At 42.4% G+C, this 72,089-nt stretch overlaps 1 protein-coding gene across 2 annotated transcripts; it reads right to left on the bottom strand.

Annotated features, from left to right (window-relative positions):
- Positions 1-39,120: 39,120 nt before the first annotated feature.
- On the bottom strand, positions 39,121-64,180 carry IP6K2 (inositol hexakisphosphate kinase 2). Of its 2 annotated transcripts, XM_069966763.1 has the most exons (6): positions 64,090-64,180; positions 46,939-47,209; positions 44,674-44,902; positions 43,746-43,918; positions 42,716-42,891; positions 39,121-41,437 (listed from the first exon to the last, which is right to left on the bottom strand). In XM_069966763.1, exons 2-6 carry the CDS (start codon positions 47,138-47,140, stop codon positions 40,925-40,927), a joined length of 1,293 nt encoding a protein of 430 aa, XP_069822864.1. In that variant the 5' UTR covers positions 47,141-47,209; positions 64,090-64,180; the 3' UTR covers positions 39,121-40,924. The 2 variants fall into 2 exon arrangements, with proteins under 2 accessions (XP_069822864.1, XP_069822863.1); XM_069966762.1 differs by lacking the exon at positions 64,090-64,180 and having other exon boundaries at positions 46,939-47,387.
- Positions 64,181-72,089: the final 7,909 nt, after the last annotated feature.

Below are 72,089 nucleotides of genomic sequence, written 5' to 3'. Positions count from 1 at the left end.
TGCGGAATTGCTTCGGATCCACTGTGGATCCGCAGCAGAAAATATGCTGGGGATCCGGTAAGTGTGAACGTACCCTAAGGCTATGTTCACACTACGTAAATATACGGCCGTAGTTCTCGCCGCAGAACCATGGCCGTAGATTTGCGGTGTGGACACAGCCTCAGTTTCAATGGGATCCGGGCGTAGCGTGCACACATCGTATACGTTCCGGCCGGATCCCATGAGGCACCGCAAAAAACTGACAGGTCCATTATTTGCGGCCGGAACTCTGAGTTCTGGCCGCAGAAGGACCTGTCAGTTCACACAGTGAAGTGAGCGTCTCCGGCCTCTTGCTTCACTGTGTGCTATGGGAAGCTCTGATGCGGGCGCGCGCTGATGCGCCCGCATCAGAGCTTCCCGGGCGGATAGATCCAGGCTGGGACTGGCCGTTCCGTGGCCCGGCCGGGGTCACGGAACGCCCGGATGTTCACGTAATGTGAACATAGCCTAAAACTGTACATTGACCCATTGTACTATAAAGTGGCCAGCTGCTTTAAATTTTGAAACACTTGTTGCGGCTGCTGCTGCCATCACTGGCAGAATAACTGACATTGGCATTTGGAGCATTGTTGGCTGGTGCCTATGCATGCAAAACTTTTATGCTGTAATATCTTATCAACTATGTCAAGTGTAATATGGGATAACTGAGTGGTTCCCCCACAAAAATTGACAATTATAGACCAATACAATTAACAGAGTTAAGATGTATTAAATACTTTTTCACATGCAGTAGTACAGCAATCTTGATGGATAAAGTTCCATCAAGCTGAAGCACAGAACCTTAATGATTATGTGGTGTCCAACACAGGTGTTTTTATTTCTCTTATGCACCTCTCAAAATGCTTCCTCTTTCGGGTTTAAAAGTGGTGATGAAGTAGTTTGAAGTTTTACCACTAGGTGTCAGTATTTTGTATGTCTATGTGTTGCACAGCTGAGGAAAGTCATGGGTTGATGTTTTATGTGTACCATGTGTTATTCTTGACCAATAGGAGGTGCTTCCTGCTTCTAACCTATCTCTGTATAGATGCAGCTAGAGACAACTAGTTCTTTGACCACTACGTTCAGTATGCAGTGCTAAGCACTTTAAAGGGAGAGGAGTCCAGGAATGACCCATGCCAAAAAGACGTCTACAAAGTGCAGGGCAGTATCCTGAACACAAGAGGAACTAGCCTGGATAGGACAAAGCTACCATAAACAAGGCCTACATATCCTATCCTGCAATGCAGATAACTGTGACACCCCAGGACACTTAGCTACACCCAGATAATCACGGCTGGGGCTTGTAGTACCCTGGCAGGACGGGTAGCTTGACACTGTAGGGCACAAGGTGGTCAGACACAGTCTAAACACAACTACAAGTAGAAGTATCTCACTATAAAGTATATCTCATCAAGTTCCAGCAGAGTACATTGCTACATTGGGTTGGGGCATCTTCGACAAACTCCTCTACTCTACTCTCTGAGCACCGCTACAACTACCTCTCTTCTTCTACACTCTCTGGTCACCACTACAACTACCTCTTTTCTACTCTACTTTTCCAGCACCTCCTTAAGCACAACGAGTTTAAGCATTGAAGTCTGTGTCCAAGATTTATCTATTCTAAAAAAGTGTATTGTACTACGGAAGACCTTAACAGTAAAGTTGTTCTATTTTTTACATCACTGGTACCGATAGTCCTGGTGGATCAATTACCACTCAGGGAGTACGTGACAAGAGCCTAAAGAACACATCACAACCCGGCAGGTTACCCTCGATTGGGGAACACAGCCAGCCACGTAAACAAAGCAGGTACCAACATTACACCGGTGTGCTGGACAAGCACTGGCGTCACGACAACACCATCTTTGGCTGAGCTGTCACAACACGAACCTACAACACTTTACCACAATTACATCCACACTAGGTGGTGCTGCTGTTTGAACATTTTTGTTTTTAACAGGAATTTAAGGCTGGCTTCCCACTGCCTTACAATCCTGGAAAAACACCAATAAAAACACCATGGCAGTTTTTTTTTTTCTTTCAAAAACACCAGCGGGCAAATGTTAGCGAGCAAAAATGTTACAGTTTTTATCGGTTGGGGTCCGGTTGATGAACGATCACTAGAACGAAGGGGCACGATCTGCCCGTACATACCAGCTGCAGGAAGATTAGCAGTCTACAGAATTTACCTCCCTGTGCGCCTGCCCCTTCATTCTAGTCATCAACAGGGATCTCAGCAGCCGGACCCCGACAGATACGCACTACTGACATGTAATGGTAGTTACACTTTAATAGAAATTTATGATCTGCTTTACACACTTTACGAAGCGTGCAGAATTTCCCCCTCTACCTGGCGTACGCCTCCCGTACGCCCCGCTCGCCCGATGGGCGCGCTTGCGGAATTTGTGGGGGCCTGACAACATAGGGAGGAGGCGTGGCCTCCTCCGGCTCCTCATCTACCATGATCTACACCTGCATTTACACCTGCTGGAAGCAGGTGTAGCTTTTGTTCGCCGGGTGCAGATTCGGGCACTTGGCCGGACGGATTTACTGAAAGGCGTGCACTTCTTAGTGTATATCGGGCTGGGGGAAAGGGGGCAGGGCCTAATATAAGACCTACATACTTATACGCCGGTCTTCGTAAATCCCCCTCATGGTGTTTTTCGGTGTGTTTAACAATGTAGAATTTTTTTAGGTCCCTTCTCTGTCCTTCTTTCTCTTGTTATGGTGGCGCTATACATTGAGGTCACAATTTATATCTTCTGTCCTGCACTAGGCTCTTACAGTGCCTGAACTAGTGTCTACACCTTTCCCTGCGGTTGACAGTCCAGCCACAGCGATCCAATATAGCAACGCTGCCAAGTATCACCACTCTATTGTTTAGATAACCCATAGTGAAAAGGTTAAGATATGTAAAGTGGACACAGTATATACAGTGTCATATAGATAAGTATAAGGTAAAATATATAAAGATGTCATGAAACCCTTTTCCGATATCCCTATTTTCCAATTATAGTATATATAAAGAATATGATGGTAAGGCTTCTATTTTTAGGTGGAGTTTACTACTATATACAAGCGGCATCCCAAAATTATCTCTTGTTTATGTGTTAGGGCCAAAATAACAAAGTAGAGTTTCCATATCTATGCAATGAACTCCGCAACACCTTGTCCTGCCTTCTGACTGCATTTCATTCTTATCAGCTGTCTTCACTGTCTCACTGTCAGTCAGGATCCAGTAAACAACAAGATTGAGCCACTCATTTCTGTTCAACACATGGAAAGTCCAGACAGTCCAACACCTACAAGACATTGAAAAGATAGACTGGAACCTCCTGTAAGAATACCAATGCACAAGGACCCAGCCCGAGGTGCTGACAGTGTGCTGTAGGTGGTGTTACATCAGTTAGCAGGTTACCTGTGCCTATTGTGCCCATGAAGGGGTGCTGTACAATATTGATATTCCAACTATAACTAAAGGCCCTATTCCACGGGCTGACTGGAGGAGCAAACGAGCGCTGTCTGCATCTCGTTCTCTGCCTAATGGCGCCACTATTCCATGCGTCGGCATTGAGCGGGTGAGTGCGGGAGGGGCCACAGGGAGCTGTGGGGGTCTGCCCGGATGATCGCTAGATTGTCCGGGCAGCCCATAGCATATAGCAGCATCTGCTGCCGCTGCTCCTATTCCACGGACAGATGGCAGCCGATCGCTGCTATATGAGTCGTTTGTTTTTCAACATGTTGAAAAACAAATGACTGCAACGATTAGCCGACATGAACGATGTCGGCTGATCGTTGCCTTCTATTCCACAGGACGATGATCGTATTATTATACGGCCAATCATTGTTCCGTGGAATAGGGCATTAAGAGTCAAAGATGAGCTCATGCCGCACTCTGGCACGCCTCACCACTCCTTCCTCCTCCATGAATATTCTGAACTGCCCAGCGTCCTGCATGATTGCACCATTTACTTTGTCTGATGTCAACAATGATGGCGAACACAGATGGCACACACCTGTGACATCAGCGGGCCATGTGCAGACCAGGAAGCCTGATTGTGCAGAAGACCCTGAATTTATACCTATAGATAGACTTTTCATTTAGTAACAATAGCAGATCCATTTTAGTGTAGAGCAAATCGAATGACAGAGGTGTTTGCTCTTGTTCGGGAAGTGAAAGATATAACACCGAATTCCTGAGTGATAAGTAAATATTTTCTCGGTGAAACAGGCAGCCATCTATAGAAACACACAATATAAGATAAGAAACACTTGACTGAGTTACAGGCTGTATGCTCTGAGAACAGGAGACATATGTGTGCAGGGGAAGTTCTGAAATTCCGACACAGTTATTTCCGAAACTCCTCAGCGGCAACGCGTCTGTTTAATCCGACAGTTATAAACTCTCTGCTACCAAATTTGGTTCATTGGCCTTTCAGGGCACTAGGAAAGTTGGGTAGCTGTGATTTTGACCATATTGGCATTCCCAAAAACAGGAAAAAAAGACTGCTAATTGTTATAGTGGACAGCCTAACACCTTGCTCTAGAAGTCTCATCTTGGCACATGCTGAACCTGATGGTTTGACCAACCAGCACTCCAGCAATGGTTTGGGGTCCTGTGTGGACTAAAATTAACATCCACAGTATAATAGTTCACTATTGAAGCCAGTTAGGATGTAGGCATTGATTCGAATAGAAGTATGGCCATTTTAAATGGGATAGTTTTGGCACCATCTCAATTTTTCCAGTAGGCCACCACAGACCTTGATACCATATAGACCTTGATACCATATTTACGTATGGAGCCTATGGTGGAGAGCCTGGCTGGCACTAGACCAGAAATCTGTTCCAGGGTTTACATTAGCATAATGCTACACGGCCAAACTTGCCACAGGATATGCAATGGGACTTGGGATCCATTTCACAGTGGGACCCCTTTCTTTGTATAGGCTCCATTCACAATGGTAGAGGTAATGTGGAATTGAAAGTCCCAGCATGCCTTTGTGTGGTAGTCAATAAATTGCATATTGAAAGCAGAATAAGAAATAAAGCATAGGTGCCATTTCTACTGTGTTTGGGCCTAGATGCATTTTTGTGTGAAAGACTATGATAATTTCTTTGCAGATTAGTAGAATTTATTCTTGTTACTATGGAAACCGAGAGCAACGCTGTATCATTGTCACATTGTTAAAATATCCTGTTACACTATGTTCTGTTTTTATGTGAAAGGAAACTGATAACATATTGGATGAGAGCCAAGTTCTGCAAGTGGCAATCCTTTACAGTGCTATATCTATTTATTTATTTGTCAGTAAATTTTGACACAGTGTTGAAAAATCCAGCAGTGTTACATTGCTCACTAGAGATGTGGGCTCTCTAGGAAACAATTGGTTTTGTGTTCGTTAGACAAGGGTTTAAAATCTCAGTTCAAACTCCTCACCCAAACTAAAACTCTTCACGGTTCTGCCCCTCCATCGATCTCCTCCCTCATCTCCACCTATCATCCTACCTGTGCTCTACGCTCTGCTACTGCTCTTTAAGCCCCTATTACACGGGACGACTATAAGGTGAAAACGAGCGCTGTCAGCGCTTGTTTGCCCCTCGTTCACCGCTCGCTGACACCACTATTACACGCGGCAGCAGCGAGCGGGGGAAAGCTGGGGGGCCGTGGAGAGGTGGGGGGGGGGCTGCCCGGGTGATTGCTAGATATAGCAGCGGTCTGTTGCTGCTGCTCCTATTCAACGGAGTGACAGCGGCATATCATTGCTGTATGAGTCATTTGTCTTTCAACAATGTTAAAAGACAGACGACTGCAACGATCAGCTGACATTGTACATGTCGGCTGATCGTTGCCTTCTATTACACGGAAAAATTACAGCTGATAATCAATCCGTGTAATAGGGCCTTTACACTAACATCTTCCATAAACGGAACCTCCCACTTCCAGCCCAAAAGACTTCTCCCGTGCTGCACCAGTTCTCTGGAATGCCCTATCCAAAGATATCACAGTTTCAAGCATGACCTAAAGATTCATCTCTCCAGGCACGCTTATAACATTCCCTAGACTTGTCCCCCCTTCTGATGTCATCTTACCTCCTATTCTATATCTCCGACATTTCCATGCACTTTTTACTTTTACATGTACTCAGAAAATGGTGTGTGACTGGCTCATCCAACACTTATAGGCACTTTCTGATTCTATGTACAATGGCTGGATCATTGGCAAATAAAGCACTTGTTGCCTCTCATGTCACTCTAGTCCTTCTAGTCTGTACACTTGTGCAAGCTGGATCTGTTGGCACTATACAAATAAATATTATTATTATTATTATTAGGACCTCCCAAATGGTAATAGAAATGCGAATGTAGTAGTAGCAAAGCCAGAAACAAAGCCTCCAGGAGAGTGGTCAGAATTTCACAGGCCAGATGGGGTGATAATAGTGTACTCAGGAAAAGGGATGCTGGTGATCACTAGGAGAAAAGGCTGGATTCAACAGGCTAGAGGATGAGATGGCACCATAGTCAGAAGCTGAGGCAATGAAGGTAACTAGAAGTGGTTAGTGTGTGCCAGACTAAAGAATGAGACAGGACCGTGTAAGGAAGACAGGCAGCATAGGGGACATTCATATTTGTCATTACAGACCTAGTCTCTGTTTGTGCAGTGTCCTACTGAGGGTCCTGTAGGGCCTGTTGGTTGGGTGTCAGTAAGTTAAAGTCTTATTTCATATGTAATTGCACATTTCTAGTATTGTTATGGTATGTTTTCAAGCTTTTGTACTTTACTTGTATTTGGTGTAGGAGTGGCCAGGGGATTAGCTTTTGTACCTACATCCCAGACAAACACTAGCTAGGGAACATGCTTAACAGGGAAGGAGCTTGCTCTAAAACAAGCCTCTCTACAGCAAGAGACAATAAGCCAGTGAGTAGTCTAGTAAAGTAGAGAGGAGAGTGTCAAGCCCTTCTCCCAATTAAGAGTTAGTACCTTGGAGCTACTGTAGATCTTTGAAGAACCTTAAAGTGTAACTATCATTTTTAAAAACTTCTGACATGTCATAGCGACGTGTCAGAAGTTTGTATAGAGTGCCGGGTATTGAGACCCCCGACGATCGCTAGAATGAAGGAGTGCTCAGCAGTGTGTGCTCAGCCCCTTCATCTACGCTATGCAAAGATGAATTCCGTAGACTGCTAATTCAAGGAGTCTAAGGAATTATAATGGGAGCCTATGGAACTTCCGGCCAGAGGTTCCTTAGGCTCCATTATGATTCAGTGGACTGCAGTTATAGTGGAGATGAAGGGGCAGAGCGTACACTGCTGAGCGCCTCTGCCCCTTCATTCTAGCAATCAGTGGGGGTCTCAGCACATGGACCCCACAATACAAACTTCTGACATCTTAGAAGTTTTTACAAATAATAGTTACATTTTAACCTGGTGGTTTTATCCTACAGTTGACAGTTACACACCATGAGGCGAGAGAGTGTACCCCATAGCTTCAACCTAGGATGTTAATAGGCTTTAGCCTGTACCCAGGATGTCTTCTAAGCTACAAGACTTCAGAAACTTGAAGGAAATTGCAGTGTGAGTAGAAACATTCTGAGACAAACTGGGAGCCATCCAGTTACCCTTTAGGAAAGAGGATCAATGCAATTGACATGTCTAGGGTTGGGCTGATACGTGGATACAGAGGGGTAATGCAACAATATACACCCAGTGTGCAATTGGAAGAATACGGGTAATATGCTTAGGGCTAGCTTTGCTGATGTCAAGGACCACCACTACTATAATGCTGCCCCCTATGTACAAGAATATAACTACTATAATACTGCTCCCTATGTACAAGAATATAACTACTATAATACTGCCCCTATGTACAATATAACTACTATAATGCTGCCCCCTATGTACAAGAATATAACTACTATAATACTGCCCCTATGTACAAGAATATTACTACTATAATACTGCCTCCCTATGTACAAGAATATAACTACTATAATACTGTCCCCTATGTACAGGAATATAATTACTATAATACTGCCCCTATGTACAAGAATATAACTACTATAATACTGCCCCTATGTACAAGAATATAACTACTATAATACTGCTCCCTATGTACAAGAATATAACTACTATAATACTGCTCCCCTATGTACAAGACTATAACTACTATAATACTGCCCCTATGTACAAGAATATAACTACTATAATACTGCCCCTATGTACAAGAATATAACTACTATAATACTGCCGCTTTCTATGTGCATGTGTATAACTATTTCCAGCATTGCATGATAACCTTATTTTTCTCCATACTGCCATATTGATGGGGCTATGAAAGTTCTCATCATACCACTGTATATTTGTTTTTGATGAAGGCTCCCACTTGTAACCAGTTAGTTTGTCATCCTAATCTGATATAACCTTTTTATGACTTTGACGTCACTGTTTCCTGCTGAAAAAATGTCCTAAAGAACTTTGGAGAGAGTGAGATGATTCATAGCTGTGTGTCTGCCTGGGTCTTATATAAGTCTATAATCAAGCATTGCGCAGTTTGTCAATTCAGGAAGACCATGCAAAGTAATGAAGACCAAGACATCAATATTGACCATGTGGGAACAATTACTCCTAAAATTCCCATAATATTGCAGGAAGTACAGAACCTTTAGTCATTCCGTTCATATTTCCGGTGGGTGCTGAAGTATAAAGTAAAGTTATATTAAGGCACCCACAGCCTAAAAAAGGTTGTCTATAAATTCAACCCTATGCACTTATGCGCTCTATATGGTTTTATTTGTACACATGTATTTCCGGCTGTTGTAGTTTTTTTTTTTTACTTATGTAGATTTGTTAGAAAGCTGAGCATTTACTTTGGCCCTAAGCACGCGACTAACCTTCTCTGTTGTACTGAGTTTATTACAGCCAGAGTGGGCTGGGGAGGAGTGTGGGTTTGTTCTGTGATGATAGGAATGTTTCTGGGTGGAGTTATCAAACCATTGACAATTGTAAGATTGCAGTTTCTAGAGAACATAGTGTATTTTCCATAAAAGAGAGAGAAGTCTTGACACGACTCAAGGGGTCAAAGCAAGACAAGAATAAACATACACAGGGGGCGTTTATAATCCACTTTACATAATACAATAACATTTCATTAAAGGGAAACTCCGGGCAGACTTGCCAAAAAAATAAAAACCTTCCAAACAATGCAAGGTTCTTACCTATGTTCCCCCTGACACTCTTCGTGTGGTTTTAGAGTATCCTGCTCCTCTGATGCAGATTTCTGCTGTCTCTGTATCAGACAGAGTGGATTGCACAGAGACCAGTTTTCTTCACTTCCTGGATGTCAATCAACCACCAGTGTGGCAGAACTGTGCAGACATATATATATATATATATATATATATATATATATATATATATATATATACAGTGGTGCCTTGGATTATGAGCATAATTTGTTCCGGGGCCATGCTTGTAATCCAAATTACTCGTAGGGTAAGTTCACACTAAATAAAACAGGTGGAAAGTTACGCCGCGGAATCTCGTCTGCCTCAGTGTGCGATAGCCCATCTATGGGAGAGCGCGCGCTCCTCTGCAGCTGCCGCTCTCCACTCAAAGAAGTGACATGTCACTTCTCATTCACTCACATCGGGACACTGAGCACGTCGGGATTCCGCAGCGGATCATTCCGCCGTATTTGCTCAGTGTGAGCATACCCTTAAACTGAAGCAGCTGCTGATTGACAGTTGACTGCCTGTAAACAGCATGGATAGATAACTGCCAATCAGCAGCTGGTGGGCGGAGTTTTCTGCTTCTCATGAATATCCAGGATTACTGGGCTCATGCACATAATGGAGAGGACTACTTATTGTCCTCGTTATTTGGGAGGATATCTCCCAATCAGCTGCATAGAGCAATGTGAGTGATACGTCATTCTGTTCAGCTTCTTTGTCACTAGTTTATGTTAGATAGGAAACCATAAACCTGCTGACAGATTCTCTTTAAACTAACTTGTCCCCAGGATAGGGGACAAGTAAGAGATCGGGGGGGGGGGGGGGGGGAGGGGGGGGGGGGTTATTCCAACATCCATTCCCCACTTGGCTCTTTCCACTGATTTCATGGAGAATCAATAGAGCCGCAGGTCATGAGCCGTACCCGAGGCTGTATTTAAAACAAAGGAGCTGGGGCCCAATCTGGAGATGGCCGGGGGGTACGGAGGTCAGATGCCCTGCAATCTCTTACTTGTTTCCTATCCTGTGGATAGAGACAAGTTCGTTTAAGGTGGAAAAGGGTTTTTCTGGGAATAACTTACAGTCAGGGACCAGGAAGAAAAAAACGTATACTCACCCCTGTGGCTGTTTCTGTTCCATTGCCACTGCAGCTCTGTAATGTCTGGTGGAAGAGCCCCAATGACATCTCCTTCCATTGTGCACTTGTCGCACATGACCACTGAGGGCAGAGATTTATCAAGCTGTCTTGTAATAAGAATGTTCTTTGTTGTCCATACCAACAAATCAACTTTCATATATAAATCAGCTTTGGTGTAATGAATGCTGAGCCCTGATGGGTTGCTATGGGCAACAAGGATTATTCTTAGTGTGCGTTCACACCTACAGGATCCGCAGCAAATCTGCAGCAGATCCGCAGCAGATTTGATGGTGCAGATTTGATGGTGCAGATTTGATGCTGTGTTCAGTTATTTAAATGAAATCTGCTGCGAATCTGCTGCGGATCCGCTGCGGTTCCGCAGCAGAAAATACGCTGCTGATCCGGTAAGTGTGAACGTACCCTTAATCGTAATAAATCTCCCTTATAGTTTCCATGCATTGACAGCATTGTAGCTTTACTCTCCTCCATACTGCTGTGTTCATGGGGCTGTGAAGGTTCTCGTCATACCACGGTCTATTTGTTTTCGGAAAAGGGACCCACTAACCAGTTTATTTCTCATTCTAATCTGACATAACCTTTTTATGACTTTGACGTCACTGTTTCCTGCTTAGAAAATTCCTAAACTTCAAGGGCTTTGGAGAGAGCGGTATTCTCAGCTGGGTGTCTGTCTTGGTCTAAAACTGGGGGTCTGCACAATATGTTGTGTTACTTCCCCCCCAGAGTACAGAGTACCCCCTAGGGTGTTTTAGGGTGTGCCCATAATGCTGTATGAAATAGATATACAAATATACAAATAACTTGCAAACAGGAGTAAATCTAAAGGCCCGGAAATATGCTAGAAATGCTCCTTTGGTCAATAATTGGCTCATGTATAATGTCAGCAATCAGCCATGGAGCGAGAAAACACTTGCATGTCAGCTGATCACATATTTTTTTATGGCCTAAAATGTTATTGGTTTTGGCTAAAAAAAATTTCAGCACTGGAGTGAGATAAAACACTGACTACAAGTGCTGGAGCCTCTTTCTGTATGTTACCAATCCTCTTCCTCTGTTTCTTCCCAGCCATTTCCTCTCCCCTCTCCATAGATTTCTATGGGAGTACCAGAGTACTGATTGTGGGGAGTGGTGATGCTATAAGGCTGCACAGAGACCAGTGCTGTTTAAGGGGCTTTTCCAGGCAAAACCCATAATGGCCTATCCACAGGACAGGCCATCAATAGCTGATGAGTGGACTGCTGACACACGCACCTCCACCACTCATCTTTTCTACACAGCGCCTGGGTGTAGGGATGGTCCGAACCCTACGAGGTTCGGGTTCGTATGAACCCGAACGCTCGGCATCAGATTCCCGCTGTCTGCCCGCTCCGTGGAGCGTGTGGATACAGCGGGAGGACCACCTGGAAAACTGGGATACAGCCTATGGCTATGGCTGTATCCCAGTTTTCCAGGCGGTCCTCCCGCTGTATCCGCCCGCTGCACAGAGCGGGCAGACAGCGGGAATCATTACAGAGAGTTCGGGTTCGTACGAACCCAAACCGAACTCGGTTCGGACCATCGCTACCTGGGTGTTAACACAGTACGAGAGCCAGAAGCCTTGGTTCCTGCAGCGTAGCTCCCGTTGAAGTGAGTGGGAGTAACCCAGCCCCACTACTACACAATGTATAGAGCTGAGGATTCATGCTCCTGTATATTGCTTACCTCGGGGTGCCACAGCTGGGCAGAACAGCTCATTGTTGACAGTGTCGGGTGTTGGCAGCCCACTGATCAGCTATTGATGGCCTATCCTGAGGGCTTTGTTAAATATAACAGTCACCCATTTAGACCCAAGATGTTGGGGGATCTGTGATTACAGACTGTAAATACAGGTATATAGTAGAATAACATGAGGCGGAACTCACCAAACTCAGCTTCTAGCTGTTTATTGCAAAAATCACCGGTAACAAATGCAATGGATACACAAAACAAAGAGTAGGGGCGTTCCACTAGGCTACTTTGTGTATCCATTACATTTGTTACTGGTGATTTTTGCAATAAACAGCCAGCAGCTGAGTTCGGTCAGTGCCGCCTCATGTTATTCTACTATATACCTACATATGCTGTTCTTGGAAGAGACTGAGCACCACTATCATCACCGATAATTTGCCATGTTATTCCGCCATGTGCCATGCTCCGATATTTTGATGCACTATTGATATCAGTGAGAGAGAGCAGTGCAAGGATTCCTTTATTGGACTTAAAACAGACTGTAAATACACCATCCTCCTTCTGGACAATAATATTTTTTATCAGCTTTTAATGTGAACCAAGTAACAATAGAAAATAGTGGCCTGGGGAGTGTGCCCAGGCCGCTTGAATGAGTCTGGACGTCAGACCTGTAGATTTATTGAAAAACAGATTCTTTGGGTCAGCTCAGAACAAGCAAAGATGGATGACACTTAGAGTGAAGTGCTGAGTCCCCCTCCTCCTTTTTAGGATGGCGTCATCGCTGTTAGATGAAGATGTGGCATAGTCATGATATTTCACATTGTTCAGCCAGAGCAGGACATTGGGAGCATTCTTCGAAGTAAAAGCGCCCTTCATCTGGAAACTAGGACTTCATGTACCAGAGAGGCTAGTGATGGAACAGCCAGTGTGGGGGCTGAGAGAAAAGGAGGCAAAATGCCTGGTGTTTATCACACTCTTCATTCTCATTTTTAGCTCTATTAACCCTTTTATAGGTACAGAAATGCCAATGATCAGTACATTAACATCCAATCTACTAACAAAGTTAAAGGAGTTATTCATGTATAGGAAAATATAATTGCCTTCTTTAAAAAAAAACAACAAAAAAAAACACCACATTTATCCTCAGTTTGTGTGTAGCAGCTAAGCTGCAATATAAGACAAAGCTTGTGACCAGGTGGATGATAATTATTGAAGAAGGCAGTCATGTCTTATCCTGGACAGCCCCTTTAAGTTATGATGCAATGTAGTCATATTTGGGATCCACTGGAAAATTCTGAATCGAAGCAACTTAATTGGGTTTAGCCCAGTTACCTGGAAGCTGATGAATAAAATCCATCTGTCAGAGGAAGAAAATGTACTGTAGAATACAATGTACTCACCTGACACAGATCACCTGCAGCATTTGCGCCAGTTCCTGCAATTAAGCGCTTTTTTTTTTCCTCTCTACACTTAGGAAATGTCTATTCAGCCAATCACTGACCATAGCAGTGACCACTTTAGCCAGTGATTGGCTAAGCAGGTATTTACTATGGTTGAAAGGAGGGCAGAAAGTGCTTGGACCAGCACAATCAGAATGTCACCAGTGGGGTATTGGTAGCAAATGAGTACACTTTTCAAACAGCAAGAGCACCCAATGGACCCCAAATGGACCCCAATGACTTTCTGTCATGACTCTGGAATTTTAGTAGACAAAATAGAACTGCAGTCTGTGATAATATGAGCTTTCAGGAACAGCCAAACCCTTCAATTATGGGACTGGTTTACATTGTGATGACAGTGGTAAGTACACTGCGTGTAACTATATCCCTTCTGTCAAATGATGAAGTGAAATTGGTCTTTCTAGGCCTTTCCTTAAGTCTTAAAAGCTCTGTTAATGTTCTGCTATGGTAACTGAGCATTTATCATCTGTTTATACCTGCTGTCATGGAAAGTGTCGGGTCCTTGTCACATACAGGACTTGATGTCGACATTGTACAGAGCCAGGGAAAATTCTCAAATTTATTAAGTAATTATTATGTGTGACTAATTTTACTGAGTGTCATAAAAGATAATAAAATGTAAAGTTTAACTCTAATATCTTGTGCTGATTTATTTAATAGTATATCTCTATAGTGGCTAGTGCTTTATTTCTGATAGACCCATATCCCCTGCTTTGACATAAAGTTCAACAATAAAATATTAGCGGCCTGTAGCCACCACTTGGTTGAGCTTACTACATACAGATTTATATAAGCAGGGGATTTAGAACTCTGTGTATATATATATATATATATATATATATATATATATATATAGTAAAGATGAAGCCACTGATATATATTAAAAATATAATAACAAATGATTTTGGACGAGAAATGAAAAGATGTTCAGAGACAGGGATACACTTTTTACAAGAATTACTTAAGAATTTCCTGTATTGCAACTACAAAGAGTATCTTCCATTCTAGAGGGCCTGATATGTCCATGCAAAACATGGCAACCTATTCATTTCAAGGAGAACTGTGTAATACTCCTTTTCACCTGTGGAGGTGCTGGTGATTAATGAAAAACTTGCTGTCTGGTTGTTTTACAAATTATAGATGATGGCTGGAGGTCCCAGCAACAGGACATCCAATTTTGTGCTAACAATTTTTTTTAATAGGGCTAAAGCGAATAAAAAACACAAATAGAAATTTAAAAAAATTAATTTCCTTTTCAAATATTCCAACATCTCCAAAAATAGCAATGTTGTTGTTTTTGTTTTTTAAATCTTTTTGTTATTTTACACGGAACAAGCTGTTTTTGGTTTCATCTGACTCATTCTGCTGCCATGGACAACATCAAAGGCAATTCAACAGCTTTGAAAGTTGATAATATTATTAAAGGGTTTCTGCAAGGGTAATGGGAGCTGCCTGGAGACACTGTAACAACTCCGCACTAATTGGTAAACGTATAACTGGTTTTAGCAGACAAACCACTGGCTGAACGTCTCGGGCTGTTAATTGGAGGCCGGTAATGATACAGTTAACAGAAATCTTAATATAAAACAGAGGGTGCAGAGGAGGTGCCGCCTGGGGAGACAAACAAGGGGATCTAACAGGTACTGTAAGCAACGAAGCAGATTAGTATAAAGAAAACAAATTTCCTCCCCGGGATCTAAGGAATTTAATAAGTCTTCATGAGCCATGAGGTTTAGTATATATTATTATTTGCCATTAGCAAAACCTGTGAACAGTCTACGTGGTCCCTGTAGGGAGAAAAGCAGATTCCAGGTTGGTCTTGTCCTCATTTTAACAGGGTTTTCTGGGAATGTAAAACTATTTAGTAGTAAACATTGATAGAGACCCGGATCCTAGCATCACCCGTAAAGTGACCAATGAACTCCAGTGATTGCAACCAGGCTACACAGTACATAGGTGCTGAGAACATGTGGTCTGTGGTCGTCAAAGGTGCTTCTATATTTACAAAGAAGTAGAAAAGGAGAGCACAAGGCCTCCTGTCCTGAATAGTTAGGAGTGTGGGGGTGTCAGTAATATACTCAGCTGCCACAGATCCCCTCTCAGTTGGTTCCCACAGTCAGGCCCGGCCTTAGGGTAAATGGTACCCTGTGCAAAACCTTTTTTCTGCGCCCCCCTCCCCCCTAAGGTAACATAAAGCTCCTTTAGCCTCCCATCCCTCCAGACAACACCAATCACCCAACCCCCTGCCATACATACAACTAACCCTTACAGCCATTCACACAACTACCCCCCATCCCCCCACAACTACCACCCCAGCCCTCTACACAACTACAGCCCCCCCCCACAACTACCACCCCCAGCCCTCCAAACAACTAACACCCCCAGTCCCCCAAACAACTACAGCCCCCACCCAACTACAGCTCCCCACACAACTACCAGCCCCCCACACAATTACCACCCCGAGCTCCCCACACAACTACCATCCCCAGCCCCCTAAACTACCACCCCCAGCTCCCCACACAACTACCACCCCCAGCCCCCCAAACTATCACCCCCAGCTTCCCACACAACTACCACCCCCAGCCCCCAAACAATTACCACTCCCAGCCCCCATACAACTACCACCCCAATCCCCCCAAACAACTACCACCCCCAGCTCCCCACCCAACTACAGCCCCCCAAACAACTACCAACCCCAGCCCCCCACACAACTACAGCCCCCATACAACTACCACCCCCAGCCCTTACACAACTACCACCCCCAGCTCCCCACACAACTATCAACCCCAGCCCCCCATACAACTACCACCCCCAGCTCCCCAAACAACTACCATCCTGCCGAGAGTTCTCATACCAGAGCGCCAGCGAGGCATGACTTTACTAGGAATGCACGTCCCCTTACAGATTGGCTGGATGTGCAGTCCAGGTGATGCCATGCTACTGCGCCACGCAGGGGAGGAGAGGCGATAAGCACTGCGGGAGGAGGGCGGCCAAGGACGCTCCAGCAGAGATCTGCACTGCAGTGTGTGTCTGCGAGAACCCGGGAAGACGGGTGGCCAGCTGGGGGGCACTCTGGCAGACACACAGCACATCTTACTTCTGTTTCTAGTTAGGTGTGCAGTGCAGCACTCTGCCGAAGTGCCACCCTAGCTGGCCAGGAGTGAGGCACCCTGCGCAAGCGCACAGGCCGCACCCCCCAAAGGCCCGCCCTGCCCACAGTGCCGTTCCCCACTGCCCATTGGTTCCTGCTCTCCTTTTGATACAAAGGAAATGTCCACTCCACCAAACACGGACTGAGAACAGTCATTTCCTATGTGGGCACTTTTTTGTGCCAACAAAAAAGCAGTAAGCAGTTGGCAGCGGGAACAGCAGTGTCAAGACAGTACCAAAAGGGGATTGGATGAAGGTGAGTACATGTTTTTTTTTTTGTTTTGTTTTTAGGAGTGATTGCAATTAAAATGTCTGCAACATTCCATTCACTTTCTTGATTTGTCCAATTGAGGGATGACTGCCAGGGAGACTTGATAGAGGGAAGACTGCCTTTGTTGATGGAATGACACAGAGCTTGACCACACAAGAGCTAATATTGCTGTCAATAGTGCTTGTCAGGCCGCTACTTCTTGAAAAGTCTGGAGCACAAACAGCTGAGCTTTCCGGAGAGATTACATTATTTCATTATTATATTCATTCATGTCTTCATTGTTGTGCAGAAATAAATGTTAATAATATTAGACAATACTGGTAGCATGATCACGCTTCTTCATATCACTCACACTTCTACTGCATTATCTGCATTGGATAGAAGAGATGGTGAAATCAAAGGCAACAAGTCCCACGCCCACCTGAGCACAGTCTCTGCACTTTTCCTTCCCAAAGGAGATATTTGTCTCCAATCCAGGTTCTCAGGAGAAAGGAGCAATTATCTACTATGATGACATGAACCCTGTAATATATTCTACAGGTCCCTGTGCTCCGAAAGCTGCAGTTCCAGACATGTAGCTGTATATAGAGGGCAGACAACCAGTTATTGCCGTATCGGCATAATCTTCAATCATAAGGTTTTGTTCCCAGGCTGACCCCTAAAGCCTTGCTGATGCCATCCAGACTTGTAGTGGAGAGGAACCACCCCTTTTTTGTGTGCAGAGCCATCATTGTTCAGCAGCCCAGAGGAAAACCTAAGCTGTAGTAGTAGCCGGGGATATTGCACCTGGAGTAGGCTGGGCCTTGTGGTGCACCAGAGCATTATCCCAGTTCTGTTATAGTAAGGCTTGAGAGTCTCACAGTGTAATCCAACACTCTGGCGTAGAGGTAATGGACACCATGTTACCGTATTTGCCTAATAGCAGCAAGGGTGACCTTGATGTTGAGCAAAGCATTGAAAAATTTGGTTTGCAATGTTCATTAATTTTTATGGTAATATTCGCAAAGTTTGAGAACTGAACTTAACACATGATTTCGTACCTGTCCGCTCTCCCCCAGTATCCTCTTCTGTATTTTCAGCTGCAGACTTAGGCAATCACTGGCCCTTCCCAGTCAGTCAGTGATTGGCTGAGTGGGCTGTAACTCTCCACTCAGCCAATCACTAACTGAGAACGGGCAGCGCTGCAGCCAGTGATTGGCTGAGCCGGCTGTCATTCTTGTGTCTGGTTGTGAGTCCAGGAAAGCCATGACTTTATCGATACCATGGAGGCACAGTCCCTTATTACAACTCTGAAAGGGGTTGTGTGGGTAGGACTCTTTTTAGTTGTATTCCTGGGGTATTCCTTTGTTACCTGCCAATAGCAGAAATAGAAACAAAAATCTGATGAAAAATATCATATATAAGTGATATAATGGCCACAAATATTGTCATGTACACACAAATCACAGCTTATTCTGAAAAGATACCTCAAGTGACAGTTCTCTTTAGTGGTGGCCATCTTAATTAAAGGGATATGCCAAGATGAATTTACTTTATTCCCTAACCCTAGTCTACAAATATTAGAGCTAGAGGCGTCACCATCAGATTATTTGCTTTCTCGGTTTGATCTTGTTGATGACGTCTGTAAAGTTATGAGTCTGATGGGTTGGTATTGTTTGGCACTGTAGTCAGTGTTCTTTGGCCAACTCCATGTTTTCCCAGTTGCTTCAATAATATAATAAAACAATTGCAGCTTGTAATTCTTCCACTATATAAGACAACACTCACATGAAAAGATTACAGAGGGAATCCAGTGGTCACGTTTTCATCAGGTCTTTGGCATGGGTGGCTCCATAACTGAAATACTTTGATGTATTCCTTAAAATTAAAATAATTCAGTTTCTAGTATTCTAATAACAGTAGCCGAGGATCAGTGCGGAGATACGACTGCTAGGATGCCAAGAATTCCTTTTTAAGATGTCTCTGTTTGTGGGAAAGCTGGTTCACAACTTATAAGGCCTTTATAGCTCCTACAAGGGTTGTAATGGAGTTTCTTAGGGTCCTCTAACAGGGAACCCCCCTCCTGATAATCCAGCTGTGTAAAAGGGCCAGCAATCAGCCGACAAACAAAGCTCCTGCACTGGTTGTCATCCAAACTTTCCCAGATTGCTAAAAGTCAAATTTACCAACTATGCTGGGAGTTGTACTTATACAACAACCGGATAGCTACAGGTTGGAGACCACCACTGTTACAGGGTGTATTAACTCATAGGATGCTTTTACACGGGCCACTCACAATGTCCATGCAGCCTTTGCCTAAACAGTTTTTACATAACCTCTCCATGCCCCCGGTCTCCTCCTGCGCTCTGTATGTTTCCTCCTACACAGCTTCAGAGCGGTTGATCAGAGCTGACAGGCTGCTCAGCCAATCACTGCCCGGGACCGCCACTGCCAGTCACTGGCTGAGCGGCCTGTCAGCTTAGACAGGCCGCTCTGAAACTGCAGCGTGCGGGATTGGGGAGGAAACATTCAGAGCGCAGGAGGAGACTGGGAACGTGGAGAGGTAATGTAAAAACTGTTTCATAAATCGTCTGCTGCCGGTTGTGCATCGCTATTACACATTGGCGGGCAATGATTTTAGTTCAGGGCCTAAAGAAGCCGATGATCGTTTGATCAACTGATCTTTGTCTCTATTACACGGAGTGATAATCGGCCGAATCGGGCTGATTCGGCCAGTTATCGCTTCGTGTAATAGGGCCCATATACACAGGTATAAATGCTTGTCACCCATCTTTTGCAGAATCCTGAATGATTGTTTCAGAAGATGTACTGTGCTGTATGTGTTGACCTTAGGCTATTAGGGAGTTGCATTTGTATCAGCTTATTTTATAACACGTTGAGAATCAGTATTTGCTTAGTCACTTCACCTTATCAACAATGTTTGTACAGACATTATTTCTTATGAGGCACAAACAATTAATAGTGACCCAAAAGTACATATAAGACCCTTAGGGCCCTATTCCACCGGACGATTATCGTTCAGATTATCGTTAAATCATTCGAATCTAAACGATAATCGTTCGGTTGAAATGCAGTTAACGATTAACGACCAAACGAGAAATCGTTGATCGCTTTATAAGACCTGGACCTATTTTTATCGTTGCTCGCTCGCAAAACGTTCGCAAATCGTTTGCATTGAATAAGACATCATTCAGTTGTTCACAATAGATACAAATGCTATAGCGAATAAATAGCGAAGAAAAACGATCGCAATTACAATCATAAGTAACGATTATTGTCCGGTGGAATAGGGCCCTTATGCTCAGACATCAGACGTTAGGTAGCAGTGAGGCTTCTAAGAGGAGGGGAATAGTATTCGGTCATGCTCTGCTTCGGAGAGGTCTGACCCCTTTGTCAAGCATCAAGAAGGCTGCACTTGACAGGGTCATGACATGAACTGATGTTGGTAATGGATACAAATGTGAGGTCAGTGAACAAGAATGAAAGGGACAAGATGCCTAGCAGAACAGGATACTTCAGGAGACCAGTGTGCCAATATTGTTGGAGCAACTTTACTGATCATGTTATTGATGACGAGAAGTGAGAAGTGTAATGATGACAACTGATTGGTAATAGAATAAGGGCTCTATTACATGGGACACATGTAATAACCCTGTTTAAGGGTACAAACACACACACCGTATATGCAGCAGATCTGCAACAGATTTGATGGTGCAGATTTGATGCTGTGTTCACTTATTTAGATCTAATCTGCGTATCACAGCAGAAAATACGCTGCGATACGGTGTGTGTGTTTTTACCCTAATAGATTTAGTAAATGCTTGTTCATTGACTAATTGACAGTTTTAACCAGTAAAAAAAAAAAAAAAAAGACATTAATCTCCTGCAAATATCCCGGTGTAAGGGTATGTGCACACTGAGTAATTGTGACGGAAACTCCGTTGCGGAATTCTCAGCTCGCTCCCACTTGCGGACTGCAGCAGGCGCGGGCGTCTCCGCCCGTGTCATAGACTTCATTTTATGCAGGCGTGGATTCCGTATATAGAATCTGGATTCCGGATTAAAGAATCCGCCCGCTTATAGAATGGAGTCTACGACGTGGGCTGAGAATTCCGCAACAGATTTACCATCACAATTACTCAGTGTGCACATACCCTAATAGAGAATTTGCATATGATGAGTGATAGCAGTAAAGCGAACAATCCAGCCCGTATTTCAGGAGAGAAGTGCTAATAATGTGGGGGTAAGGGCCTATGATGATGTTATTAATGACGTGTGTTAGAGGCAATACCATGATTTGTATGTGCCACAGCATATATTATTGTGGGTACTGTAGCCCAACATTGTAGAGTATTCATACAGTCATACACGTAGGTTATACCATGCAAACTTTGTTCTTCTTGAACCTGTTCGCTTACAATAATCAGTACAAAACATACTAAGGCTATACCTGAAGGCTGCGTAACTGCTGCTGTCTCATCTGTTACAGAATGAAGTCACCCATAGATAAATATGACATTGATAACGCCCATACTACAAATATATATATATATATAATGGTTTCCAGTTATCTTTATTGTCCTATCCACTGGTTCTCCCAACACTATAGCAGGGATGATAGCATGTGTACTCTAAGACACAATGTTCCTTCTCCATGCGTGGTATTTCCTCTAAGATAACATTACCATTATTCTGCAAATAATTTAAATTAGTACATTTGAATCAGATCAGAAATAATTTACTTTGAAAGTCTTGCCGGCTCCCTACATCTCAGCCTCAGAGCTTTAGTAGGCAGCATATATCTTACTATTATTTATTCTTATTCTATGGTAAGAAAAAAAAGATGTGGCCACACAATCACATGCTATGTGGATGTACGGCCATGTCTTTTTTTTTCTCCATAGAACTATTTTTAAAGGGGTTATCCAGTGCTACAAAAACATGGCCACTTTTTTTCCCCACTCTTGTCTCCAGTTCAAGTGTGGTCTGCAATTAAGCTCCATTTACTTCAATGGAACTGAGTTTCAAAACCTCACCCAAACTGGAGACAAGAGAGGGGGAAAAGTGGCCATCATTTTGTAGTGCTAGGTAACCCCTTTAAATACATAACATATAAGACATAAATATGAGTAAATAAAAGACAGACTGGTACAGAGGGAGTGAGGATCTTGCCTGTGAGGATTTACAATCTACAAGATGAGGGGAAGAAGACAGTAATCTCATTTTCCCCTTGCACTGGTTTTATACAGTAATCTGGGGCAATGGTGAAGGAAATCTTTCATGTACATGTATGTCCTTTTAGTTTCCTTCATTAGATGTCAGTCTGTAGAAGAGATATACATATTTATTAATACTACCTAGCGCAGGGATCGGGAACCTTTGGCCCTCTGGGTGTCGCAAAACTACAATCTCCATCATGATGGGAATTGTAGTTTTTCCAAGAGCTGAGGGGCCAAAGGTCCCTGATCCCCAATCTCCAGGAAAAATGCTGCCCTGTGATTGGCTGCTGTGGGTGATATAGACTTTTTCTTTCACACAGTTTATAGAAGTCTCCCACGCTGTGTCAGTTCTTCTTTAAGAGAGAACCTGTCACCACCTAAATGCATCACAGCCAGCCTTGAGTACTTTATAGTGCCAGTAAATACCATTCTGACCATGGCTGTATAACTTTAATACAATGCCACATGCCACATCTTTTAATGGTGCTTGTGACATATGTAAATGAGCCTTTTCAAGTCACGGGGGGTGTAGGCTCTTTCTGTTTCAGTCATAGCAGCCGATCCCAGTTTCCGCCCACCCAGGCTTGGGTGACATCCCTGAGTGAGGGAATGTCATTCCGAACCTGGCCAAATATTGTGCGTGTGCAGTTACTTTCTATTTCTGGTGGCTGCGCATCGGGGGGACGAAGCTGCATCTCAGCCACCTCTATTCACCACCTCATTCACTGCCCCCCTCCCATGTTCATGTCTTTGAACAATTCATTATTATAATTTACCAATTTATTTATTTATCTATTTATTTGTTTCCACTTTGGCACATTATATTCCTCTTCCATTACAATGTAAGAGGCTTGTACTAATCCACGTTGAAGTTTTTCAAAATATGAACATAGGGGGAGATTTATCAAACATGGTGTAAAGTGAAACTGGCTCAGTTGCCCCTAGCAACCAATCAGATTCCACCTTTCATTCCTCACAGACTCTTTGGAAAATGGTGAAATCTGATTGGTTGCTAGGGGCAACTGAGACAGTTTTACTTTACACCATGTTTGATAATTCTCCCCCACACTGAGCAAGAACGTCGGAATTCCGCCAGGGAATCCCGCCGTGCTTAGTGTGCTCCTTTGAGTGAAGGAGTGAAGGAGAGGGCACGCGCGTCTGCTGCTGCCGCTCTCCGCTCAAAGAAATATCATGTCATTTCTTTGAGCGGAGAGCAGCGGCAGTGGAGGAGCGCGCGCCCTCTCCTTCACTCAAAGTGAGATACCGAGCACCGTGGCTCTCCACCGCAGAATTCCGACGTTCTTGCTCAGTGTGAACGGGGGCCATAGGGTATAAAGCCCAATTTAGGGTTGTGTTGCATGAAAATCTGCCCCTTTTGTGACCCAATTTATGAGATTGTTTCATATTTGGGACTGTTGGTAAGTATTAGTTATGAGCAAACATCCCGATGTCCGGTTCGGATCTCGAACACAAACGTAAAAGAAAATTATTGTGATCGGTTCGTGTTCGCCGAACATTCATGAACAAATAACAAGTGTACAGTAAAAGCATACGTTTCGGTCTGCGCACATGCATACAGATTATCAGGTGCAAAGTGTAAATTACGCTGTTGCATACGCATTTGTGTTGCGCACATGCATACAAATTATAAGGCGCAGACCGTAAATTACGCAGTTGCGTACGTTTCCAAGTTCGAATATTGTTCAAAAATGATTGTTATAACCATTTCAATCATCGAACAAATTGTTTGTGATAGGTGAACACAAACAATTAACAATGTTCGCTCATCACTAGTAAGTATGACCAAACAGTGAGGAAGCAGCTGCAGCTAGACTGCAACAAGTGATTGCATGGGGTAGGGCTCAACAGAGTAAAATTTACCCCGATACAGGCGACTTTTACAGGGGTCAGCATTCTGTCAGCTAAGAATCAGCAGATCCAGCAGGTGTGGTCTTTGTCTATCCCACTAACCGCAGATACCAGGGCTCTTTCCTCTAGGTCCCATAGACAGTAGATTTAAATAGAACCCCTCAATAAAAGTCTAATTAGGGCCGAGCACGAAGACTGAATGTTGAAAAAGTTTACAGGAAGGTTAATCCAAGGTTGGCTTTACTGTCTCAAGTCTTAATGAAGTCACAAGGCGAAAGATCATCAGGAATGAAGTCCACTTGTGTTCATTACACTGCGCTTCAGGGATGACATCAGCAGAGATAGTGTAGGCGGAGGTGTGTGTACTGTGCACATGGCGTTAGACCCTTATCTACAGGATAGTCCATAGATGGTAAGATCCAGGAGATCACATACCACACAACTTTAGGGCCTCATAATTCACTATCACTTATTAGATTGGGGACGTGCTGTCAGTTGTCAGTTTCAGCTCATAGATATGAGAGGAATTCTATGACAGAATCATGGAAAACATGAATCCTCACACTAAGTAGGAGAAAATGCAGACTGGCAGTATTATAGTAGTTATATTCTTGTACATAGGAGCAGTATTATAGTAGTTATATTCTTGTACATAGGAGCAGTATTATAGTAGTTATATTCTTGTACATAGGGGGCAGTATTATAGTAGTTATATTCTTGTACATAGGAGCAGTATTACAGTAGTTATATTATTGTACATAGGGAGCAGTATTACAGTAGTTATATTCTTGTACATAGGCGGCAGTATTATAATAGTTATATTCTTGTACATAGGGACAGTATTATAGTAGTTATATTCTTGTACATAGGGGGCAGTATTATAGTAGTTATATTCTTGTACATAGGGAGGCAGTATTATAGTAGTTATATTCTTGTACATAGGGGCAGTATTATAGTAGTTATATTCTTGTACATAGGGGGCAGTATTAAAGTAGTTATATTCTTGTACATAGGGGCAGTATTAAAGTAGTTATATTCTTGTACATAGGGGCAGTATTATAGTAGTTATATTCTTGAACATAGGAGGCAATATTATGGTAGTTATATTCTTGTACATAGGGGCAGTATTATAGTAGTTGTATTAAAATATGAATTATATGCTTCACCCTGATGAATACAAAACCTGCAATGTTTATTGTAGAATTACCCTCTTATGATCAATAGCGATTAGAAGCTTCTTCTTCTGCTGATATTTTTAAAGAGATGAGCCTCTAATTGAGCTCTGGTGAGCTGTTAGCCTCCATGGACTGGCATTGATTAGAATTAGTGTTATAATGATTGGCACTACTGGCATTGCTCTATGGTAATACCATTTTGGCCTTCTCAGACTTAACAGCATACTGTAATAGCCAGGCTCCAACTGTTTACAATGTAGCAGAGCCAAGACGGCAATGTGTATTCCGCTACTCCACGTGCTCAGCACTTATACTGTGTGCCAAGCTCTCCTCCAGTATTGTAGCAATGCCAAGACCGATTTACACACACATATACAGTATTTCACAATATTTTCAGGCTGTGAGAATCATTTTTGAGTTATATTTTAATCTAAAAGATGCTGCAATATAAAACAGTTACGTGTGCATGCATTTTACTTCTGCTTCTGGGAAAGAACATTGTATTTAAGGAGGACTGGAATGTTAGATTGCTTCAGTAATACTGTCCCTGTGCTTGACACCTTACAGCCAGTTTATTCATACATTTCCAGCAGGAATAACACTAAATTGCACTAAAGTTCAGAAAGATAAGAAAGTATGTTCCTACATTATCATCGTATGGGGAATACAAGTATTTACTAAGATAGACATGTTAGGAGAGGTAGAAGACCACTATACTGCACCACACGGGAGAGCTGATAAGTCCTCTTATTCACAGTTATTTGTAGTGTATTTTGAGGCAAAATTTTAGTTTTAGGCTATGTTTATACCGGTCATCATTGGCTGTTCAATGATAACCATCCAATAAAAACGGCCATCATGTTAACGGTGCGTGAGCCTAGCTGTACAGTTCAAGACACATCTATTTTATGTTGCTCTTTCCTCCATAGAAATGCACTGAATTTAATGGGAAAACACCTGATAGTTATAGCTTAGAGGGGTTGACTACTTTATAGTAGTGCTGCTCAGTGTACAGTATTAGTAAGGGCCCTATTCCACCGGACGATTATCATTCAGATTATCGTTAAATCGTTCGAATCTAAACGATAATCATTCATTTGAATAGCAGTTAATGGTCCTTTTACACGGAACGATTATCATTCTTTTCTGCACGATAACGATCGCGTTTGAGCAATAATCGTTCCGTGTAAACGATGCGAACAATCAAGCGACGAGTGAGAAATCGTTCATTTTGATCTTTCAACATGTTCTCAAATTATCATTGGTCGCTCGCAAAAAATTCGCAGATCGTTCCGTGTAAACACAACGATTTCACCTATGTGTGAGATAGGCTTAAACGATCGCAAAACGATCGCATAACGATTTTTCCGTACGATGTATCGTTCTGTCTAAACGCTGATCGTCTAAACGCTTATCGTTCATTCAAAATCGTTAATTGTGCGATCGGGCGAATTATCGCTCTGTGTAAAAGTACCATAACGATTAACGACCGAACGAGAAATCGTTGATCACTTTATAAGACCTGGACCTATTTTTATCTTTGCTCGTTCGCAAAACGTTCGCAAATCGTTCGCATTGAATAAGACGTCGTTCGGGCGTTCGCAGTAGATATGAACGCAATAGCGAAGAAATAGCGAAGAAAAAGCGATCGCAAATACGATCTTAATTAACGTTTATCGTTGCATGGAAATGAGTGAACGTTTTCAGGTATTTCGCAATAGCGGTTGTTGAGATCGTTAATCGTTAACGATTATGCGAACGATAATCGTCCGGTGGAAAAGGGCCCTAAGTGTAGTCACAGCACTTACTGACAGCAGCTCTGTGTCCCTCAGAGCTAAAATCAGACTCCGCTCCTCCAGGCTGGGATGCCCTGCTCTGTGGAAAGTCTGTCCATAAGGTGGCCAACATGGAGAAACATGTGACGATGCTCGCCCCCAGCGTCCACCATAGACATATACAGGATCAGTGGTGGACACAGTGGGTGGGGCATGGTCACATGGTCCTCCATGTCAGTCATCTTATGGACAGACTCACCACAGAGCAGGACAGCGCAGCCTGGAGGAGGGGAGTCTTATTTTAGCTCTATGAGGTACACAGGGAGCTGCTATCAGTAAGAACTGTGAGAACAGTTACTAATACTGTACACAGAACCGCTTTAATTCTACTGCTGTCATTATACAAGCCTAAAAAAGCAAGTGCATGGTTTGTGGGTATTTTACATCTCAAAAACACATTTTTTTCATGAATTGTGAAGCCTTTTTCTATATAAATGATTCAAAAAACGAAAAAAATTACAAGCAGTGATATGATTTGCAATATATGCTTTAGGTTAGGTTCCCACACAGTATTTTTGTTTAGTATTTTGCAACCAAAACCAGGAATGGTTCGAAAACACAGAAAGGCTCTGTTCACAGACTGTTGAAATTGAGTGGATGGCAGCCATTTAATGGCAAATGATTCCCGTTATTTTGCCGCTGTTTTAAAATAACGTCAGCTTTTTGCTATTAAATGACGCCATCCGCTCAATTTCACCAGTGTGTAAACATACAGTAGCTCTTCTGTGTTATCAATCCACTCCTGCAAAATTCTGAGCAAAACTATGGTGTGGGAACATAGCCTAAAAACAAAGAACCTCCAAAACGTTATTAAACAAACAACGGACGTTACAAATAAAAATGGCCATTGTTTTTTCTTTAGGTGGTTGTCATTATTGGTTGTTTTTTTAACCTAAAAAGATGTTGTGTGAACATAGCCTTAAAATGCTAAAACAAAACCCCAACAGCAACAAAAAACATTTGAGGCTCATTTTGCTTGTACAAAAGCAAATTTTTGATCCTCAGAATACATTGTCTGAATGTAATACTCCACTTCTGATTCACTCACACATTTTGATTGTACGGTTCTAATAATTTATCTGGTGTAGACTATGATCTGTGCAAGGGTTAAATGTCACATTCAGCACCTGACCCACGGAGCACATTGAGCTCATAGGTGTGCCGATACATTTCCGTAGAGTCATCCTGGGTTTCAGTTCCAGGGAGTGAAAGGCATTCCACTGGTGCCATAATGATCCCATGTTTTCTTTTTGCCATGGGATAGATTACAACACACAACGAGCGGGACGTCTGACCTTTCCAATGACACTTATAGCTGAAGTGGAAGAGACTTTCCAAGTCCTATACGCAGGCAACAGCCGCTCCATTACCATCATCCTACATACAATCGGGGCTTCCCTCTCACATGACAAATTGCAAAGAATCCATAATAGCTTATTGTTGTGCTCATAAATAGATCTCATGCTTTATCTAGAACATTAACTCACTCATTGTCAGGGCCAGTTATGCCATATGCTATACAAAGACCTTAGTTTGCATAGGGTTAAGACTGAACGAGCATTTTACTAAAGAAGACCATAGATAAACATAGAACATTAATATAGCAATTGCACAATCATGGGTCACAGTGATACTTCCATGCATGTGCAAAGTCTGGGATATGGTTGTGTATGTAAAACGATGCCAAACTACAATAGACTGTAGCTGTCCTTGCATAAAAGAAATCAATTTGGTTTATGAATGTCCATATAAAAAGTGACGCCCTTGATTTCAATAATTGTGTAATGCCTAATTATTCCTGTGGAGGCACTGTGGGGAAATGGAACACTTGCTGCCTGGGTTTCCCACAAGTTCCAGCAGATTGCTATACATAGATAACTATTACTTGCAGCACTGCTATCTCCTTATGTGGCATATGAGTTTTGTGCCCAAAATAAACCTGGGACCAGCTCCACCTGCAATAGGTTATAGTTACACCGCTGTATATCTGAAAGCTATTACAGGGAAGTGGGCAGCGTAATTGTAGAGGCTGTTTAGGACCTTGTACTAGAAGAAGGGTCCAAAGGCCTTGTACTACTATTAGGGTGAGGCCTCATGCTGCAGTTTTGCTATGATTTACAGAAGACCATAATAAAAATATGAAGGAGCTTTTACACTAGTCTTCACCCTTACTGGCACTTATTTAGGCCCATAAGATTCTCTGGCGGTTGATGGCCCTTATTGTCTAGTGTTGCCTTGGGCTCTCAGTTCTCCCCCCATGTTTTACACAATGTTGCAGTCACATTGTATATGTCACAGGATTTCCTGAACAGGTTTTAGCAACTCAGTGTTAAAAATTTACGGAGTAAAAGCTAAAACCAATCACACTATACATAAGTTCATAAAGAAGAAACTTATGTTTTCTTCTTCTTTTACAAGATGTCCATCAGTCATATTCTCACAGTGCTCAGCTTTATGTGCGATTAACATATTAGTACAGTATTACTTAAACTCAGAATATTATTACATCCTTGGCTGGCAGCTAAATTATTTTACTTGGCTGACATAGTCGACCCCTTCAATTGTGTTCTATTGCCTTTTCAGACATTAAGAGAAAAATCTCCCCGCCCCCCCCCTAAGTTTGTGAATTTTGCAATTATCTTGCCCAACGTTCTTCAAGCCAATGACTTTTGAGTGGCACAGGTCTTATCACTACCATATATTGCCTTCTGTTCCACCCCCTCAGAGGATCCGTCCTCAAAGCATGGCTACATGGTTAAGTGGGAAACAAATCTAGGTAGGGGGCTCCCCTTTGGGTCCTTTTACATGTACAGATAAATTGCTTAAGGCCCTATTCCACAGAACGATTATCGTTCGTATTCGGCCGATATCGGCCGCTACGGACGATAATCGTCCCGTGGAATAGAGTGCAACGATCAGCCGACATCGTTCATGTCGGCTGATCGTTGCAGTCGCTTGTTTTTCAACATGTTGAAAAACAAGCGACTGATATAGCAGCGATCTGCTGCCGTCGCTCCGTTGAATAGGAGCGTCGGCAGCAGACGCTGCTATATCCTCTGGGCTGAGCTGAGAGCGCTCGTTTGCTCCTCTAAACGACCGGTGGAATAGGCCCATTAATCTCTCGTTAGGCGAATGACAAGCAATGATTTTCTCTTTAAAACGATAGGCATTTAGATGAGAAGTTAAATTACTATGAAAAGTCCTTAATTACAATCTTGCACCCTATCTGATGAAGAGAGCCTAGTACTCTTGAAACACGTTAAATGTGCATTACTAAATAAATATACTTTTTTATACCATTTATACTCCACTCCTGAATCTTCTGTTAGGCAGCGCTGGTCATTGTTTTGGGTACAGCTGGCTCCAGCCATATGTTTTTCTTTTATTACTTCTAGTATACACGGGCCCCTTTTTTTGGGAGCATCCCGTCCATGTACCCTAGACTAGTTTTTGCAGCTTAACTTCACACCAAAGGTCTTCAACCTGGACCAAGATCCGGACCACTCGTCTACCCTGACATTGGGGTGATATGCATAAAGCCCAAGTGGCACAGTGACTAGGGCGGGGCACCTCTGCAGTCACTAATCACTGGCTAAATCAAATTAAGCTAAATACCACCTGTGACATCAAACCTGGGTTGTAACGTATCCGGAACCCGGGAGTAGATGACAGCCGACAGGATCTGGGAGGTCAGTGATGTAGTGCAGCATGGGCACTTGGAGCGGCAAGCATATTGTATTGTATTTTACCCCCACCCCCCGCCAGACTTCTCCTTTAATAATGATTTTGAGGTTAGTTCAAAAGATGCGATCGATGACATATGAACAAATTTTTGTTTGCCGTTTGATCTTAGCTTCGTTTACACCAGAAGATTATCGCTTAAATTTGAATAATTTAACAAATTTTTGCATGATAATCGGCCCGCCAGATTGTCTGGTCTCCGGCAGCGAAGTCCTTAGCACGTGTACTGTACAAGGAAAACTTGTTTAAAATGATAATGTACTGGTACCACACCCCAGACTTATTGAACCATTTGTTCCATAAGTCACTTCAACTTTGCTGGAGATGTTGCGTTGCCCGGAGCTCCATACTGCACATATTCTGAGACTGCCTTAAAAAGGTTATTGGGATAGCGATCGTGACCTAATCACTACAGTTCTGTTTCTTTGCCCTTAAAAGAAGACACAGGCCTGCTTAATCTTTCACCCAAGAACTTTCATAAACTGGCTTCTAAGCTTCTACTTCATATACTTATGGCAGCGAAGTGTCTTGTCTCTGCCAACTGAAAGAGCATGATGGGTCCCCACACAGGTGATGCTCATACAGTATGTAAGATTTCAGATTTTTGACGACTGAAATATCCTTCTGCATAGAACATTAACCATTTAGAGAAATTCCAGTCTGTTTGGGACACATGGGACTTAATATATGGGATGCTGTCCTAATAATCTGAACAAGTCTGATGACTTTGAAATGCATTATTTGTAAGGACCAATAAAGTGTGTGTGAATAACGGCCTGCGCAGAAGGACCTTTTCTTTTTCTCATCCTTTTGGATATATGGGATGAATCGTGTTCCCTAGTGTGGGTTCCCTCTTGTGGTTTGTCTTTTCTTGTCTTTTGTGTTTTTTTTTATGTTGTCTCCCCTCTGTTTCTGTCTGTTATGTTAGTAAGGGTGGGTTCACACTACGGAATCTGGGCAGATAACCTGCCGCGGATTCCGACACTCGACCCTCCACCCGTGCCAAAGGCTCCATTCTATGCACAGGTGGATTCCATGTCAATGAATGTCAATTCTTTGGGTGGACGGCAGAGTTGGCTGATTATAGAATGGAGTCTAGAGGGGAGGGGCAGAGATGCGAGCGGGTGCGCGTGTGGGCGAGCGGCGGAATCTACGGGGACTTCTCTGCACAGATTCCTCAATGTAAGCGCACCCTAAGGTTATACTTTACACGTTTTTTTCAGAGTTAGCCACTTACTTTTAGACCATATACTTTTAGCTTAAAGCCTCTGCTTTAAGGATGTTATTACTTATGCCTCTAGCCACTGACACCTTTATATTGTCCTTTTTGTTTATACAATGATTACTTAATCATGCTATATTCTCTTCATATGTAACATATGTATTGTTATTGAAAAATGTTATAAACAGTAAAAAAAAGAATGTCATTACAGCATGTCAAAGAACGTTAGAACGTTAGAGTGTCAAAGAACGTTACTGAAGGATACTCTGCTGCTTCAGTAATACACAGATACTTTTTACATTTCACAATGTCCCAGTCAAGGTTATAAATTACAACAATAAATCTACACTAAAAATAACATCACGCTGGGGTAGTGATAACAACCGCAATATTTCACAGGGTTCAAGTACAGGAACATTGGTCTGTGAAGTAAAAAAAAAAAAAAAAGTGGGTAGTAAAGGTGTAGCTATAGAGAATGCAGAAGCAGTAGTTGAACCTGGTCCTGATACCTGCGAGGGCCCAGTACCCCTGTGCTACATTAAATACTGGCATTATAAATAACACGTTAGGTTGGGGTCCTGTCACAGATGCATTGAGGCCCATAAACAGGAAAACAATTGTGGCATGTACAACTTTTTACACTGTCAATAACTGAAGGCCGTGCCCACCGCCCCCCCCCCCCCCCATACACAGGAGCGTTCGGTACAGGCGACCGCTCCTATGTTCTACAGGGGGAGGAGAGGGATAAATTGCAGTGAGAACGCTCTTGTTGCTCTTCTCTCGCTCAACAAAGGGATGGGCCATGATTTTACATCACAGCCGACCTCTATCACCACCGACATTATCTGTATGTGGTTGCTCGGGAGAGCCCCATACACCTTAGATTGATGAAAGTATCTGCCACAAGTGGAGGGTTTAGCCGTCTAAGTTCTAAGGTGTTTGGGCACCTTTAGTATAATGTATTCTGGAAGGGGCAACAGTGAACTTTTCCAGAATTACCATGCATCCCACATTTAAAGGAGTTGGTCCTTTGGAGTATCCATTCTTCAACGTGTTCTTGTCATTAGAAAAAACTTTTGACATGCCACATGAACATGTCAAAAGTTTTTATGGTCCGGGTCTAAGGGCCCTATTACACCAACAGATTATCTGAAAGATTTTTTTAAGCCAAAGCTCTCTAGACTTATAATGGACATAGAGACACAGAACACAATGAGCTGGGGGAGTGACGCATGTAAAAGCTTGCTTCTCCTGGTTTTAGAGATTGGTGGGGGTCTAAACACTCAGACCCTAACTGATTAACATGTCTGATTTGTCTTTGCAACATGTCTGCAACCCTTTAAATAAAAACCCACTGGCAATCAGAATACTCAGGGATAGCCAAAAGAAGCTGGGGGCATCTATGGTGCCAATCAAGGGACCCCCTATATGATATCTGTATGCGCTATTAGGGCATATGGACAGATGATGCCCTACTCTTTAAAGAGAATGTGTCAGCTGTAATTCAAACTGCTGACACTTTTAGAGAGTTGTTAGGTCAAGGAGACACATGGTACCTTTATTATTTTATGCTTTTCCGAACTCCTGAACAGCTCCAAGCTGGAACATCTCCCCTCCCAAGCATGGTCAGGTAGGGGAGGGGGAATTAAGGAGGAGTTACAGCTTGCTGCATGTCAGGGGTGCAGGAAAGCCTTTGACTTATTTTACTATAGAATAAGACAATTTTTCTATGTTCTGGAAGCACAGACAGATATATGAAAGGTACCATGTGTCTACTTTTCCTAACAGCTATCTAACAGTGTTAGCAGTTTGGATCTGCAGCTGACAGATTCCCTATAAACTACTATTGGTACATGTAGTATGTTACGATTCCATAAAATCAATGTGAAAACTGAAAAAGATATATATATTATTCTGAGTGAATCTGACCTTATTATATGGGTTTAATTTGAAGGTGGGATTGTGTGACATCTCAGCAGTCAGTGTATGGAGCCTGTCTGGCCATTTAAATATCAGGTATTTATAGCCTGGAATCCAACGTGCCAGTGTGCTATGTGCTCTACTTATATGCTTGGCGCGGGGACAAGCTCCCATCACTCCGTGTGTGTCCCTGGTACCGTGCCAAGGGATACCAGTTATAAAAATACAATGAGCACAAGCCATTCTGGCATGTGTCTGACCCATTATCCCTGCAGGAGTTTTCTTCAAAGCTCAAGTAAATGACCATGAAATGAATTATCTCCTGACACTAGCCCCCTCCTTTAGGCAAAGACAAAGCCCAAGAATTTTATAACAATTAGTGGAAAGCCCCACCACAGTAACCAGCTTCACCCTTCCTCTCCAGTGTGCAACCATTGTGCTGCCCTAGTGCAGTTTAAAGGGGTACTCCAGCGAAAATATTTTTCTTTCAAATCAACAGGTTTCAGAAAGTTATATAGATTTGTAATTTACTTCTATTTAAAAATCTTAAGTCTTCCCAGACTTATCAGTTGCTGTATGTTCTGCAGGTGTTTTCTTTTTAGTCTGACACAGTGCTCTCTGCTGACATCTCTGTCCGAGACAGGAACTGTCCAGAGCAGGAAAGGTTTTCTATGGGCAGTTCCTGACATGGACACAGGGGTCAGCAGAGAGCACTGTATCAGACTGAAAAGAAAACAACACTTCCTGCAGGACATATAGCAGCTGATAAGTATAGGAAGACTTGAGATTTTAAAATAGAATTATAAATCTATATAACTTTCTGAAACCTGTTTATTTGAAGAAAAAAAAGATTTCCTCTGGATAACCCCTTTAAACCTATGAGTATAGACAAGTCTAATAAGGAAGGAGTAGAGGGCCCAGCATACCAGGATAAACATACAGGGAGTTGCAGTTAGTCATCCTTTAGGGCTCCACCTATTTGTCGATTATTCTAGTAGGTGCCATAGGGAATTTAAACTTAATTGTTGGAGGATGCCCCAACAAGATCACTCCAAGTTTGTGCACGCAGATGCATTTACTAAACAGAGTTGAACCGGAATGACGTGCACCACATGCTCTAAATATGGTTTGACCCTCTTACTGATCCCTACCATTCAGCAGCATCAGGATGGATGAAAGAGAGAGGAGTGATCACGTGACTTGCTACCAAACTCACTAGTAACCCTGCAATCAGTCTGGGTGTCACATGATCCCTCGCAGTGCTGATGACTGGTTATAGCGCATATCACCACCTCTCCTATTCGCCGCTCAGTGATATTTTTGGCTCTCCTGTGATGTCAGCCCACAGGCATATCACACACCCACCTCAGTAACGTTCCTCGGTCATCATCAGATACTTATTTCTTTCCCCCTCCAATATCTTGCTAAGGTTACTGTCTATGAAATGAATCCTAGTAGTGTGTTACAATGTTTGAGACTGTGAAATTAGACAAGAGCAAAAGCTGATGTGGGTATTACAGCGATGTGTGCCTGGCGGCCAATGATTTTTATGCAGGACCAAAAGACATGACCAGCCGATGATCATTGTCAACGGCTGATCGTTGTCTTTAAAGGGGTTGTCCGGCGATAAAAAATTATTCACAGAATAACACACATTACAAAGTTATACAACTTTGTAATGTATGTTATGTCTGTGAATGGCCCCCTTCCCCGTGTTTCCCCCCACCCACGCTAGACCCGGAAGTGTGGTGCATTATACTCACCGCATCTCGTGTCGTCCACGGTCTCCGATCCTCAGCAGTGACGTCTTCTTCGGGAGGCCGGCGGATCTTCCCGAGTGCCGGCCGATCTTCCCGAGTGCCGGCCGCCCTCTGCAGCGTCATCCGAAGCTCAGCCGCGATTGGCTGAGCATAACTGTGCATACATAAAGCAATAATCGGCCTAATTTGGCAGCATAACGCTCTGTGTAATAGGGCCCTAAGTGATGTGGCTTCAAGTCATCTCCTTGTGATAGGGTTTTCCGTCAGCTCCTACAAGTGGGAGGCCGTGGAGAGCAGGGGAAACTCATAAGACACACTAGAGAATCTGCACACTAGACAGGCCTTGTTGGCCAGGTTATAACTGCAGCTAATCACTATATGGCCTACTATATCACTGCTCTTCTGGTCTCCTTAGGGTAGAAACAATACATATAAAAATAAATTCTAAGTCACTTCTTTAAGTGGACATTAGAAAACCCCACACAACCTGACCATGAGTTTACTAGGTCAGATTTGCTCAATACTTTCAATTGCAGCCATAAATCTATTACAGTAATGACAATTGAACTGTACCGAAAACCTACTGACCCCAAACTGCAAAACATCTCTATCTTGTGTGTCATGTTCAATACATGTGTTACTAATAAATGCGTCAAGCATCAACCCATAAAAAACAAAGATCCACCAAAATCAATCGGCACATGAAAAATAAACAAGGAGAGTAAGCAAAATGTGTGCAAAGAAAAGGGGAAGCAAGGGCCTATAGCAATCTGATTGCCATTCTAATTTCTCACACACTATGGAAAATAAAACTGCTCAGTCTGTCCTTTGGTTTTTGACGGGACGGAGAGAATAGTCATGCAAAAACCAGATCTGTGGCTGCTACTGATTCAGGAAGTGTGGTCTGGTATCCAAGGGAGATGCTGTGCTGGCAAGTATCCTATCCACTGAGTGAAGTGTGTACTGCTCACAGCAATCCAGAAAATATATCATTTTCATAAGCAAAACTTCTTTTGACATCTGTAATGATCTCCCAAAACAGGACTGGCCACAAGTGAGGGTACAGCTGTCAATCCCCTCCAAAAGGAAGAGCAATGGTTCATACACATTTAGGCTATGTTTACTAGAGATGAACGAATCTTTCAGACTTTTGGTCCAAAAGCAGTTTGTTTCTCGTCATGCCTGTGATCCCGGCCGCATAGTTGTGCTCCCGGGAATATGCGGCCAGGATATTCCAGGGAATCGATCTGGAATTCCCTGGAATATCCTGGCCGCATATTCGCGGGATTGCAACTATGCGGCCGGGATCACAGGCATGATAATAGAGCGCAGATGCCGTCGGACTTTTGGTCCGCTCATCACTAATGTTTACACATAGTGTGGACAACAGCCATTGTTTGGCACTCAAAAACAACGGCCGTTGTAGTAAATGTCAAACAATGGCCATTGTTGTGTTAAAAACTTCCGGAAATTGACGTCAATTGTTCCCACAATCATTGTTCAATAAATTGTGTGAACGGCCATTGTTTACATTGACATCAAAACATCACATTTTAATATGAAAAGAACAGCTGTTGTTCTAATTGAAAACGGACGTTCCGTTCATTAAAAATATGTTGTGTGAGCATAGTCCAAAGGGGTATTTCAGTAACAGAAATTTGGATTCAGATAAAACACCTCAAGATGTATAACTTACTAATATAGTGTTACCGCCAGTAGTACTGATTTTAGTGGTTTTTGCATTATTCACCCGACAGAAATAGTAAAGTAGAAGTAGTACAAAATGTATTTTGTCTACAGCTCCCAGCCTTCTCCCTCTCTCCTGAGACAGTACATCATCTTCTGATGTCACAGGAGGCTTGACTGGATCTGGCCTTACCTTGCCCCCTGAGCGGTATCACATCTCTGACCAGTCCCTCCAGCTTACATCCCCATCATATACACATCTTTATTGGGACATTTAGGGAGAGAAAGGTGCGATTCAAGTGTGCTTCCTTGTGAATTATTCTACACAGCAGGCAAGGAATTAATGCAGCAAGTGCTGCAACTTCACCTACAGTGAAATACAATGTTCTGCCACAGCTTTGGGTGGGGAACTGGCAGGAAGGCTTTTGGAAGGGAGTAGGCAGGGTGATAGCACTTTGATGAATAGCCGAGGAAAGCACTCCCTACTGGAGATTGTAGTACTGGACAACTGGCAATGCAATGAAGGATATTCTCCAGCTCCAAAGTTAGTAAAGTCTTTATTAGAACATGTTAAAAAAACATCGATGTTCACAAGAAAAATAAGAGGTGTTTCGGACAGAATGCCATGAGTAAGGACTTTGTCCGAAACACGTTGGTTATTTTTCTTATGAACATCAATGTTTTTTAAGAATATTTTTTTACATGTTCTAATAAAGACTTTGGATTTTTACTAAATTTGGAGCTGGAGAATATCCTTTATTACATTGCCACGTATTACCGGGAGTCAGCCCGCTTGCTTTTTCTCCAAGCTTCAAAATAGGACCCAATGCACATTGTCCGTTTGGTGAGCTGACCACAATTGCTGTTTTTCAGCTGCTCTTAGTACAGGACAACTGCTCAACCAGAAAATACAAAACTAAGACCCCCAAGACAATGTATTTTAGTGGTTTCAGAACTGGGCAGACAGGTAAGTAATGTTATATGATTCTGCAACATGTTTATAAGGGAGTATCCCTTTAATCTTTTTATACTGAAACTCAATAGGGCTGTAATGACAGGATGTTGCCAGGGTGGTAGAGGCACTGCCTACATCACCGTATAGTGGTTAAAACTGATGAAAAGTGCCCGTCTCCAGACATTGGAGTGGGTATTGTAATCTTGCATAAGGCTCCTGTGTTAGTGACATTACCTTAAATGGATAGTGTGTAAAAATAGAATTTAGAAAAGACTCTCCTGCGACATTATTCTTGATCTGGGAAGACCGCAGATCAGTAGTCTTCATTCTGTGGCTTTCCAGCAGTTGTGAAACTACATCAAGAGTGCCCTGACAGTATGCCGGGCGTCACAGCCTCAGAACAGCTGGACAGCCACTGCCTGGAGACCAACTATATAATGGCTTGTCAACCAGCAAGTGTTGGAAGAAATACAAGGTCTAATTTTCTTGGCAGTCTACCTGACCGTACAGGTATAAGGAGGTGGAAGAATACCTGTAAGTCAGTGTGAATGGCCAGCTTTGGCAACTCAAGAACAAAGTTTTAATAGCCACAGAATTTTTCATTGACAGTCATGGAAGCAACAATCTTCTGTAAATTGTGACACTATTGAAGGCCTTTCTCACTCTATAGTCACAGTTTAGGATTACCCTTTTATTTCCCATTGGGTACTAAATTCTTCTATAGCAGAAAAAAGGAGCCCTTACAAGAGTAACAAGTCATAGAATATATTTTATTTATTATTTTAGGAACAAAAGAAAAAGAAAAGAAATGCATTCATTGCTCATTGCTTGACACGGTGATGGGTTGTAGTAATGGTACAGCAGCATCATTCTCCTAGACACAGCAGAGGAGGCCATTTTTATGGTAAAATAATTATTGACAAGTGTGTCCGATAGAATCGGTTAAGTATTAAGGGAATCAGCAATACAATACTGTGCCCTGGTGTTGTACACAATCGTATAAGTGCATTCTCTTCAATGTCAGTCTGCCCAGCAGAATGAATGCCTATGATGGCATGGTCATGAGCGACCATAGGTCAGCATTCCCTAACCTGTGAGGCTCCAGCTGTTGCAACACCCAGTGTGTCTAGACTAAGAAAAGATGTCAGGACATGCTGAGAGTTGTAGTTTTGCAACAGCTGGAGAGCTACAGGTTGGTGGACACTGACTAAGGTTTTCTAATGAACTCTACATAACCTCACTGAGCTCCTAGTGCACAGTTCATTTGAACCAAATCTCTTTAGCAGTCAGTATACAGCTGGCTTATGGACATGGCAGTAAACCAACAGCATCTGAGATCTACACCAAAGAGATCTATTACTAGGAGAATGCTGGCTGCAAACCCAATGCACAAAGCTGGAATATCTGATGGTCATGACGTACATTATTGCTATCTATAACCCATCTATGGAAACTAGACAGTGAACAGGAAGGAACAACCTCCTACATCTGAAACTCCTGCAGGTCAACCAGAGCAAAGTGCTGATAAACAATCTATAAATCAAACCAATCCTTACCGTAACTGTACATATAAAAAAGCAATTCTGCAGGAACTAACAGGATCTCACATAAAACTGGAAAAATACCATTTGTTTTCCATTCCAAGCATCAATGCTTAACAGGTACCCGTTCTACTGAGACAAAGCAAGTCTTTGCTTTTTTTTTCTTTAATATTTTCTGTTGTTCCCCTTAACAGACACATATCACAAAATAGAATATTTGGTTTAATGATATCTTCAGAGAAGCAAAAAAAAAGTGCAAATGACATGGAACGCATTTTGTGGTAAAATCAAGGCTTCTAATTCAATGAACGGCCCCATTCAATACACACTGTAACGGACCCTTTGCGGATAGCAGTTGGCATTTTATAGTCGTGTGTTTGTGTGATAAAAGGCACATATGTTCATGAAATTACATCATCCACTATAATATTCCACTGCTATTGTAACCAAGGCTGGAGCCTCATAAATAGAAATATTACATTGCAATGCTACGCCAGGCAATGGGATCCAATAGAGCATAACTTTTTTTTTTTTTTTTTACAGTAGCATTTGTTTTTGTTTTTTTCTATCCCATACTTAGTCATGAATATTATGGTATGACAGTTGTAGTTCAGGCAATAATTGTATGTAACAGAGGGCCAAGCTTCTCCAAGCACCAGCGCATGGAATACAGTCCATATGATTTCCATGGTTGTTTGGCGTACATTATGCCAAAAAAAAAAAAAAGGAGAGGGGGAGAGGAGGAACACAAACATACACACTGGTGTAACAGAGGTATCTGAATCAAACATGGAATGTTTCCGAAATATTCAAAATAAATAAGTATAACAATATTATTCAGTGCTCTGTCCAGCACAGCTTAGTAAATGCCCTCTCTGTTTTATAGAACAAGTCTTCTGACAGGCGAGGCCCATCGTATTCTGTAATGATTTCAACCACCACAAAGTGGTCATCATTTTGGAATAGACATAGTTATTCTAGTGCTTCGTACAAATCTGGTTTTACATCGCCTTTATTCGCTGCTGTCATCTCTTATTTCTTTAATAATAGCTATTAAATTCTGGAGTCCAAAAATGTATCCCGTGTCCTCACCTTCGTGTACCACACTATCTTCCCTGTAAAACTTGCAGGTTGTGTGTGCAAAGTCTATCATGCGGACGTCTACAGTGCTGGCTGTGTGTTTGTTGCTGGAAGGTTTGTAGGCATAGGCTCCGGCTGATTCATCCGAAGACTCCTCGGACAGATCCCCTAAGTCTTCTGAGTCAGAGTCCATGGGAACCTCTGGTAATTCTTTCCCATCGTAAATAATAAGCAGTGAACTGGAATAAAAGCGATATGACTCCTGCTTTTCTAAAACCATTTTAAGTTCTGTCAGTTTTTTGATTACAGGGTCAATCAGTTCCCGACGCAAGTTTTTCCCATTGTGAAAGAACTGATAAAGTGCTTCTTTAAAGCCCTGGACTGAGAGTTTCCTGCCGTGGTATTTGTTCATGAACATGAGTTGCCCAGTGCCTGTTTGGTAGACCTGCAAAGAGAGAAATTAAACTTTGAGGAAAAATGCTGTGAGGGTGCATACACATAACCAAAACAAAAGTTGCATCTGAGTGGAAGCTGAAACTACATCTATATATTGCAGAGAAAGCACTTCTGTTTCTGTGTAAAAGAAGTGATTCAGATATTACAGAAGTTAAATAGCTTCAAATAGCAGTGGTCTTCCTGTCCTAATGTCAACCCTTAAAGGAAACAACCTGGTTGTAATTGTAATCATTACCATCATAAGTCATGTATGATACCTAATAAAAAGGACTAAAAATGAAGTAACATAAAGGGTAATACATAAAACATAGAAAATTAAAAAATATAGGTGATGATGACATTAAATAACCCAGGCTATCATACCTTTAATGCACAACAAACTCAAAGGCTGTGTAAGGCTATGTTCACACAGCGTAAAATTGCAACCGATTGCAACAACGGCCGTACTTTGAACGCCTAGGAACGCCGCATGCTTTTCTATAGAATCCCGGCCGGAGCGTATGCTATGTGTATACTCTCCAGACGGGATCCCATAGGGCGCCACAAACAACTGACAAGTGAGTTTTCTGCGGCCGCAATTCACTGAATGCTCTGTCAGTTCACACAATGAAGCGAGCGGCTCCGGCCGCACGCTTCATTGTGTGCTGTGAGGAGTTCTGATGCGAGCACGGGCTGATGCGCCTGCATCAAAACACTCAGGCCGGAAAGATCATCCCCCAAACGGCCGGTCCTATATGCCATGTGAACATGGCCTAATAATGCACAGATGCTAAAGGGAGCTATATAGAATGTTATTGTACTTGTGATTAGGGGGAGGGACCAAGTAAAATGAGTACATTATGCAGCTTAAGAATACTGTGGATACTCATAACAGTTAAATTAAAATCTGAAACAAAATGAGCGAGGGATTTAATCAAGACTCTTGTCGTTTGCCGGACACCATTCACCCGGAACAAACGCTAATTAGTTTTAAAATCCTCGCCAATAAACTGAGCTCTAATCAATTATTTCACACTACTACATAAACACATTGACTCTTTATGACCTATAAACAAAGCTGGTCATTTCTGATGTGTTCATTGGTTTAGCGCACAGATGTCAAACTGGTGGCCCTCCAGCTGTTGCAAAACTACAATTAATATCATGCTTGGACAGGCAAAGCTTTGGCTGTCTGGGTATGATGGGAATTTTAGTTTTGCAACAGAGCGAGGGCCGCCAAATTTGACAACCCTGGTTTGGAGCATAAGCCATAACATTAAAACCTCACCTGCATACCACACACCCGGACCCCAATAATCGCAGATGTGCTTTGCTGACACTTCTGTATTTGATTGGCTTTCTTTTCCTCTGATGCATCATCACCATGTTGCCGTGTTCCCATCTTTAGATCCAGAACGCATGGTACTTGATACCGACACGTCAGGTTTTCCAATAAAATAAATTCTGACTAGTTAAGGAAAGCATCCATGTAAAAGTTCCAATTAATACAAGAAACAAACTTAAATAATGACCATTAAAGGGCGAGAATTCATCAATCTAGGAAGACAAGCTGGTAGTGTAATGTTACTGGATGATGGGCATCACCAGACAGAACCCAAGCCACTTTTTTATTTTTTATTTTACCTAATGTATCTCGGGTGTGAAGGGTATATTAAGGAGAAACTAAAACCTTCTCTATTCAGAGAGCAAGATGAGCACTTGAAGTGATGCTAGGCATTTAGTTAATCCGCTTTCACTTCCTAGTACATGTCTAATCACCAGACTTCCTAAGATATGATAAGCAGAGATTAAACTGACTGCGGTGTCACCTTTGCTAAAGGGAGGCGACCTCTGCTACGTGCAACACATCACCTGTTCATTGGTATATATTCAGGAACGTGACCCCCACACACACAGCAATTCTAAGCCTGGGTTGTCTAGAAGTTGTCAAAGCACCCATAAAGAGTTGTTAGCAAGTCAGGAGCCTACAGGGAAATTCAGACCTTTTTATCAACACTGTTCTGTTAGTTTACAGTTAAAAAGAGGCATGATTAAGGCAACATGCTGGACACATCTGTATAGTTCACTAAGCCTATGTGTATCAGGCTCTGTGATGCCAGCTGCATCAAAAGTTGCAGTAATCTCTAAGCTTTACCTAACTTCACAAGTTCCTCTACAACACTGACCAACATTAGAAAAGAGAATTTGACATGCAACCCTATGTCCGCCCCCCCCCCCTCCCATCACAACCGAGGGGGAGGTTAAAGCGCTTGAGCTATCTAGCAATGCAGCATATAGGCACTGGTAGGAAAGGATACTGTATTGGTTCCTGTGTTTTGAATTTTCCTTCATACGCTGGAGCTGTTGCTGGTGGCATTTCATACTCCATGGGTTGTGCTTAAATTGTGAACTGACATTTCCTTTCTTCTCCACACTATAGTACAAAACTTCTGATTTCTTTAACCATTCAAATTCTTCTTCTAGTTTGTGGCTAAAAGGAAAAGAAAATGCAGTTGAAGGTTAACAATGCAAATGAACAGAAACAGAAACTTAGATGCAGAGAACAGGAGATTTGCTAATATACTGTCAGCTGAGTAATTAGAGGTGTATAAGGGTGGGTTCACACTGCGGAATTCTCGCGGATAATGCGCGCCTTTCTGCCGGCTCCATAGACACCATTCTATAGCCCGGTGTATTCTGCTATCCGCCGAAAGAAGTGACATGTCACTTCTTTCAGCGGATAGCGGAATATGCCGGCCCATAGAATAGTGTCTATGGAGCCGGTGGAAAGGCACGCGGCCGTGAGCGCGGACATACTGTGGAATTCCGCTGAGCTTATCCGCGAGAATTCCGTAGTGTGAACCCACCCTAAATGTGAATCTTTCTGCAATACATTCAGATTGCTCAGGAGGATATGGAGCACAGTTGTATATAACTACAAAGTGTGGGTCCCATGGCAGACTGGATTGACACAGAATTATGTTATTCAGGTCTCCATGTCTTTTTACAATAAAAACAGATCTAAGTACAAAGTAGATGGAAACTCCCTCTGAGGACGTTTCTATTTTAAATTGGCAAGATAATTTTAATTGGAGACTCTCCTAAATGGCGATTTTGTCAAAGATGACACAACTGAACAGCTGATAAAAGTATTAAAAGAACAAAAAAAACCTTATTCTGATGTTTCTGACACACTGCTTGGGGACACATCTCTTCATACTTAAAAAAAAAAATTCAGAACCTCACCTTTTGATTTTCTCTTCTTTCCTATGTTGTCGGACCCTTTCCTTGGTGAGGTTATCGTTCTCCAAGAGAAGACCTTTCTTGTTAGACCACCTGAGCAGTTTACTTTTTGCCTCGCTGCAGTCTGACATGAAGTCGACATTTTCCAGGTTGTCTTGGTCCCGGTTTAAAGGATAGGCAATTAGGCACAGATTTCCGTCTTCATCTTCTTCAAAGCTTACAGATACCACACCTGCAGAGGTAGAGAGGAAGGCCCATTTAGAGACAAGATGTGGAAGGCAAAACACAAGGTAACACAGGGTGACATCAAGATCTGTTTTGTATATATATATATATTTATATCTTACCCAATCCTTAGCATATATCCTGCAACAGGCCAAATCTCATCTGCCAACCTAACAAATATCGAAACAGCTAAACATAGAAACACCTGACATAGAAACAAGGCATAGAATATACGTATCAAGACACATTGCTTTATGAAGCCGTTTAGATTCACTGGAGCAAAACACAACACTGACAAAAAAATAACAGGAGACCATTTCAATTTAGGACAATATTTATTGAAATAAATATTCTTTATTGATTGCAATTGAGAAAAATGAAGATGTAAAACAAATCCTATTTACATCTTGGCAATGAAACACCAAACGGGTTTCCATTATGCAAAAAGCATTCAATATTGTAAAACTATCAAGGAAGGGGTTCAAGGGAACTGATTAGGAGATGAGCAAGCATAGCAAAATAAAATAAATAAAAAAAAGAAAGCAAAGCAGACATATTACAGAGGACGCTACTTGAAGTGCTTCTGTTCAGCTCCCTGGCTTCAAAGGTTATTTAAGCCATTTGCTTAATTTGCATTAACACTAGTTAAGAAGCAAACATGTGAAACAAAGCAAATGTAATTCTTCGTGGTGAACTCTTTAAAAGCACTTTCTGTTCTCTGCTCATATCAAAGTCTCTAATGCACTGATAACTTAAAAGAGTCTTTAGCAATGATTCAGCCGATTTCCAGGCGTGCCATAAAAAGTCCTCAAAGTCCTGAACTGTCCCTTTTTTCCTAGAGACATTGCCCAGCTTCCCCGGAGCAGCAGGGGGGAGAGTGGAAGATGGACCTGGGACATTTACAGGAGCTCAGGAGGAAGAGCAGCACAGGATTGGACAGTCTTTGCTTTCAAGCACAAAAAAATATGGAAGGACACTAAAAGGGTAAAAGGGAGAAGCGAGCTAGCAAACAGCCTCCGGCTTTATCTCCACGTGCAGTCAATGCGTATCGACCATGGCTGTTTGCCCACCCTCCACCACATTAAAAACTAGAACACCAAAAGGAAAAAAAAAAAAACCAAACAGAAGCAGAACAAAACAAAACAAAAAAATAAACAGAACAAAACACAGCTCATAGGATGGAACATAACATTTTACAGACAGGTCTTTTGCTTTCTTAAACAATCCCCTACCTTACATCGATAATTCTCCGTTACCACACAACACCTTTGTTTACCTGTAGTGTATGAGACCACATGGCAGACAGCCACGGCAGCAAGACACTGACGGATTATTCTATAAGCCATCCTATGTCTATGAATCACCTTTCACTTGCAGTCAAACCAAATGACTTAAGAACAAAGAATATTGATTCAGGAATGTGATGCCCTTGAGAACCGGGATTTCCACTCACATATTTCAGGTGACTCATTCCAGTGTTTAACGCAACCCTTTAATCCAAAAATAAAGTTCCATTTCCTCTGAAAGGGAAAGCTCCCGGAATATATAGGAAGCAGTCTGTGCACATTTGTTTCTTGTACTTATCCTGCGTTTTTCCCCCAACATCTCAAGAGATTTTAATTAACCAAAAAATTTAAACCAACTTCTAGTTCCGCAATAAAAGGAAAAGTTTAGGAAGAGAGAAGAGAAAAATAGTAGAGGAAAAAAAAGGCAAAAACAAAAATCAAAGTCTGTACTGTACCAGGTAGCTTTAAACACTGGTCTTCTCATTTTCCACTTACCTACAGGAGTCTAAGGGAGACTTAAGGCCACAAGCACAGCTTGTCTAAACTCTAATGCTTTTTAGCCAGCCAAGAGACCCAATGGTGATCTCCGACACCCGCCTCACAGCCTGTCCCTGACAACATCAAAATATGTGAAAAAAAAAATAATAATTCCAAAAACTGCTTCTGAAGAAGAAGAGCTTTAGGGTAAACAGATCATGATGACATTTGTACAAGACCCAAGATGGCAGCACCCCCCCACAAAGCAGCTAGGACTTACCTTTATACTGAGGTGTAAATTTTCTGATGTCAGCAGGGAGTGTTTCATAGAACAGGTGCTCCCTTTGAATGAGGGGCTTACAGATGGTCTTGTCGTTAAAGCGAAGGACACAAGAGTGTCCCCCAACCTGGTGTAAAAAAGGCTCGAGCAGAACTCCCTTTGCATAGTGCTCCACTTCCATAGCTCCGAATGCAGGGCTCATCGTTACTGCACATTAGAGAATGCACAACGGCTTGTACAGATCTGTCCTTTAAGATGGCTTACCCGGTCTCTGTTAAAGCAAAAGCAAAGAAACAAAGATCCCTTCTGTTAGACCAGGGTAAGACTCTGTCCATGCATGTATTAAAAATATCTTTCCATGGCTTTTTTCAGGAGAATGTATAATCCACAGCGTCTCTTCTCCGTCAGGCAAAAACCTTAACTGAGCTCTCAAGCTTATAGCATGGAGACAAATAGAGTGATGTCACACAGGAGATGAAAAACAAGCTGGTTAACTCCTCCCGCAGGGACGTCTAAGCCAATCAAAAATGTATCTGGGCGTATCCCAGAAGACAGGCTAGAGAGACAAAAGAAGGTGAAGTAACAACGCTACTACTGCTGCTGCTGCTCTCAGCTGTTTTTGTCTTTCTGAGCCACAAAATATTGATACCATACAGCTGAGAACAGCAGCTAAAGCCACATACGGAGAGTGAAGCTAAACAATTGCCATGTAACAATCATACCCATCAACCCCTCATTCAAATTAGGATATACATTAGATATATAGGCGTTTACAGGAAACCATTTTGAGCAGCAATTTCCAATCTCTGTTATTGACAACTACAAATCCCAGCATGCCCTGGCAGATTCTCCAATGTTCACATAGCTACACATTGCAGCATTTTGTAAGAGGACTGCGAGATGTTATACACGTTTCTGCCCTGCCTCAGACATGTGAGTACAAAAGCATCAATTAGCACTACACAGAGTACACAATGTTATCATATAAAAAATCATGGAAATCTGGGTGATTCAGCTCCGACCTGAGATTTGGCCAAGCACGTACTTTGTTGGTAGATTGAAAAAAAAAAAAAAACCTTGTGTTCACTAGCAGATTATATGTAACATGAAAATATGTAATAGGATGAATACCACACAACAGAGCACACATGTGCTTACACCTTTCAGACACTAGAGGGCGCTCAATGCTACATTTAGATAAACCCTTCCACCATCCTCCCAACACACCTTTGTTTACTCATTTGTTTAACTCTCACATTACGTCCATTTTTCCCTCTAAAACAACATGGGAAAGCGAAGGGATCTTAGTTTATTTGCCAATCATTTCCATTACATTTGTTTCCTCCACATGCTGCATCTTAAAAGGGATATTCTGGCATTATAGAATTTTGTTATAGCTACAATTTTCTGATCTTCCTTTTGATGCCTCACCATTTTGAAAATCAGTAAAAAGGTAACAGTCTGTACAGGTGGGTGTGCATATACTGCGGATATGAAGACAAAACATTAAATTAAAAAAATATATGTAGAAAAATGTAAAACTTTAATTCCAATGAAAGGAGAATTCAGGACACATTATAGGGACCAGACCACACAAGGATCTGCGAGGAACACACCCAGTGATTCTTACATGAGCTCAGTAGGCAACTCAGGATGACGTGGCACTTTAGGGACTTCCTGGCACCCTCTTCTGTGTCTGTCCAATAAACCTCACATAATTGAGGATGGAAACAATCTTATAGCCGCCTCTCCTAACACTAATTGTGCAATATGAACAAGATCAACAAGGGATTTTAACAAGGCTTTTTGCTTCAGACACATGCAGACTGACACCCAGCGATAGCGGTCTCATGGTTATAGCGGGGGTTCTGCAAGGCACCCCCATCACAAACACTGCCAAAATGCTGACAAGTTAGCGGAGCATGCAGCGTTATTTTATCCATTAAAATGCTAGCCACTTGCATTAATTTAGATCGTGCTGGATCTGTTATGAAAATCCATACATTCTCTGCTACCTTATTCGCTGAGACACTGCTCATCTTCCTGCTTCAGAGATGGATTTGTCTTGGCAATGACAGCATGTTCAGCCAATCACTGACTGAGATGAGACTCCAATAAACTCAGTGATTGGCAAAGCGTGCTGCCACTGGCGAGACAAGCCTGTACCAGAAGAGGAGCAGTAATTGGGGGACTATCATAGAGGGATCCTCGAGGGAGAGGAGTAGGCAAATGTAAATAGATAGATAGATACACACACACTTTTTTAATTTTCATAGTGGATTCAGCACAATATAAAATAATGCAAGTAACTGGAACACCTACATAAAGTCATTGGTGCCATTATTTTTATTATTGTTCAGCTTCTATGACAGGGCAGAAAAAAGAAAATGATCTATTAGATATCAACAGTGCCTTACGTTGGCCACCATAAGACCCCTACCTCCCGCTCCCTCCATACACAGAAACATTCATCATGGCTAAGTACCCATGTGTTCTTAGGGGAGGGTTAAACTGCTTATCTGCTGAAATTCAACTTGCCTGATCCTTCTCTCCCCCCAACATAATCTATCAGGGGAGGGTTGGACAACTTTTTTACTAATGTGCATGGGGGAGCCTTTACGTCTATTATCCATTTGTAGGTTTTATTTATAAACCGGATAAAACACAATAACAGCCATTCAAATCACTATAGGAAGTAACAAGAACTTGTACACACATCAACAGAAAGCTGGGCACCAACAACAAATTTCTAGGCTACATTGTCATTGGAGTTTGCTCAATACCAAGAAGCATTCGGTGGTTAAACATAACTGCAGTATATTCTGTGAATCAATGATGCAATACACTATAATATTTGGTTATTTATCTAGTATATCTCTGACATGAAGCATCTTCTTGATCTGTGACTTTTGAGCTCTTGTTAAATACAATGTCCACCATGCCAGGACATCCTTCAGCTGTTACACTTTCTTCACAGATTGGGGACCACTTACCAGTAAGACACATCTATTGAAAACAGCCTTGGCTACAGAACATACGTCTTCCCATGCCAGGGATCATTTCTAGGGATATTCTGTACAAAACACCATGACAAAACCCAAGATGCGTATCTGGAAGGCTCCCAGTGTCAGAAAGAGTCTGTATGGAAGAGGGAGAACTTGGCTGCCACAAATAAACAATTCTGCTTCACATCGAGACTGCAAGGAGATCAACATCATCCAAAGGAGGCCGGATTATAAGGCCATGTAACAGACCAATTCAGACACATCTGCTTTTCATTTGTGGCCATCTGGGAGCTAAATAACAGCTAGATCATCATGTAACATCAGCACATGTAAAACCTGCCATACAGAATTTCGATTCAATAGACTCACAAGACAGCAATGGACTAATCCTCTATTCATTTAAAACTCAGGTGTCAAACCTGCAGCCCTCCAGCAGAACTACACCCCCAATTATGCCTGTTTGACATCACTGATCTAAAAGGTATCATTCTTTGTAGCAAACACTGGGAGAGCCATGGAAAAGATGGCCCCCTAACAGACCCCCACCCATCAAAACCTTTGACATGCCCTGTGACATCTTTATGTCGTACACTTTTGCTTTAACCATTACTGGTACATATGTAAGGAGGCTCTGCATATTAGAAGCTTTATGCATAAGTCATTCTGTGTTCCCAGCTTTTTCAGTGCTTACTAACAATACTTATTTATATAATGTATTGAATCAGACTTGTATAACCGATAACTGGTACACAGTAATTCCTTCAATAGTCTTAGCCAGTGTAATGTATGTTCTCAAGGCAAAAATGTTTATATATTTGTTAGCTATAGCTAAGGCACGAGGACCACATGGTTAAAGGGGTAGTGCAGCGGTAAAAAATTATTCACAGAATAACACACATTACAAAGTTATACAACTTTGCTACAAGACAGGTCTGCTGCCCTTCAATTTCAAACCCCCATGAAAAGATAAACAGTGCTGTGACGTCATTGTGACATAATAGTTTCACTGTGACACAACAGGCCCATTCCATTCTGTCATTATCATGAATATGGTACAATTATAGTCTCTGTGGGGTGCTATCAAAGGGTTGTCTGCATAGGTAAAGATGCTATGGGCTGCGGGGAACTCAAAGGAAAAGTCTGGCCCTGGCTGAAATCTAACAGCCGGCTGGGGCAAACATAGCAACTAGTCCTCTAGTCCAGTCACGTCACAACTCGGGGGGAAAATGCTCATCCCGGCTGATGGACTGGCCGCTCGACCAATCAATGACTGCAGCAGCGTCTCGTCACTGACTGGCTGAGTGGCCAGTCCATCAGCCAAGTCGTGACATTTGTAGCGCAAGAAGTCCCAGAGCGACAATCTGGTGCTAAAGAGGTGCGAGGAGAGGGGAGTTAGTACCCTTTGCTATTTTCCCCCGTGCCCCTGCCATATAAGCGCCCCCCCCCCCCCCCAAAAAAAAAAAAAAAAAAAAAAAAGACGCCTGACTTCTTTAAAAGTTACCTGTCCCACTCTACTGCCACCATCCTTTTCTTCAAAACTTCTGCTAATGTGCCGTGTGGTCAGAAAGTGACCACTCACCACAGACAGCATAGATCTGTCAAACTGTACAGGGCCTCTCTCAACCACATTTAAAATAACCAAAAAACCAAAACACTACAGTAAGTTTTACAGTTCTAACCCGAGAAATGAAGGTCAAAATCTAAAACCAAGAATCATTTAGCCCTATGTTACTGAAAAATAAATATTTCAGCAACAAATCCAAGCACAGACTTATTCCCATATGGATCAGCTTTCTGCTGCCCGTGTTTTCTGCTCCGGCTGCTAGGATACTGAGATGTCATGACCAGTTTTTACCGTGCAGTAATGCAATCATCTCTCTTGGGATTGAACGATCTGTGTCATTACAAGAGCCGTTTCCTACAATGAACAACATACAGCTATCCCCTGTGACACCGATGTGAGAAAACCTGTAGATGCAGAAAGTTATATAGGACATTCTAGAATTTTAACACCAACATTGTATCACGGCAAGCTAAACCTATTTAACAGTCGCCCGATAGGCCGCCTGAGAGCTACATAAAATGAAATGCAACTACATCCATTTAGCTACAAAAGGTGGAACTACAATGCTAAATAATTATTAATAATAAAGTCCGGCAAATTTTTTTATTAAAGTATTGTATTGTAATTGCCCCCCCCCCCTCCCCAAAGGTTATACAAATCACCACTATACACTTATTACAGGAAATGCTTATAAAGTTTTTTTTTTTCCCCTGCACTTACTACTGCATCAAGGCTTCACTTCCTGGATAAAATGATGATGTCACGACCCGACTACTGAGCATCCCCCTGCTATCACCCTCTCCAGCAGCCACAGCCCGCACAGCTCTGGGAGTCGGGTCGTGACATCACCATGTTATCCAGGAAGTGAAGCCTTGATGCAGTAGTAAGTGCAGAGAAAGAAGCACTTTATGTGCATTTCCCGTAATAAGTGTATATTGGGGATTTGTATAACTTTTGGGGGCAATACAATACTATAATAAAAATTTTTGCTGGACTTTTCCTTTAAGACACCAGACTAGATACCTTATCAGCTACCAAACACAACTCTGCTCAGTTAAAGACATCTAGAAATGCTAAAAAAGTACTGAACTCAATGTTAAGTCTACAAAAACACCATGCAAATCCTCACACTATCAATCATCTAAATTCCCATAAATCCAGTAATAAGCATGTAACAGGATTAGTTACCTAGTGATTGCATCATCTTAAAAGCAGAATATACAGTAGTCACAAGGGCTGTGGTCTACTAAAGCTTGGCCTACTACTTCAGGACAGTTCTTACACTTATTTTTTGTAAAAGAAATCCAATGTTACACAGCCTGGAGAAAGGGGATGACATGGTTTGACCCCTGCCAAGATGCTGTCAGCACGGTGCCAATCCAGCATTTCAGTAGTGACAGATAGTGGTAGTCAATGTGTTCCAACAACCAGTCCACCTCAGATTACAAATGACAATCATAAAGCAGACCTGAACTAAATAAGAGTAAGGAAAGGAAAGGATGGATCTATAGAAATTACCTCTTACCACTTCATAGTTTGGGAACAACTCACAGTATTTAAATATGCATTAAACTCACTCCCCGTTCAGGTTAATTGATTTGCAACAAAAAAGAGCACAGGAGTTTACGACTCTTGAATGCTGTGGCCTAGAGAATCTGGGGCAAACTATTAAGAGCACTGCACACCTTGTCTAGTTAAAGGGGTTATCCATGGCCACTTTCCCCCTACTGTTGTCTCCAGTTTGGGTGGGGTTTTGAAACTCAGTTCCATTGAAGTAAATGGAGCCTAATTGCAAACCGCACCTGAACTGGAGACAACAGTAGGGGGAAAAGTGGCCATGTTTTTGTAGTGCTGGATAACCCCTTTAAAGGAGAAGTCCAGCAGAGGTGGAGGGAACATAACAATGAATCATTACTTACCATTCCCTGTGCCCGCAAAGCACCTGTTCACAGGCTCTGGGACCCCCAGAGGAAGGCATCATCCCCCCCCAAACCCAGACTTGGTTGGAAAACGCCTGACCCGGCTGATGGATTGCCCACTCAGCCAGTGACTGAGTGGGCTGTTCATCAACCATGCTGACATAAGGGAAGTGATAAAGAGTGCTACTCATCTTAGAAAACTTCTAGTGGTCAAGTGTTCTAGGTGCACCCAGCTGCACAAATCTCCACTTGTACCACTTATTTCCCAGAAGAGCAATGGATATGCTATGCTAAAATCCAATCCTTGTCTCCTTCATACAGATATAGTGCCTACACACACTCGTTTGCAATTTTTTTTATTGTTAATGGGCAAAAACTAAACATCCCCAGGTCAAGATCAGCTATTAGTTTGCTTAGGCTGGGTTCACACTGCATTTTTGCAATCCGTTTTACCCTTAGAGGACCGGGCCAATTTCAATTTTTGTGTTTTTGTTTTTCCCTCCTTGTGCTTAAAAGGCCATAGCACTTGCATTTTTTCACCTAGAAACCCACATGAACCCTTATTTTTGGTGCCAATAATTGTACTTTGCAATGACAGGCTGAATTTTTTTCATAAAGTACACTGCGAAACCAGAAAAAAATTCAAAGTGTGGTGAAATTGGAAAAAACAGCATTTCTTTTATTTGTTTTTTTTTTCCGTTTTTACGCCATTCGCCCTGGGGTAAAACTGACTTCTTATATATGTTCCTCAAGTTGTTATGATTACAACGATATACAACGATATATAACTTTCATTGTATCTGATGGCCTGTAAAAAATTCAAACCATTGTTAACAAATATATGTTCCTTAAAATCGCTCCATTCCCAGGCTTATAGCACTTTTATACTTTGGTCTATGGGGCTGTGAGGTGTCATTTTTTGTGCCATGAAGTTTTCTTTCTGTCGGTTCCTTGATTGCACATATACGACTTTTTGATCGCTTTTTATTACAATTTTTCTGGACTTGATGCGACCAAAAATGCACAATTTTGCACTTTGGGATTTTTCTGCGCTTACGTCATTTACCGTGCGAGATCAGGAATGTGATTAATAGTTTGGGCGATTACGCATACGGCGACACCAAACATGTTTATTTATTTATATTTATAACATGGGAAAAGGGGGGCGATTCAAACTTTTATTAGGGGAGGGGGCTTATTATTAAAAACAACACTTTTATTTTTACACTTATACTAGAAGCCCCCATGAGGGACTTCAAGTATAAGTACACTGATCTCTCATACAGATCTATGCTGCAGCCGTAAGCAATCGAGTGCCGAGCCGGGATCAGCGCCATTACGCCGCTGACGCCGGACGGGGTAAGATGTGTGGATCACTCCTCCGGGACTCCCCACTAGACACCAGGGACTTTGACAGCTTTGACAACTTTGATAGCTGCATCCGATTACTGTATTAGCGGGCACAGCGATCGAACCGTGCCCGCTAATAGCCGCGGCCCCGCTCTGATTGCATGGAGGCGGCCCTGGACGTACGGGTACGTCCAGGGTCACCTAAGGGTTCATGTATAAGTTTTATGAAAAAAAAACAAAACAAAAAACATGTTTTTTCATTGACTTCCATTAAAAAAAAACAAAAAAAAAAACTGTTTAAAACGGATGCTTTTTTTAACAGATACGTTGAACGGATCACAAAACCTCAGTGTGAACCCAGCCTTACTGTACTCCAAATTGTTGTACCACATTTTTGGCACATGTTGTTGCACACAAACCACACCCATTTTTCTTTTGCCACACCCCCTTGCCAAGCAAGATACAAAAGTGGCATGATTCACATAAGCGCTTTTTTTTTTTTTAGATGCACACTGTAGCAGCATAAAGACACATTTGCAATAGTAAGTCTGACCCAATGTGGTAAAGAATAAACCTTTAAATACCTGGAGCAGCCTAGGACAAAATTTGAGATTGTTAAATAATATGGAAATCTATACATCTTATTTTACATTTGTTGAATGATGCCTTTTGATGTTCTACTTGCTCATCTTTAAAATTAGCATCTACTTTCAGTACAGGATTAGGCTGCTATCCATATAACACAGACAAAATTCTAACTGCTACATACTTAGCGCTAGGATGACATCTATACGTATGGAGGAGGCTCTGAAAGCAGCAGGGACACAGTGTAACATAGACCAAGGCAAGAAAGCTCAAAATAGAAATTCACTGAGACCGGATTACCTCAGTATCGCTCTCTGTAAAACAATGAATAGGATTTCTCTGCCATTCGCAGTGAGTGTGGTATGACACTAATCCTAAAACACTGAAAATATTTTTTTTTTTTCTTTTTAAACAGGCCCAATTGCAGCTTATTTTCCAACATGTTGGGGACATCCCATATGATCATATTATTAGTAGTTCTAATTGTGTCCAGGCTGTCCTCACACTTCTTGTGGAGTGTGTTCTCATACAGTAATAAGATAATTCCATGTCAGACACGCTTAGGCCATGCTACAGCCATGATGCAAACTGGCAAAACTTTCGATCCGATTGATAATGTCTGCATTATTTTGCAAGTAAACAACACTTCAATGTTGTGTTTTCTATGTGTGTCAATAATCTAAGTAGTGCAGTGCAGCTAAAATAAAAAATACACCCAATAGATCACCAGATAGGCCTTACCCATATACTTGTGGCCTTAAAATGTACAGTATTAAATCTGTGAAGAGCTGTCCATGACCTTGCCCTGTTGTTTGACATCATTACTGGGTTATTTGCATGTTTATTGACCTACTTAAGAGAACACTAAATACAGCAATTAGGATCTGACCAACACAGAAGCCATGTGTCATGTAAAAACACCATCACTATTATTTACTGTGAACACTAAAAACAAGCAACTACAAAAACATAAACGGCACCTCCACCCAGAACGGGAAATTCAATTGTAGGCAGAGATCCAGGAAGACGTGCTGTAGTAATTCACCTATTCTGGGCAGTCACCAGGTAGAGCAGTTTCTCCTTGTTCCTGATAGTACTGGCAAAGGGAAATTTACAGCAGGAAAATGTCCACTGCCTTCATTATTATGCAGTGTGGATAGGGTGTCAATTTCTGCTCAAGATTTGCCACGTGTGGACACGTGCTACCTGAGCAGTCTATTAATGTTTTATTGTTTGTTTTGTCTTTTATACAGTATCTTGCTGTAAGACACCTGGCAGGATAAGGAGCAATCTGTTGCTGGAATGCCTATTACTTGTACAGCAATTATGGAAACAAGATGCGACAGACATCTCTGCAAAGCTCCAGTACTATCAGCCAAGGGAGATGTGTGTGAACTGGGGTTGTCTATAGAAACCAATGATATGAACGCTGCTCTGGCTGTGCTCCCCAGTTACACAAAGCTGGAGAATACAATTTGTCACGTGTCTTCCTTTGACAGGAAGTAAAGTAAGAGAAGACAGTAAGAAGACAGTCCACCAGACACAGATTAGCAGTTCTCTTTGATGGTGCACTGAAGACTTCAACAGATTAGAAACAGGAAACCAGGGACCTCTTCGGTGGCTGTTTCAGTAAGAATCGTAGACTTTCTGTGCAGTTTTGTCAACAGTAACAAATCAATAACATATCTGTCCATAGGAGGTATGGTACTCAAGACTTTTCATAGCCAATCCTTAAGATTGTAAGGTTTCAAGTCAGGGCACCCCACAATCAACTAACTGAGGAAAGCACAGTCCTCCATTGTCAGCCCCTTTAAATGTTTACCAGGCACAGCACTGTACATTTTGCAGTAGTTCTATCCGGTATGACAGCTCAGTCCCATTTACTTGAATGGGACCAAGCTGAAGTAACAGGAAAAGTCAGTACCAGAAAGTGTACTGTGTTGTGCTCAGTGAACACTGAAGAGCACACAGTACATGCCAGAGCACTTTGACCAGTCAGCAGACCAGTGTGGGTGCTGGGAGACAGGCCGCCACCAGTTTGATACTGATGGCCTATCCTAAGGACAAGTCATCAATATTAAAGTCCCAGAAAACATCACTAAATGTCAACCCCTCCCCACCATCCAAAGCAGCCCTCATCATAGAAGCAATGCCATGTGAGGCCTCTGGGAAACAGCAGCAGTGCTCCTTACTATATTCGGCACTACTGACAAGCCAAGACGAAGACTGAAAGCCAGTCATGTCTAAGGCAGTCTACAGACCTTGGAGCACTCACAAGTTCTGTTATTATGGTCCATACACAGAACATGTCTTACAGACCGGAACAACAAAACTCCAGGTATTATGATTTATATGATGTCAGGAGCTCCGAATCAGTTTAGATTTTCATGCTACAGTACTGGCACAGCTGTGTGGCTGAGTACAGAAGCGTGAAGATTTAAACTGACTTGGAGCTCCTGACATTATCATGAATGATGACGCTGGGAGCTCTGCACTCCATTCTGCAGCACATCGTCCATATATACGGACCGTGCACAGAATCTGTGAATGTCCCCTTAAGTCTATAGATGCAGGTGTATTTTTGCAAACTAATGTGGACAAAGAAATAAGAAAGGAAGTCAAGAAATTTTTGTTTTATTAAGCAAAAGAGTTTCCTTCTGTACTCAAAAACCTGTTTTCCACCCCCCTGAAGAAGGGGGGAGGGGCCAAGGGGATGAGGAGACAAACAGCCCTGCAAATCACAACACCCTGCAATCTGCTCTCACCAAGATCCCAGATAAGCAATGACTTTGCTAACCTGTAAATCTAGCGTTTTATGTGCCCAGACAGTCTGCAAACAGCAGAGCTGGTTCTCTACCCTTCCTGCTCAATTTTCCCCCTCAGCCCTTGCCCTCTCCATAGGTTATAATAGACTCAGCAAACCTGTCTTCACTTTGCTCCTCTGTAATAAAGACAGATTACAGATAATCTTAAAATCACTAGACTATTGATATTTGCAAAAAAAATTAAATAACACTTACGTAGCTTTAAGTAGAGGGCCTAGGGCTACACAGACTTCCTGGTTGATTTTAACTAATAAAACTGCTGACACATTTAGATAGTTGATAGGTCAAGGAGAAACATGTTACCTTTTATATATCCATCTTCGCTTCTTCCAGAATGTAAAAAAACATTTTATGCACCAGTGTCAGGAGTAAGAGAGGTTTAACATAGGTTGTGATCTGCTGCAAGCTGAAGCTCTCTTCACCACCCCCATCCCTGAGCCTGCTTGGAGCTTAGCTTGCAGCTGTCAATCAAGCAGGGTCAGGTACGGGAGGGAGAAAGAGGGCGATTCCAGCTTGCAGAAGATCAGGAGCTTAGGAAAACCTCTCTGACATCTTGGAACTGGAAGACAAAAGGATTTTTCTACTTTTGGGAAGCACAGATGAATATGTGAAAGATACCCTTACAATGTCAGCCGTTTGGAATGTAAATTGCAGCTGACATTCACTTTAAAGGGGGTTGTCCGTTGGTCAGCCTTTTTTAATATATTGCTGCTGGTGCATATATAACAATAAACATGTTATCCTTACCTGTCCGTGCTTCCTTGGTGTACCCCAGTGACTGCAGACACAAACTTGTCTTGGGAGCGAAAGCCCACGCAGCCAATCACTGAATGAGACAGGACAGCCCCGCTGCCAGTAATTGGCTTAGCAGGCTGTCACTCCCAAGACCAGTTTGTCTCAGAAATGGAGGCTCTGCAGTCAGCAGGGGACACTGGCAACATCAGAGGAGGTCACAGAGGGAGCACGGACAGGTAAGGATAGCATGTTTTTTGTTTTATATGCACCAGCAGCAATATATTAAAATATGCTGACTGCCAGAAAACCCCTTTAAGTTAGGCCTCATTCACATGTTCAGAGTTTTTTCAGGTCTGTACTTTTTTTTTTTTTTTTTTTTACAGAACGGATTACAGATCAAAATTAAAACGGACTGTGTGAATAGCCCAATATAAATCAATTGTGATTACGGTTCCACGACCACAGACAACTCTACTGAACGTTAACACACACAATGGTTGCTGGATCTTGCCATTAAAACTGTGGCATCACTGGTAAAGTCTCCCAGCTGCCCATGAGACTGTACCCCGAGTACATTGCTTCGAACTGCAGTTCTAGCTCAACAGTAAAAATTTATTAGTAGGGCTACAAAAAGAAAGTGTGTAAACCTCTAACCATAGACTTCGGCAGTCTTTTTTTGCCAACCAAACACCCTTGCTCTCCATGATACATGAGATGACAAAGTGCAAAGGCAGAAGCACAAGAAAGTGATCATATATGGAAAGATCTTTGAAGAACCTACGCATCCAACACCATTTTATATGTGTCCTAAATCGCAGCAGGCTGTTAGTACTAGCCTTGTGTAATAACTGTGTACAAGGGAAATTACATTTATATGAATAACAGTCACTCATTGCTAGAGGTATATTAATAGTTTAGTACCAACTCTCAAGCAATACAGGGCCAACAAGCTCTTACAATCCGGTTACAGCATCAGTTGCAAATGACAGGTACAAATATACTGCCTAAACAGGTGCGCAGTTTAGTGAGGACACTGCACTCAACCTGCAGCTAAGCTTGTTGGAAGAAGTGGTCAGCAGAGATGTGTATAACCAACACACACAGGAAACCTCAAACATTAAATATCCTATATTTAAAAAAAGAAAAGAAAAGAAAAAAAAAAAAAAAATCGCTCTATTTGCCCATCAGGACTTGCAGCTTCACTGGATTCATATTGACATCAGACACTGTGCTGTACACACTGACGTCATTCATAATGCCTGAACGCAGAAGTGATTATCGGGACACCACAGGGCTCCTTATATAACAATGTATGTTCTGTACCATGACAGCCTTGGATAAGTTAATACTGCACACAATGCTGCAGAAAACAGTGTTTTCACTTCCCAGCAGTGCCACATTATGTAACAGCTGCCTAGGACATTTATAGCCACAGGTAAAGCTGTAGAAAACATGATCTAGATTGATGGCGCTACGGAGTAGCGATTAATATTCTCTAGTTAGGAGCATACATGGCAGGTCCGATCTCTGTTCAGTGTTTATCCAGGAGCCAGGCATCCAGGACAGACATGGGGTTAGGACAGGTCATGGCGAAATGCGTTTCCATTATGGACATTTGGCATGGGATATAAAGCCTTGGATACATATCGCAACACGGACAGAACAGGCAATTATCACTCTCGGAGGACACGGCTCCCAGGAAAGGGTAAATCTCAAACTTGACGGGAACATGGAACCATGACATGTTCCCATAATATTGGCTTCAAGTGAGGACAACATGAAGCCAAGGTAATTTATCCATAATGTAACAATACTAGAAGAATTCCAATATTCATAATGAATCTTCTCCAAAAAAAAGTATACGTATTATTGATCGGAGTCCGTACCTTCTTTTACAGAGATAGAAGTTTTGTAGGCACCAAGACACTGTTCACAACTTCATCAGAACCAGTCACAGAAATATGAAGGGAAAATATGCACCAGGCACCTCCATATTCATAGAGCCAGACCAATTAAGAGTGAATTCACATTACACCAGGCATGGGATTCAAGATTGTACCAATACTGCAGAACTATTTTAGGTGGGCATCATGTCAATCTCTCACAGTCCAATGTAGAAGAGTGAAACTTGCGGTGAAATCTACATCAAAATCCTTATGTAGACTGATCATCTACTGCATTTTCCCTAACCTGTGGCTTTCCAGCTGCAGGCGTAATTTTTTGCGAGGTGAGGGGATATTGTTACACTGATGGCACCAGACTTGCCTTTAGTACATAGAGCATTCTGATAGAGAAGGTATGAGGAAAAAATTCACAATTCATAATAGTACATTCGCTTTAAGGCAAATGTACCATCAGGTACATTGCTTATTTTTTTCTTTATCTTAGCCACTCGGCTCTGGTGTGGGGATCCTGGTGCCGTGGTCCTTTTTTGAAACGCAGCCCAGTTCCCATGTTTGACATCGGTCTTTTCGCGAGCACCAGTCCAAAGCAATGGAAAGCAAGGAGAAATGGTGAGACTGGGGGGCTTCAGGCATGCCCCCTGTGCTCTGAGCCGGGCCAGTGTTTGGGAAAATACTGGCGTTGAGCACAGGAAACTGGTGTCGTTTCAAAAAAAAGGACCGCACCGCTGGGATCCCCGGGCAGGCGTCGAGCAGCGACGGTAAAAAAAAAAACCCAAAAAACTTCACTTTAAAGGGGAACTCCAGGTAGAGGTTAAAAAAATTACACCTCTGCAGAAGCATAACGCATTACTTACATATCTATCCCAGTTTTGACACTACCAAAAATCCATTTGTTTTGGGGGGGTTTGTTCTGTATTGTGTTTCTGTATTTCCTGGTTGGGCAGTTCCCAGAATGCAATACTTTCCCTCAGCTGTTCGTCACAGTCCTTGCTGCACCTGCTTCTGGCCAGTCAGAGATGGTGAATCAGTTAGGGGATTGGGAGATCCAGCCAAGCCTCCTGTGACATCACACCCTGCCCCCTGTCTGCATCATCAGCAAACACACAATGTGAGACAGAGGCATGGAAGATTTGTCTCCTAAGGTGGGAGAGCAGGTGGAGCAGGAGACAATGTGGATTGGCACAGAGGTCATTTTTCTTCACCTCCTGGATTTCTATCAGCTACAAGTGTGACAGAACCACACAGATATGGTAATACATTATATAGACACATCTATATAACTTTTAATGTACTTTTAATAGAAAGCTAATATTACTTATGTGGCGTTCCCCTTTAAGCCAAAGGCTGGGGAACACTGCTAGGTCCTTCAGGGGCCATTGTACGACAGGAGTATGGTGGCTTCTGCTATAAAATACTTGTAAACAGGGAAGTTTTTGTATAAATTTATAAAAAAATACACATTTTACATATATAAATATATATATATATACAAACACATACATATAAACACACATTTATTAAACAGAACAGAGATACATATGTACATTACTTTATATACTTGAAGTGAATCTGTCAGTACTGACATTCAATCTCTAAATAATTGCATGATACAATGTCTGAACAATAACGTGGTTCATGACAATGTCTTTGTAAGTCTGTGGTAGTAAAGGGGTAAATGGTAAAGTCATTGGTAGTTCGGAGCAGTGAAGGTTTACATGCTTTGCATTCTGGTCAAAGACCTAAAAGGGTCCTGTCAGAAAAAGGGCCCAATTTACCAGCTCCTAGAATTGGCCCTGCTTGTCATTTTATAACACCCAGAGAGGCCCCAAATTTTAATAGTACTTAGAGCAAATCAACCATTAAGGCAGCCAGCACAATAGCAGAAGCTGGATGCATTTAGGTTCTCTTCTAGGAAATTAATGTGAGTTATGTAACGATCACATGCCACAGATTCCCAGCACATTGCCTCCCCCTATAAGGAAATGCTAATGATGCCGATACGCTACATATACAGTATAGTCCTAGGCCACAGGCAACTTATTCCTGGTTTACAAGCTGCAGAGGAGCAGTAAGACCATACTCAGCAGACATAATGTTCCTTGCCATCATACTGTCCCTTCTCTGAGGTCAGACATAACACAGCCTCATTTATTACAGCCCCATGTCCTAAGGTCCTGAACTGACAGCTGTCACAACTGAACTAACAGGTGATGCAAAACTGCAGCCATATTACACAGTGTGAACTGGCCTAAGACTGCACTCACATCGTACAATTTTTGTTTTATTTTCACCTAGAATTATTTTGGTTTTATACAGCTACTAGTAATCAGCTATTGTGTCCCCCATAGAATGGACATAATGGAAAAGTCATACAACAAGTTGAGCTCTGCTAGGAATTACATCAGTGACTGCACTGGATTGCAACATCCTGGAGGGCACAGGGTATCAGTACAGGAGCTCCCCCCAGGGTATCACCACATCAGTACAGGAGCCCCCCCCCCCAGGGTATCACCACATCAGTACAGGAGCCCCCCCCCCCCCCAGGGTATCACCACATCAGTACAGGAGCCCCCCCCCCCAGGGTATCACCCACATCAGTACAGGAGCTCCCCCCAGGGTATCACCACATCAGTACAGGAGCTCCCCCCAGGGTATTAGCACATCAGTACAGGAGCTCCCCCCAGGGTATTAGCACATCAGTACAGGAGCTCCCCCCAGGGTATCACCACATCAGTACAGGAGCTCCCCCCAGGGTATCACCACATCAGTACAGGAGCTCCCCCCCCAGGGTACCAGTGTGCCAGTATATCATGTAAGGGATAATTCCCCAATATAACAGCCAACACTCCAGAGCTATGGGCATGCTGTGACTTGTAGTTCCACAATAACACATGCCGCTTTGTTATACTCTATACGGGCACCTCTGATACGCAGTGTCAGCTGTCATATTCCTGTCATATGACCTTCCGCTATACGTCATACAGTATGCTGAGCCTTCTGGTTCTACCACTATATGTAACATAGGCACCTTATATGGCATGCTGTGACTTGTAGTACAACATCAATGAAAGCCTATCGCCTGCCTGGCTCGGGTTGGCCATTAAGACGAAACCAAATGTCCCAACACCCGGTTCCCCTTAGTCACCTCTCGCCTCCGGCACCCCGCCCCCGCCCGCTCGCCTACAACCCTCCCGTATTGAAGGTGACATATTCATAGGCCTAGTGTGGTCAGTCAGGACGGTGAATGTAGCTGTATGTATTTACCTCAGCGTCACCTTTATCCCGGCTTCTTAGCTGCCTCCTTTCTTTTGTCTCAGCGGAATCAAAATGGCGGCGTAGGCATCTGGGCCTTGGAGCAGAGCCTCCTTCCTATTGGTCGGATACAAGAGGTGCTCGGTGATTGGCTAAGGTTCCGTTTCTGTTGCTAAGGAACGGGTGGTTACTAGGGTAGAATGTGCTAGATCCTCCTCAGAGAGCGGAGAGTGAGGGGGTGGGTGCGGGGAGCGCAGTGTATAGAGACCATGGGCGACTGTGTCTTCTGTGTTTGCTTTCTGTCACTTCCTCTTCTGTCAAGTGAAAGGCAAGAAAAGCAAATAAGAAGGATAAGACATGACAAGGCCTCACACGTATCTTGTGCTACCAGTCTTTGTATTAGAGTAAAACCTGTCAGACATAACCTGTGACACAGTGGGGGCACAGTTATCAAACTATTTGTTACCCATAGCAACCAATTTAGTCTTTATCCGGTAAAATGGTTGCTAGGGACAACAGACGGTTTGTTTTAGGCGGTTTGAATAGTTGAGGAAATTTGTTCCCGATCGTGTGGCCTGGCCTGTGGTCATGTGACCTAGCCTGATGAGAGGTGTAGTTTTGCAACAGCTGGAAAGCAGTAGGACAGAAACTCATCACTCTGCCCCTGGTCTGGCGGCCATTACAATTATTTTCATTGGTAATTAAAGGGATGGAGCCGAAAATATTTCTGGAACATTCAATACATTGCTATAGTCATGTTAATGTTGTCAGAAGCGGAGCCCGTAGCCTACGGGAATGCTGTGGCGCTCTTTCCCGGATAGTATCTGACGGTTTTCTGCTCTTTAGGCAATGCTGCTGGGGAATGATACAGCTTCTCATGGCGGCACATGATACCACTTTAGGGTTAATTTACAGATCTGTCATGGATATTTCTGCGGCTGCAGTCAGTTCCCTTTGTGTGTGTGTGTGTGTGTGTGTGTGTGTGTGTGTGGGGTGGGGGGGGGGGGCTTTTGCATCAGGGGCTCTGATTTATTCACATTCATTCAAATAAGAGAGCAGCAGAAATCTGTCACGTTTGAATTTACCCTTATAAACCCACACCATATACACAGCGTATTTACTGCTGCGATACGCAGCAAATACGCAGCGAATACGCAGCAGATTAGATGTAAGTAACTGAACACAGCATCAAATCTTCACCATCACATTTGCTGCGTATTTGCTGCGTTTTTGCTGCGTATACGGTGTGTGGGTTTATACCCTTAAGCCTCATTCAAAGATCCGCAAAAGTTCAGATCTGCAATTACGGACAAATTAAAAACATTGATTTAATTGTGCCACATTTGTGGATCTGTGAATAGGCAGTGAATAGTGCCAGAAACAAGTGGGACCTAGTACTAGTACGGACCAGCAACTGCAGCATATGTCACCATCTAGAATGTAGTTGTCTGTGAATTGTCCACCACAGAGGCATAAAGTGCGGTCCACCATTGTGGACAGCACTGGCGGATGTGTGAATGTAGCCTTACTGTGTGCATAAATGTAAATTGACCGCAAGGTTTGGATTATTATCGTTACCACGTACGCATCTTTTGTAACACAGCAGGAGCCATGTTGAAGAAAAGTTTCTATACAGTGGTCTGTGGAACTTCAATGAGCAAAAAGTTCCCATTTCTTCTGTAGAGTACAGTCCTTTTTATGGGTACGTTCACACAGGACGGCTCGCAGCAGAAATGTCACTGCGAGTTTTGCAGCAAGATCCGCTACGAGGTAAGGTCCTGGCAGGTCCCTGTGAATACAGACCGCTGCAAATATGTAATTCAGACGCCCCCTTAACTGGCTCCCGCTGTCTGTATTCATTACCTGTCTCCTTGCTGCACAGGGTCCCGGCTTCCTGCTCTCCCGCCCAGCCAATCAGTGGCTGCGGCTGGGCAACACACTGATTGGCTGGGCGGCAGAGCAGGAAGCCGGGACCCGATGCAGCAAGGAGACAGGTAATGTATACAGACAGCGGTATACAGAGCCGGCTAAGGGGGCGGGTAAATCACATACTCGCAGCGGTCTTTCAGACCGCTGCTAGAATGTATTCACGGGGACCTGCCAGGACCTTACCTCGTAGCGGATCTCGCTGCAAAACTCGAAGCGAAATTTCTGCTGCGAGTCCTCCTGTGTGAACGGTGATGTCCATTTGCTGGCACATATGACAAAGGTATCCATAGACCATTCAGTGGAGGCCGAAGTAGCTTAGGGTCCATTTACACAGAAAGATTATCTGACAGATTATCTGCCAAAGATTTAAAGCCAAAGCCAGAATACTATAAACAGAACAGGTCATAAAGGAAAGCCTGAGATTTCTCCTCTTTTCAAATCTATTCCTGGCTTTGGCTTCAAATCTTTGGCAGATAATCTTTCTGTGTAAATAGACCCTTACACCAGGCGATTGGGCAATTGAATTGAAATGACTTGTGCATGGAACTTTCAGGGTGTTGTCCAGTTGCGCGAACAACCCCACCACTTGGTGTGAACTGCGTCTCTCCACAATGAACTGTGGAAAGCACATAGGGTTGCATTATTGGAATGACACTTTAAGCACATATTTCCAGGACACAAAGTGATGGTAACATCTTATACTTAGGGCAGGGTACTGCAGCATGTCTTAGTCACCTGAATGGAGTTTTTTCGCGGTTCCCCGCATGGTAAGTGATCAGGAGCAACGAGAGCAGTTTCTAAAGGGATATTTCATGGAGAAATGTTTATGAATGGATATGCCAGAAGTGTCTCTCATCAAAATACTGCCTGGGGCGCTAAATATTTATTCACAAAATAACACACATTACAAAGTTATACAACTTTGTAATGTGTGTTATGTAAGTGAATGGCCCCCTTCCCCGTGTCCCCCCCCCCCACCCCGGAAGTGTGGTGCATTATACTCACAGCATTACTGTCGAACCCCGGCCGCCATCTTGGGACAATGACGACATCTTCTGGAGGCCGGCTGAACCACACCAGCCGTCCCTAATGCTTGCCCCCCTCTGCCGCGTCATCAGCTGCTCAGTTGCGATTGGCTGAGTATAACTGCTTAGCCAATCGTGGCTGAGCAGCTGATGACGCGGGAGAGGGGGGCCGGCACGAGGGACGGCCGGAGTGGTTCGGCCGGCCTCCCGAAGATGTCGTCATTGTCCCAAGATGGAGGCGGCGGGTCGACAGTAATGCGGAGTATAATACACCACACTTCCAGGGTGGGGGGGAACACGGGAAAGGGGGCCTTTCACTTACATAACATACATTGCAAAGTTGTATAACTTTGTAATGTGTGTTATTTAGTGAATAAATGTTTAGCGCCCCACTACCCCTTTAAAGGGGTATTCCAGCCAGCAGCATTTATCATTTATCTGGATCTCCAGAGCTTCATGGGCATAGTCCTCTTTCTCCATGTATCAGTCTGCCATTTACCTTTATGTAATATGTTTTGATCTTGTAATATTCCTGTTTGTTAACCCTTATCGCTTGTATAGCGCTCTGGAATCAAGGGCACTTAATAAATTAATAATAATAAAGCAGTAATCTGTCTTCTGTTTTCTCCAACCACAAGATTAAGTGGAGCTTGAAAAGAATGAGGGTCAGCATGTATGTTGTTACTTACTTCAAAGTCTGTGGCACTTATGAAAAGTCTCTTGGCCTGGGGATAGGGGATCCTGATCTGGTGAGGATTGGGGGTCCCTATGTAATGAATATGTGATAAGTGCTTATGGCTGAAACATCTCTTTAAGGGCCCTTTTATGGTGCGTTTACACAGACAGATTTATCTGACAGATCTTTGAAGCCAAAACCAGGAACAGACTATAAACAGGGAATCAGGTCATAAAGGAAAGACTGGGATCTATCCTCTGTTCAAATCCATTCCTGGCTTTGGCTTCCAAAATCTGTCAGATAAATCTTTCTGTGTAAATGCACCCTCATGGTGCGTTTACACAGGCAGATTTATCTGACCAATTTTGGAAGCCAAAGGCAGGAATGGACTTGAAAAGACTCAAAAAATCTCAGTCTTTCCTTTATGACCTGCACCCTGTTTATAGTCTTCCTGGCTTTGGCTTCAGAAATCTGTCAGATAAATCTCTCTGTGTAAACGCACCATAAGCATGCTCAATAAGTCTGTTGATTCCTTATCCTTTCTCTTTGTCCAGATTACATGAACTGTAAAGCAGTGCCTGTAATCTGCTTTTTGTGTGCTGCTTTTAATACTTTTGGTTATTCATCCCTATATATTAAAATATAGATTGAGGAATTGCCCATAGTATAATTCCATGATGCAATTAAAGCTACACCGAAGGAGAAGCTTCATCTGTTGACAGGTGAACATGTATTCCCTGAGGTTACTGGCAGCTCCCGAGCTTGATTTACTTCTTTGGAAAGCTGAGCACTTAATCATAATAAATGTGATTAGTTATTCCAATGTGTGACCAAGAGCCATTATGGTTTATAGCCTTGCTATTACTGACAATCACTGTAAAACTAGTGTGCAGCATTATAAGAAGTTATTCCAAGGACTCCATGATTTAGCTTGGGGTGAAGGCAGCCATATTTCTCTCTTACTAAAGTGTCAAGATAGTAGTGATGGAGGGCACAGATCTGTTGGTATAATGTAATAGCGTTGTCCTTTGTTACTAAGGGGGCTATACACATTACCTAGAAGTAGGTAGATTGTTAACAGCAGCTAAATGAACCAACATCTGGTGAGCGATTGGTTTGAAGACACAGTCATAGACATTTTAAGGGCCTTTTACACGGAATGATTATCGTGCAAAAAATCATTCAAATTTAAGTGATAATCTGGTGTAAAAGCGGCAACGATAAAACTATGAAGGAAAATTTGTTCGTATGTCATTGATCACATCTTTTGAGCTGACCTCAAAATCATTGTTAATCAGTCTTTCAGTGTAAAAACTTAGCGGTCACAATATAGATACGAATGTAATTACGAATATTCACAGAATATACACTATTGCATTATAGGGGTATTCCGGGAATAATGAACTTTTCCCCTATCCACAGGATAGGGGAAAAGTAGGCTTTATTCATTCCTATGGAGAGACGGAAGGAGCCGAGTTCATCGCTCTTCCGGTTTACTCAGCTTTTTTTGTCTCTCCATAGAAATGAACAGAGCCCCGAATTTTGTGCCGAATTTTGTGCTATTAATAACAGAGCTGCCAGGGTCCTATGCGGAGATCTCCAACTTTTCCCAGAATACCCAGTTAATTTTTCCCAGAATACCCCTTTAATGACTCTTCATAACAATTTATCTTCTAAATAAATATGCCTATCCTTTAAAAGAAAAAATTATCGCTTGTCATTTGCTTAACGAGTGATTAAGCAATTTATCTGTGCGTATAAAAGGCCCCTTATTTTATATCTGCATAGGACCTTCTTTTTGTCAGAGAACCACTTTATACTGTGAAATAACTTTTCTACCAGTGTGAGCAATGACACTGTATGTACAGTGCTGCAGACTGTCAGCGTGCTCTTCTGTTCTTAGAAGTCACATGGCGCCAGGCAGCGCGGCCAGAATGTATACCTGATAATTAATATCTTGTAAACCAATTTGTAACCTGTTTTTAAAACATTTGTTCTCAAGGGCGTAAAAATCAGCACAGGCCAGGTCCACAACCCACACTAGCAAAGTTGTGAGAGTAGTTGAACATATCTTGAATGTGTTTTTTAGCTATATTACAATGTGTAGGCAGTATTGTTTATTTACTTAGTAAAACATAACTCGTCTAAGCTTTTGCTGACATCAAAATTCTTTTGTGTTTATCCTGTGTTTGAGAATTTGACCAATCCCAAGTACATTTGTAATGATGTAGGGCTGATGAACTATAAAGCTATCTGTCAGGGGTTATGAAATCAATCTGCTGTTGGTGCAGTTGGCTGCTGATAGGACAGAATATTCAAATCCTTATTGCAGCAGGCATCAGGTTTACTACACAAGCTCGGAATCTTTCCTGGAAAGACACATTTATTCTTCTGTATGATATCTTGAAGACGCAACGTTCCTTTATCTCTTCCAGTATGTATGTAAACAGCAAATGTTTTTGCTGTATTGAAATTACATCAATTTTAACAATATTGGATATTATAGCATGGATTTTAGGATGGCGCCACTGGGGTATTAAGAATGTAGAACAATAGTTTCCCCGAAAGAATCAAATAAATCCGTAATCATGGCACATCATTAATAATGGCCGTTGTTTTGTAACAGCGGTCATTATTTGGCTGTATTTTTACATTGTGGGAACATAGTCTTAGGCTATGTTCACACTACGTATATTTGAGGCTGTATGTTTGAGGCTGTATAGCAACCAAAACAAGGAGTGGATTGAAAACACAGAAAGGATCTGTTCACATAATGTTGTAATTGAGTGGATGGCCGTCATTTAATGGCAAATATTTGCTGTTATTTTAAAACAACGGCTGTTATATTGAAATAATGGCAGTTATTTACCGTTATATGGCGGCCATCCACTCAATTTCACCATTGTGTGGACAGAGCCTTTCTGTGTTTTCAATCCACTCCTGGTTTTGGTTGCTATGAGGACCTGACATGAGGACCAAATACAGCCTCAAATATACATAGTGTGAACCCAGCCTTATACTGTAATTTGCGTTATGCAGTCTTACTACCTGGGCTAGAAAATTTGCCTTTAATTGAAACAGCTTCCAGTCCATGCTGCAACCAGCGTTACAATTGATCTTTTTTGCCCTTTCAACCCTTAATAGGATATTATGTTACTTTATAAGCCTTTCTGTGTTTTCAATCCACTCCTGGTTTTGGTTGCTATGAGGACCTGACATGAGGACCAAATACAGCCTCAAATATACATAGTGTGAACCCAGCCTTATACTGTAATTTGCGTTATGCAGTCTTACTACCTGGGCTAGAAAATTTGCCTTTAATTGAAACAGCTTCCAGTCCATGCTGCGACCAGCGTTACAATTGATCTTTTTTGCCCTTTCAACCCTTAATAGGATATTATGTTACTTTATAATCAAGTATTACAATAATTTAGCTTTGAGCATAAATTACAATTTGGATCGACTTTCGTATTATACACTGAGCTAAAGCACAAAGTATCTAATGTTTCTGTTGCCAAAAACTAGTTCTTATACCAAGAACCACTAATCCGTGTACAATAAGAGACCTTATTGAATAATTTCCGTCTCTTATTGCAGGTTGTTCAATCTTCCCTAATCCTGCTTCTATCTGTCAGTTTAGATGTTTGTTTCCTGATGGTACAATATAAAAATATCTTTCGACAACCGATGAATGAAGCCATTTGAGGTTGTGTCAGTAACTCAGTGACTTAGGAAGTATGGTGCACTTTAATAGGTCCGGTCTACTTTCAAAACAAAAACAAAGCCTGAAATGAGTTGGCAGAGATACAGTTATGCAATAGGAATATTCATTCCAAAGCTAATATTATGACACCCTAAGAGAGTATCACTGCCTTATTAACATCTACTTCAAATCATTACTATGATGAGATGAAAACAGTCATGGGTGACGCCTGTAATCTTATTATCCAATCCACAATTGATTTGCCTTTAGGGTTCAAGTGTACATTTTAACTGTATGCAATAACGAAGTGATGTACAAAACAGCCACACAATGGGGTTATTATATATATAGTAAAACAAAAGACATACACACCCAGTGGTGTAACTATAGGGGGTGCAGAGGGTGATGTTGCACCCAGGCCAAGGAGCTTGAGGGGGTCCATAAAGTCTCTCTTCCCCATATAAGGAGGCCAGTACTATAAAGTTGAGGGGTCCTGTAAGATTTTGCACTAGGGCCCACTGGCTTCCAGTTACGATTCTGTTAAAGGGGTTATCCAGCGCTACAAAAACATGGCCACTTTCCTCCTACTGTTGTCTCCAGTTTGGGTGGGGTTTTGAAACTCAGTTCCATTGAAGTAAATGGAGCTTAATTGCAAACCACACCCGAACTGGAGACAACA

Source organism: Dendropsophus ebraccatus, chromosome 4 (genome assembly GCF_027789765.1).
Source record: "Dendropsophus ebraccatus isolate aDenEbr1 chromosome 4, aDenEbr1.pat, whole genome shotgun sequence".
NCBI classification, from domain to species: domain Eukaryota; kingdom Metazoa; phylum Chordata; class Amphibia; order Anura; family Hylidae; genus Dendropsophus; species Dendropsophus ebraccatus.
Note: the sequence above shows the minus strand (reverse complement) of the source record. Positions and strands in the feature narration are given on the sequence as shown.

Excerpts from the sequence above, each read along its gene's own strand:
- IP6K2 (XM_069966763.1), bottom strand. The coding sequence starts at position 47,140 with ATGAGCCCTGCATTCGGAGCTATGGAAGTGGAGCACTATGCAAAGGGA. Across the intron at positions 43,919-44,673 it reads AAAGAAGAGAAAATCAAAAG|CCACAAACTAGAAGAAGAAT; the intron begins GTGAGGTTCTGA and ends TTTTCCTTTTAG. Across the intron at positions 41,438-42,715 it reads TCCGGGTGTGTGGTATGCAG|GTCTACCAAACAGGCACTGG; the intron begins GTGAGGTTTTAA and ends CTCTCTTTGCAG.